A 72,089-nucleotide genomic window follows, 5' to 3' on the forward strand; every position below is an offset into this window, starting at 1 on the left:
ATATTCAAAATATTATGAATATATGTTTTATGATTATTATGAAAATGGGAAAATGAAAAGAAAAAAGAAAAATGGGGACGTGACAGTATGGTATTAGAGATGTCATGTGATGACGTTATTATTATGATTATTATTGTTAATATATCAGAGCCTATTTTGGGGGGCGTTACAGTTGTCGTATCAGAGCCTAGGTTGCTAGGTTCTGCAGACTGTAGTGGATAATACTACCATAGTATAGGAATGAGTGGAATAACCTAAGTAGGTTGAAATTTTAGGTTTTGTCTTGCAACCTGGAGGCAGAAATTTTGTGACGGTCTTCTGTGATTTTCCGGAGGCGATGGTTTTAGGAAAATTATGGCATATCATCAACGATTTTGTTTCTGAGCGGTAAGATTGAACCTAAAATTGCGAAATTAGAGGTTACATTGATTATTTGTGTAGGTAAAGTCCAAAAAGGAAAATTTAAGTGCTTTAGTATGAGGATATAATGTATTTTATAGTGTAACGACCTGCTAAACTGATATTTATTGTACCTTTGACTCGGCCGCCCTCGTCGATGAATGGCGTCCTCATTGACGAGGCCATATAGATAGCTCGTCGACGAGATGAGGACCTCGTCGACGAACCTGATATTACCAGTTTCCCAAAACCCCTCGGCTTCTCCTCGTCGACGAGCCTCTAAATTTCATTGACGAGCAACACATGGATTTCGTCGACGAACTCTGACTTCATCAACAAAGCCTACTCAGTTCCCAATTTGCCCCTATCTTAATTAATTAAACCCACCTATCACGGTTCAGGTTCTTACATTGTCTCTTGACCGTGAAGTTGAATTTGTCATTGATCTACTTCTAGGAGCGGCATCAATCTTTAAGACTCCTTATAGAATGGCTCTAACTGAATTGAAAGAATTAAAGGAACAGTTGCATAAGGTATCAGAGCATAGGGGTGCTACTTGTATGAGCGGGTAATCACCCCAATCCTTAGGAACTCTCGTTTTTTGTAATACATTGCATGTATGTGAGTAGGGACAGAGAATGTTTTCAAAACTGTGATATGTTTATAAATGATGATTATATATATTTGTACACAAACCTCATGATAGCCACACACTAGTGCTAATCTATTCCGACTTACTGAGATGTGTCTCACCCGATATGGAAATTTATCTTTTTCAAGACCTTAGCGTGATCGAGCCTAGTGAGCTCGGGGCTAGTGTAGCATTTTTGAAAGAGAGTGAGGGTATAAACTTTGGTTACACTTTTTGGGGTTGTAATATATTTATGTTTTTAGAGTTGTAAATGTTGTGAATACTAGATGTTGTTATGTTTTTGAGATGTATATAGATGTAAAAACTCTAGTATATTATAAAACAATTGTTAATATTTTCGCTGCATAATTGATATAGAGCCAGGTACAGGTAATAGAACACATGGCACCTGGGCCCCACTTGGTGGTTGGGTTTGGGGTGTTATATGTTCTGTATGAAATCTAAATAAAACATAATTTAACATCACATACTGTATCATACTAAATTTTTGTATACATACAAATCATCTGTTATATATGTATATTACTGAAATCATATCCTGGATGGATAGTTAGTTGACGTCATGTATTACCTCCACATGACTGGGTTGTGCGATCCGTAGGCAGGACCTAGCAATGATTGGCCTACCACGCTAAACCAAAATTGATTAGTCTGTAAGTACGATTGGCCTGCCCAGCTTGGTCTAGACTTCCAGAGGGGCACACTACTCTTCTCTGGAATCAATCGACTACCCATCTTCCACACTCTATCTGAGACGTGTGGTAACACTACCTGATTTGAATAGCTGCGGTACCGTATTCTGAAACTAAACTAAGGCATTAGGGTTCTCCTATCATATAATAGATTTCATAAATACTATATATACTGTTTCATGATCCTATGTAAAATCTGACATAATAATATTTTTGATTAAACACTTATATACATATAAATCTGTTTGTGGTATCTGCGTCGGCTGAAATATTATGACATCTAGGCCAACTGAATAATCATGACATCTGCACGGACTAAATAATCACGGCATCTGCACTGGCTGAATAATCACAACATCTGCGCCGACTGAATATTATAATATATAGAAAATATAATTTTTGTACTGTTTATAGTTTTCTAAAAATAAACTGTTATCAAATCACACTTGTTCTAAGGATTCATAAAATATTCTGACAAGCTATTAATGCTGTAAAATATATAATCATGCCACACGAGTGAGTGCTACTATATATATATATATATGATGCTATTTGTCTGGGAAAAGCATATTTTGCTAAAAAATATCATTAGATCTGTTTCTAGGGTTTTCTCATTCAACATCAGTATTCCCAAAAACTATACTAATCACATATATAAATTTCTAAATTAAATACTATATATTTAATAATAAATTTTCTGAAAATATCTGACTTAGTCTATCCCCTTACCTGTTTCCTAAAAAACCTGTTGAAAAACCCTAAATCACACCTGCGGCGTTCAGAATTCCAAACCCTAAAATTGCATTTACTCCCAGTTCAATAAACTCAACCCCAAAATATTTCTCATTTAACATTTCCTAGGCCCTATATACTCCAAATAAACATTTTAACCCTAAAATACCCTACTTACCCTGATTTTGGAGTGGTACCCAAGGACTCCAAATCAACAATCCGCTTTGATTAAGTACAAAGAATTACCTCAGGATCATCGTGGTAACTTCCGATCTTCGAAACGGGGTAAAACGGAGCTGGATTTGAAGAGAGAAGGAGGGTGAGGCAAAGGTAGAGAGAGAAAATGAGAGAGGAAATGAATTTCTTGCCAAAAATATTATTCTTGGCCATGTATAGGCAGTTATCCACGTGGCTTCGGCGACAAGACATGAAGACTCGTCGACGAACTAAAGATGGAAGTTCTTCAACGAAATCGATGACTTCGTCGACGAACATTTTAGGATCTGAAATTTTTTCTTACTTGGTATCTCCTTGCCGATGAGACACATGTACTTCGTCAACGAGACCTAGAAGGACATTCGTCAATGAAGACCCTGGGTTCTTTGACGAATCCCTGCTGATGCCCCTCTTTTTCCTTCTTTTCTTTCTCTTTCTTGTCTTTTCTTTTATTACTTTCATAAATTAAATTTTTTTGGGTCTTTACAACACCACTTGAACTTGCTGATGGCAATTTTGACTTGTACCATCAATGTAACGCCCCGACCCTTAAATCCGGGTTCGGCGCGTTATACCTGATCATATCTTAATAAATCATGATCCATAACGTACGCAGCGGAAAATATAAATAAAATCTCCATATAACATATACCAGAGCTTACTAATTCTAACTATAATCCATATTAAATCACCCATCACCTGCATTTCCATAAATCTACATAACTTCCAAAACAATTCAGTATTTTCACAATCATTCCTTACTCAATAGCCTTAAAACATAAAGGCATAAAACATAAATATTTGCATCCCAAAATTAACATAGAAGTATACCCTTTTCTTTTTCTATTTCCCAATAATGTTATAAAAACCTCGAGCTTTCAAAACTCAATCTCGAGGAAATCTTGAAAAAAAAAAAAAATTATTTTCGGGTGAGACACATCTCAGTAAGGGAAGAAACCATATATTAAAACAGTGCGTGGCCAATATGAATTTATATATAACATAACATTTAACATTTAAAAATCCTTAACATAATTTCCAAAATCATTCCCTGATCCTAATCAAACACATGCAAATGTTTAACCCACGAGATTACCCGAGGATAAGGGTTATTACCCGCTCATACAAGTAGCACCCCTCTACTCTGATACATTTGACAACCCAAAGGTCACAACTAAAGCATACCAGGATACTCACCTTACTCAGTAAGCCCTCAAGTGATAAATTGATCTCGTATTCACACAGTTCATACAAAAATTTACCGGCAAAGGCCCTAAGAATAGGGAATTCTACCCGCCCATACAAATAGGTTTCCTCTGCCCTAGTGCGCCATGCACCTACTGCCACATCTGAAACTACTAGTGCACTTGCCTTACTTACCAAGCCTTTAGGCGAAGAGTGCGCCCCGCCCAAACGTAACATGTTCTACATACATAAATACTTCTAATATCATAATACATCATTATTTCCATCATTATTCAATCATTCACATTCTTTCATGTTCATAACTTAACATTTCATTGTGTTTCACTTTAAGTAACTCTTTCCCATTTGTATCATTCACATTTCACATTTCATTTCATTGCATTGTCATTACTTGTCATTTCATTTTATAACATTTTCATTTCATTCCTTTATACTACAGCCGCTCTTTAGCCGTCATTTGTTAGTCCACATAGAAATGCGCTAAAATCTAACACAGCTCCTTTTAGCTGTCATCAGTTAGTCTACATAGAAATGAGCTAGATCTGCTAACCCGAATTTCAACTGTTGTACCTTTATATGGTTGCATTTAACATACACATGCAACATTGTCCATATCATATTTTATTCTCATTGCTTTACTTACTTAGTCTGCATCTCATACATTTAACATATATTTGCACAGAATCTCATGCCACACAATTTAATAGTAAAATTCATACATTGACTGTAAAATAAGTCAACCAACATTTAACATTTAATTACTGAAAATATAATTTCTATTTCTTACATAATTATCCAGAAAATTCCTTCCACTTTGTTCAGTTCATTTCCAAAAATACATAACTAAATAAGTGGTCCTAGGCTCAGAATTCATAGTTTTACATGGCTGACATTTTAATAATTCACACCAAAACATACATATAATATAACATAAATTATTACCTTTAATTTCATAAAATCTGATTTAATATATAATTTCTCCTTACCTGGTTTCTTGAACTACGCTAACAGGGACTTCGAAAAATACCTGCGGCGCTCACCCGGACCTTGAATAAAAAATTCCCAACTCCAATAAATTAGTCCTGAATAAAATATTATTTAAATATTTCCTAGGACCATAATTCCTAAATAAATAATAATACCCGTAAATATACTCAAATTGCCAAATTTTTTAAATCTCACTTTCGCTTTAGAGTAGGGCTTAGAAAATCCCAATTGAAAAATTACCTACGCCAAAATAACGACGACGACGGCTAGGAACCTGTGGTGGTATCCGATCGTCGATTTAACCGCATATTAACAGCGAAATTAAGAAAATGGGAAAAAAATACCTTTCCCCAGGAGCAGTGCCTAAGCCGTTCCCATGAAAAATCTGCTCTAGTAGAAATGTCGGCAGCAGAACCAGGATTCCAATGGCACCTTCCATTTCCCGATTCGTCGCAAATCCGCCAAAAAATTAAGAGAGAGAGAGACAGAGATGGAGGTGGCTGCGGCTGGCACACGAAGTTTGCAATCACGGGGGGGGGGGGGGCGGGCGTGCTAGACTCTTCTTCTTTCTTCTTCTTATCTTCTTTTACTTCATATATATATATATATATATATATATATATACATATCTTATTTCAATTAGTTTTTTTTTTAATCAAATGTAAAAATGTTTAATTTAATAACTAATTATTTAATTTATCTTAATTTAATTTAATTTATTTAATTTTATTATTATGTTATTATTATTTTTTTCTCACGTCATTTCTTTTATTTATTTATCTGTTATTTTATTTATTTTTTTTTTAAAATTATTTTAATCATTTTAATTTTTCGGGTCTTTACAATCAACCTCGTTTTAGTTGTAGATGCAACAACCTGAGACTACGCCCTAAGCTTCCAATAAGGCCTTCCCACAACAGTAGACACAAAAGCTGCTACAAGCCTTTTATCACCAAAGCCCCTTGCATATTTTTCAACAAATCTCACAACTGACGGTCCACTATGTTGCCTGCTGAAACACCCCATTACACCATCATGAGGGACCTTTGACATATCTTGGACATCACAGTCCGTCTTTGGGCACCGGGCGATAGGCATTTCACATCGATTCTCCACAGAATCCCCTTAAGGTGGCAAACAAAGTTTCCCTATAGTTCTGTCCATGAAGCCACCCTGAGATAATACCAATTTCCCAGCAACTTTGTCGAATTTTTTAAACCAGGACCCTTCTTAGCCATACCCAACACATTCATATCAAAACCTTTCAACAGAGTTCCCAACTGATTAGCCTTAGTCAAAGTCTTCCCAGCCAATAACATATCATTCACACACAATAGATACATCATTCCCTTGCATCTTATCACCCTCTTCCACACTGGAAGCCTCATAACTCCCACACCTCGTTCTTATTCAATACCTCCATTTCTTCCATCATAATACTCATCCATCTATTTTTCCCTTTGCTGTGCACGACAACTTGAAAAATAGTAGGAACTTTGCTACTGGCAGTAATGATGCATAAAATTTCAAAATACCAAATTTATACCTAAGTGGTGATCTGATAGAGTACCTGGACCCACTGTGATATTACTGGTCTCCCGAGCTAAAACTTACTACAATATGAACAATGTCATCTTTACCCTGAGTTTGTTGCTCCACCTACATCACATGCCCATTTATACTGTGATACTATTGACCCAAGATAAAACTCCTTGTATTTTTGCCTTGAGTATCTAACTCCACCTGAATTACATGTTTGCTGGTGCCGCAATTTTCTGGAAATTCAGTCAAATCATCGACAGTAAGAATAAATCGTCGACGATTTCCCCCAGTACACTTGTTTTATTATGTTTTCTCCTTGTGCATTTCATCCACTCAATGATATGAGCCACAAATCATAACAAACCTCCTTCGGTTTCAAAAATTTTAGAAACCTTCTATAAGATTTTAAAATTTACACATATCTTTTTTGTTATATATATATATATACCTTTCTTTTTTATTTAATAGAAAGATAAATATTTTTAGAGGTGTAAGTGTCCAAAAGACAAAATTTCATAGGTGTAAGAGTTTTTTGAAATTTTAGATAAAGTATTTATTTTTTTGTCAAATTTTAGGAGATGGTTTTTTTATTTGTTGTTTGTTGTTGATGATGATGATGACAATGATGAGGGGAAAAAAAAAAAGAGGTTTCGAGTGTTCTGTAGGTTGGCTTTTGAGTAAACGCAAGAAGATAAGAGAAAGAGAATGGAAAAAGGGTAGATGGGGGTGAGCGTGGGGTTGTGTGGGGAGTATGAAAGCCACGCTTCCTCACATGATATCTTCTCGTCCCTTCTTTCCTCTTCCCCCGATTGTACAGAGAAGAAGAAGAAGATGGCCCTGCAAATGCAAATGCCCATGAGGGAGGTGGTTCAAAGCAACACCAGCAAATCCAAGCAGCTGCCAGCAGCCTCCCATCATCGTTATGCTCTAAAATTAAAATCCCCCTTCTTATTCTCATCCCCATCACTGAACGCCCTCTTACCCTCTCCTCCTCCCCCTCCTCCCACTCCCACTTCATCACCCAAATTATCCATCTCCATGCGTGTGGCGTCCAAGCAGGCCTACATCTGTCGCGACTGCGGGTCTCTCTCTCCTCTCTCCTCTCTCTCTCTCTCTGAGTTTTAATGTGTAAATGTTCTCCTCTTTCGTTGATCAGTCTTGATTGATCCATACATGCATATGCATTTATGTGTATATACAGGTATATTTACAATGACAGAACTCCCTTCGAGAAGCTACCCGATAAGTTCTTCTGCCCAGGTATCGTCCCTCAACGCCCCCCTCCCTTTTCCCCTCAAACTACTACTTTCTAATTCTCATCTCATATTATATTACGATATTCACATAAATGGTTGGTTCAGCTGCACTTGTGCTCTGCCTCTGCAGGTTTCCATGTGTTGTGTGTGTGTGTATATATATTCTTTTTACACGCTTCAATTTCATCATCATTTTAACCAACAATATTTCCGTCTAATTTTTTTCTTAACTTTTATTTTTATTTTATTTTATGTTCTGGCTGCTTTGAATCATTATTATTGTTAACACAATATTTTGCCCTCAGAAGGACAGTTATTAATTTCTACATCACTAACCCATTGGAACTCCATGCCAAGCCAATACCATTACCATTATGCATTTGCACCATTTCCATTTGTGAATTGATTGTTTCTCAACCAGTTATCAAATTAACCAAAAATATTTTCAATTCGAGTCAAATGACATACAATTAACTCCTAGGTACCACGATTACTAGCCTTTGTATTGAATTGACTCGTGTTCCATCTCCAGTACGAGCTTGTTCTCAAGAAATTGGAAGAGACGAGCGTCCCTCTTTAGGTTTCTACTCATTAACACATTATAGGTTTTCTATTCTTCTAGTCCTTCGACATCTTATATGAAATTCCGTTCAAAGATATGTACTTGATTTTTAAAGAATCGGGGAAAACACAATTGTCCATCCTTAGATTTTTGCCAAGGCTCATTCCTTGTTACTTCTTTTATTGCGTCCATTTATGCTTTATCAGAAATTCCGTCCAAAGGCACCAACTTGTTTTTCCAAAAATCTTGAAGAGACACGAGTGTCCCTCTTCAGGTTTTTATTTCAAAGCTCAACCATTTTTTATTTCATTTATCAAACTCAGGTGAGTTCTATCTGGAATTCCGTTCAAATAATCAAGTTTCATCTCACTCTTGAGGGGTCAGAGGAGGCACAAGCATCCCTCTTCAGACTCATATCAAATCTACTCACGTTCTATCCAGAATTCCGTTTAAAATAGTTAGGCATGCAAAAGTTTTTCATTAACAACTCATTAATGATTCGGACTCAAATGAGGGCTGTAATATTATCGCTTCTTTAAGTTGAAGATGAGTGAGATTTGATTTGATGATATATTTGGGGTTTTAGGATTGAAGGAACGAAAATAGCATTGGTGTGTCCGCACTGCACTATCCTGCAGTGTGCCTTCCAATATTGGGAAAAAGGTGTGTAGACGGTATGCATTTTTTAAGGGAAATCGTGAGCTTGAAACAAATTAAGAAAGCAAATTGTGTCGTTTACGCACCTAGTAATGGAGCATTTTAAGGCTTCGAAGAGTTTGAGCTAAGATTTACCAATACTCATAGATTTATGGAAAACATTGCATTTATCTATTTTTGAGGACAATGGCTTGTGTGCATATTAGCCCTTCACCAGCATACACAAACCATTTACTCTGATGTTGCGCATGCGTGAGTACGTGCATGTTGTCTCTGCAATGTCAACATTGGAAGTATGTGCATGTTCATATTGATAAAGAAGGTGAATGGCAATTGGTGAATGGGGAGGATGACTTAACTGTGTGATGTTATCTGCAGTTTGTGGTGCCCCCAAACGAAGATTTAGGCAATACCAGCCTGCTATCGCCAAAAATGCTAATGCTACAGACGCTCGGAAGGCCCGAAAAGCTCAAATCCAGAGAGATGAAGCAGTTGGGTAAGCATTTGTTCTCTTTTTTGGTTGAATAATGGGATACTACGCTCTCTCTCTCTCTCTCTCTCTCACACACAAAATAGATGCAACCATCAATCCTCCAATGTTTTATAACCTATTGCAGGCGAGCATTGCCTATTGCTGTTGTGATTGGAGCTGCAGCACTTGCTGGGTTATACTTTTATCTCAACACCACTTTCAAGGGTTGATCATGTCAACTATGTAGAGTCCTCTAGCTGTTTGGGAGTGACCTGGGCGGGAACATTATATTAATTCTTGTTACTTTCCATTCACTTCCACAACTTACATATGTTCCATGAAATCGACAAGCATGCTCCAAGGAAAATCAACTTCAGCTCATAAGTATCATCCAGCAGAACATTGAAGTGTAAATTAAATGCCGTCTTCTTTCAAAATTAAGCAAAAGAATTCAATTTAAAAAATGCGACTGACACAGCAGTGAGTGCCAAAAAATGAACTTGCCCAACTGAAGAACATAGAATTCAACCCTTTTTGGAACTTTAAAAATATGAGAAAGAAAAAGGCAATGTAAAAGAATTTGTTGATTCATATTTACTTATCGAAAAAATTTAGAAATAAATAAATAAAAACATATAACAAATGAATAAAATTTTAATTTGGCACTCCATTAAAATTTAATTCTTAATTTTTAACCATATCACACCAAAAAAAAAAAACAAACTTTCCATACTATTTAATACAAGAGCAAATACAATTTAATATATATATATATATATATATATTATTTTTCTTTACTCAAACAAAATTCTTGATCCAAATGGTACCTACGAAAAATATAATTTAACATACTATTAAGATGGCAGAATATGAAAATTTACACTGTAATTTGTAAATATATTATCAATCTTGAAGGGCAAATGAACCCTCTATTCGCTTCTCCATGGACCGTGGGGGGGAGAAATTTAAAGGAGAGAACATTTCATTGATGCTTGATGTAGGAGCAGGCTTGAACGCATATGGACCCTTTGTAACACCCCAAACCTGCGATAGATGAAACATTGTTCACTGAATGCTATAAAAAAATTTTCAACCAAAAGCGCCGTGATCAAGAAGTTCTAGTAATTTACAGAAGAAGGTAAAGCCATCAAAGCTTACTTGATTCCCATCATCATCATAGCCCCGATCCCAAGTATGTATCTCATTATTCCTCAATACTGCAAGTTCTGAAGTACAGTATGATGCACCATTCTGCACAAAGAAATGGGATCATAATCAAATATGAATAATTGGACAGGGCACAGCTTCAGGCTGTAAAATATGTTTGAATATCCGAGTCCTAGGTCTAGCTGCTTGCACCACATGATAACTTAGAAACCAAGGAGAATCGGTAAAAACAACACTGGGTATGAGCAACAAGTACCCATGAATTAGGGAATCCGCCAGGTGGGGTTGAACCTTCATATAAGCAATTCTTTCCACGTTCACAGCGTTTGAGGTATATGGTTGTCAAATGTTCTGCAATGTCCTGTCCATAGTATAACAAAGTTTCGAATACAAAAAATTATGTAGGTAAATTTCACCAATAAACTTGCAGGACAACGGGTTAACATCAGCACACAAGAATATGTGTCCTGTTTATGTTAAAAAAGAACACTGTTACCATCAGCAATTATTTGTTATAAATAATTCAAAACAAGATATAGTCCTTGATAGTGCAGAAATGACAGACAAATATCATCTGAGGCCAAGTAGACTCAGCTGAGTTGTATTAATCAAAATGCCCAGCTGACATCACACATACACAGCATATCAATTATCAAACATTTTTCTGTTATCAACTATGTTTTTCTCGGAAAATATCCATGCCCCTTTGCACTTGCAGACCTCAAAGTTTAAACATGTCAAACTTTGTCTGATCATCCATAAGATGGTAAAGATTAAATAATGAACCACATTACCCAAATAAGTACAATACACACATGCACACCCTGTGTCTAGTGTTAAAAATTACTACAGTTACAGAGTAAAAGTGTGAGCTACAAGGCAGGTAAACAAATGTTGTGCCAACAACTCCGCCATATGCCACTAACAAAGACATTGCCCAACTATTTGAGGTTGTTCACAAATTGCATCTCAGGATCCTGCTATACCTAGGGTCATACTTCTCATTATTCAGAAGTCAATATGCCACCTGTCATGCATAATTTTTACGTGCTTTATTTGAAATCACATGATAAAAATCTCCTGGCAATGTATCCTTAAGGGGCCATTTGATATCACTATCAAAAATTATGAAAATAAAAACTAGAAACAAAAACTAAAAATTAAAAACTAAACTAGCAACATGTTTGGTTAATATTCTAGAACTAAACCAAATTAAAATTTTGATTAAACAAATGTTAACTTTTATACAATATGATTAAAATAATAAAAGTACAAAGTAATATAAATTAGAAATCCTATAATAAAAGAAAATAGTATAATTATTTTACTTACTTATTATATTTCAAAATTCACTTTACAAGAGCAACCTTATTATATATGACAAATGACAATTGAAATACAGTACAAATATTTGGAAAATGATTTTTATTTTTATTTTTAAAATTTTATGGGAATTTTTTTTATTTTTCTTCTAGTTTAAACTCATATGATCATTTAATTTTAATTTTAATTAAAAAATATGGATAAAATGAATGATTTTATCCAAACAAGTTAATTCTAAATACTAAAATATTCTAATAATAGGTTGCCAAAACAACTGAAAATCATAAATTTGGTTTTCAATTTTTCACAAACAGCTAAAAACCATTAACAGAAACAAAAAAACCCGCAACGTGAATAGACACATTTTCATAATCTGTATATTCACTGTATAAAAAGAAAAAATAGAAATTAAAATAAAATAAAATAAAATAGAATAAAATAAACAGTAGCAATACAAAACGGCCCTAAATTAAGCACTGCCCATAAGCCAGGATACCACCTTAATTAGGACCCAAATTGCATACAGGTTCTTTACATTCCCATGATGTCGCAAGCAGCTGAACATCTTATGTCAAAGGTGGCTGACTCTGCCTGTAAGAAGCATTCAAGCATTCTTTTATTTTTCTGTGTGGTCAGTGGGGAGGACTTCAGCTGATGAGATCACCAGACTCAAGCAGCTGATGCTGCTGTTCAATGTTCATAAGATTCTGAGCTGACCCTTGAAGGATTGGAAGTTTAAATTAGAGACTGCAGAGTGGTGTTGAGCATGTTGTGCAGCCTATGCATGGTTTTGGGTGATCTGAGGTCAAGGGATTAGATGCTTTGGGTATAATAACGGAGAGATGCTGGTTCTAGGAATATTCTGGGCATGATAAATCAACATGTCTTGGATAGAAGAAAGCTTCAATATGATGCATCTATGAAGACAAGAGATGAATCAGCAGAAATGGCCCAGCCGACTCTACAACCCCCTTCATAGTTACCTATCAATATAACTATTTTTGAAACAATAAGTTGTGGAAATTAAAAAAACTAGAATAAAAAAAAGTTAAAGAACAAAGTTGTCATCCAGGCGGAAGCTTCAGACAATAACAAGGGATGCTATGTTGGTGGAAATAAAAAAGACCTCCAGTTTGACAGGTAGAAAACATCAACTTCTGAAAGATGAGCAACAGTGATCGTTGGAAATATGGATGATAATCTAATAAATGAATAAATTCTGGATTTCAAAAGAAAACTGGAGTAAATAAATCTGAAGAATTTTACACTGCAGGCTTCTCAAGTTTCAGCTTGGTTTCAAGTGCTGCTGCTGACCTATGGTTAATCTTATTGTTGTTCTTCATGCATCAGTGCTCAATGCATGATTCTTACTTCCATTATTATCGACGTGACTGAGCAGTTGTCTGATGATCATTCCATAGTTGGCAGGCTCTTCTAGCAGTAAATGGTTCTCCAATGATTTAAATTGGTTGGATTGTGCTTGCTTGGTGTGCTTGAGTTTTGCTCGCTGTTTCCGGTGAAGTTTGTTGGCTTGTACCTCATTCAGCTTCAGTTGGAGGGGTAACTTTAGTTGAGTTCAGTTTAGTTTTGTTATTTTTTCCCCTTCTTCTGGTTATATGAATTCTCTAGTCTGGGGGTGTTGTCTGCTTTGAATTTATGAGTTGTCTTTCCACTTAGCTTGTTGCAGCTTTGTTTTTTGGGGCATTCAAATGTATTGCAATTTTATCTATTAAAAAATTTGTTCTTTTGACTAATCAAAATAAGGTTGACATGCCTTGTGATGAGTTGCATATAATACTTCAGGCATGCCAGTGTTGCTTAAGTAAACATTCCTAATCAGGAATCATTATATTGCAAGGTAAACCATCTCTACCCAACACTTAAAATTTTTAAAAAATAAAAGTAAAAGAAATGATAAAAGAAGGCACATCATCTTTTAAAAAAATTTTGAAACCTTCAAAGTGAGCAAGTTGTCTGAAAGGCAAGGCTTGAAGAATTGTTTTTCACTTTTGATATTGGCATATCAAATTCAGCACGACCTATGCAAGTACAAGATATTGTGAAATATAGAGATATTATAAAATCTCATCATGAAAGTCAGAGAATCAATTGTACACATTCTGGAATCGAAACATAACGACTGTCATAAATTAATTAAATATTAAATTTTAAATGCGAACAAAAGATTACCCCAATAACCTCTTCAGGGAGTGGGCGCTGGTCCTTTCCACGATCACAGAAGTTCTTGTACTCCTCCACATCTCTAATGGCATAAGAACTTAACTGCCCATTTGTAAAAATATTCCAGTTAGGAGATGCTTGATATCAATTGCTACAAAAAAATATACCAGGCCCACTAGTGAAAAAACGAAGAGTTTCTTAAACCATCCCAAAATAAAAGGTAGGAATGGACAACATACAGTCCCATTTGGTATGAAGAACTGTTTTTCACTTTTGAAAATGGAAAGCATGAAAACTATGCAGAAATGCATTTAGCACAATATTCATGAAAACTGTTACAAGAATTTTCCTGAAGCAGGCAATTTAGTATATGAAAAAAATGTAGTTCCCTACACCAAAAGAATACACCATTTGGAATAAAGTGGGAATGGACAACATACAGTACCATTTGGTATGAACATTTGTTTCACTTTTGAAAATGGAGAGCATAAAAACTATGCAGAAGTGAATTTAGAAGAATATTAATGAAAACTGTTTAAAAAAAATTTTCCTGAAGCGTGCCAATTTATTTTATGAAAAAATGTTGTTCCCTACATTTTTAAAAACACAAGCCTATTGACAGTTAAACCAAAAATGACGACATTCTCAGCAGTTCATTTTTTTTTTAATCTTTTGGAAATGAGAGCAAGCAATTCTTGAAAATGATACCAAAAAGGGCCCTAAGATTCGTTGTCTCTGTGAAGAACAAACATTCACCAAACATCATGTTCCAACCATAATGCAATCACATAAAAACTTCACATTTTATATCAAATCTGCAAACGAACCATTGCTGGCATAAGTCAAAAGATGCTAGTGACTGTTTGGTGTCTACATCCGCAAGCAGTGGCGGACCTACATACACGTGAGTGGGGAAGGTGCCCCCACTGAAAATTTTAAAATAAAGAGTTTTTTGGGTAAATTAAAGAGATGCCCCCACTAAAAACACTCATTTGCCCCCACTTTCAAAAACAACAAACATGAAAGACCTGAACTTTCAAAATTATTACTAGTGTTAAATGTGAATATAATATAAATGTTTTTTAATTTTTTGTGTAGAAAAATATGAAGAAAAAAAATTATCTATTTTTTTATCTATATATTTTTAGCCCCCCACTGAAGAAAATTTCTGGGGTCTGCCACTGTCTGTGAGCCTGAGTGTCTGCATGTGTGTGTGGCCAGCACGAGTAATTATAATAACAACAATAGATGCCTAGAAATTATTGAGGTAAAACCAAGAAAGAAGAGAAGTTCCAATAAAGGCAATTTATGCTCTTAAGAGCAGAAGTATGATAAAAGGCTTGAATCCCACCTCAACATCACATTTCATCTCATTTGGACAAGGCTTCACCATAAAAAATCTCTGCAACCACATAGCTATTAGAATTTATACTGGTCAAAAAATAATAGTAGCATGAAATTGATTGGAACAATAAAAAAATATAACAGCCAAAACCATAATTTTCATTCAATATTAGTTCTAGGAGTCATGCAGAGAAAAATTCACAATGAATCCACTCTGATGAATAAAAATTTTCCATAACACCACCTTGTGCAGGAACTACAACAAAAAAAATGAAAGAAATCAAATCTAATTAAAAAAATTTTTTTTTTTTAAAAAAAGGAAATGAGGATGCAATAACCACAAAAAAGATCTCACCCACAAGCACAATGCATGTATGGAAATGTCAAAAAATAGCAACTTAGAGAGGTGAATAATGTGCAGAGCATACCTGTCGAAAGGGCTTTTGAGGAGTCCTCCAAAATGCCTGCAAAGGAAATAGAACACTCAAAAAGATAAACTTTTGAAACATAGCTGCCAAAATTAAAAGATGAATATGCGCAGTTCGCCAGTCACACTAACTTGCTCAAAATATAAAACCTTTGACCTGTCCACCATCTCCGCTGCTGGGCATGTAAGCATCCTGCACAGAAGGGGAAAAGCTCTAACTGTTTGAATGTTCTTTAGGTTTAAAATAAGTAAGAACTTAGACACCCCAAAACACAAGCAGCTTAGCAGTCAATTCTTGCAAATTACACAGACCAGGTAACCAGAAGATTCAGTTTAAGACTTCTGGAACCTGTAAATAGCTGGTAAACAATATATAGCAGCAGATGCAGAGAACCTAGCCAGATCTAAGATGGGAAACTGGGAATAGCTTAGGACAAGAATTTTAGAGTACTATAGTTAAAAAATATGTCATAGAGGTAAAGGCCATCAGAAATCAACTAGAATATGAAAGGAATAAGAACAACTGATATTAAAAAATTACCAATGTATTAAAAAAAGGTGACATTTGATTCAATTGAACTACTCACAGATAAGCACTTAGTGATATCAGTAATAATCAAGGGTGATGGGGAGAAGAATACCTCAAATTAAAGTAATTATCAGGATCCCTGGATGCTTGATCCCTTGAAAACTGCAGAAACAACCAGAACAAAAACAATTGATAAGAGGATCAAATTGGAATATTTGGACAAGACAATGTGGATGGCTACATGTGCAAACGTAAACAATTGGAGAACAAGATGACATCATGTTTTTTTTAGGGTTGGTTAGAGAGAAGACCTTCTCACCGCTGAGAGATCTAGCAACCACTCTGGTATGATCCCAGCGGGTAGTGGACTTCGTGAGCCGCTTGAGCAGCAGTGCCCCTCCTACCAACACCAGCGTCTTCGCTACCAATCCCCGAGCTCGACTCCATCCATTTGAGCTGGAGTCCGAGCCCACTCCCATCCCTCCCTTCCCCTGTCAGTATCTGTATCCAGCAAGCATCAGCAATCTCCCTGTACTGCTCACTATACGATTATTATGTTAAAATACAAATGAAATAAAAAAAACAGAACAAAGAATATACGTATGTAGGTATGTGCATGTGTATATATCAACGATGATTCAATATAAAATAAAACCATCTTCACCCTCCAGTAATTTACAGCTATCAACATAAAAGCAGAGGCTCTCTCTCTCTCTCTCTCTCTCTCTCTCTCTCTCTCTCTCTCTCTCTCTCTCTCTCTCATCCTGCCCGAAAACAATTGCAATTTCCCGAGGATGATGTTTAAAATGATCCCAAATGTTCAATAGGGTGTAAATTCCACCATTTCGAATTCCATGAACTGAGAATTCATTGTTTGGACTTTAAAAAAATGTTCAGAGGGTGAGAGAATTAATAATTTTAAAAACGGATGACTCAGGCGACCCCAGAACTTCCTATCGTAACAATTCAAGAATTCCTTCCAATTTCTAGAACTTCAAATTTTAGCAAAACCCAGAAACCCAAATGCACCAGACAAACCCTAAAATCATTAATCTTGGAAATCTAGGGAACAAGGGCAGCCCTTTCTCACATCTGCCAAAAGAATCAGAATAGAACAGTGCTACCAGAAAAAGAAGAAGAAGAAGAAGAAGAGTACTTCTGAACGCATGCCCGTTGCAGAGCCACGGTAGGTTCCTCTCCCGTCTGAAGAAGACTCTTGAACGCCTGCTTGCTGCAGCTCTCTCACTAGTTCTATTGCGTTGTGGGGTTCACAGGATGACTTATTATTTATTATTGGGTTAAACCACATATAATTTATGTAATTTTTTCATAAAAGTTTTAAGTGTTGGTAACAAAAGTTATTTTTATTCTTAAAAAACTAACATTAAAATTAGAAGCTAAAACTTGAAAACCAAAAGATATGTGCCAAGAAGAGTTTTGCATTTTCACATAAATTCATTCATATTCACAAATAATGAAATTGTATATTTGCATTGTATTTGAGTAAAAATATCATATGATTTAAAAATTATTAATTAAATGGATCTCTCTTTTTTTCTTTTTGTATATTAAAATGGGACTGTTAAGAGGTGTAGCTTATAAATGTTATAATGACATAAAACTCCTTATAATAGGGCCTATAATTTTATGGGCCATTTAATTCTTTGGAAGCTTATAAAAGGAACGTTTTTAAAATGAATATAAGGAATACACTTCATATTTTGTACTGTCATATCATGTATGATCTCAATATTGACTTGGGTAGTTGAGTGTTGAAGGAGCCCTTGAAGGCCATGAGGAGTCTCCCAAACTCTCTTCTTTTCCTTGATTGCTTATGATCCTTGTGTATAGGGGTGATCACAAAACTAATGAAACCGCTTAGAAAGAAAGGTTTTGGAAATATTTGAGTTGAGTTGTAGATTGTAATCTCATACAACCATGTAATGGAATGATAAATTGACAATGCAAACCAATAAAAGAACAAAAGTATAATAGGAGAGAATATTGGTCATTCCACTCTTTGCATTGTGATAGATTTTGAAACTAATTGGACATTAAAGATAAAGTCTTATTTACACTTATTTTTGAATGAAGCTTTAGAGGCTAATACATCTATAAGGTTTTCAAGGACTTACCAACTTGGGATATTGATGAAATGTTCAAACTATTATTTAACACTATTTGTTTAGTTAGAACTTTAATCTCTAGATTATTCTCTTCTCATCGGATTTTTAGTCATTAACGAAAAGGAATGTCTATTCCTTAACTTAAGCTTAATTATTTTGTCAGTAACCACAAAAAAATAAATAAATAAATAAATAAGAGAAAGAAAGAAGAAATATGCACATATAGGATGAAGAAAACTTTATTAAGATTGAGAACATACCCTTATATAATAGTTTGTTGGGTGTTTGTTGAAAGTTTTTTGAAGAAAACTCATAAATCTATGTGTGTTAGCAATTATATACATATGTGAATATATATATATATATATATATATATATATAAATTTCAAATAATTTATTTGAAATTATTTGAGGTTGGTAGAAGATTAATTACTTAACAATTATGCAAGTGTGTGTAATCTGAATTCACAATTTAAGCATTCGTGCACAAATGAGCCAAACTAATATCATGGAAAATCTTTACTCATTAATAGAAAAGTTTAACTCATATCATGGATGAGCTCTTCTTATATTGCTCATAGATAGATGAATCTTGTTCATATCAATAGATGAGCATGACTCATAAATAGATGGGCTCTGCTCATATTGACATATCAGTATTATTCATAAAAATTTGAATCATGTTCATATCAATAGATGAACCCTACCATAAATAAATGAGTTTTATTTATACTGACAAATGAATCTTGCTTATATTCAACACATAGTCATTCTCATAAAATGTCAAATGAGATATGCTCATAAATGGTAGATGAACTCTTCTCATATAAAAAATAAATGAGTTATACTTATAATTGACAGATGAGTTTTAATTGTAATCAATAGTCGAAAAAAATGTGATTTTTAAGTTACTCTCAAACTAGAAAGTACCTTTCAAATCTAGGGAGCAAGGGACATTTAATATGGATGAAAGTAACCTATGGTTTAAAGGTTATTGATTAAGAGACCTTTGATTTTCCTTGTGTTAAAGTGGATATACCAAGAGTTGTAATTTATACCTCTAATAATGGCATATAACCCCCTATTAATGAGGCATTAACCCTTTGTGTCTTGAGAAAGCTTATAAAAAGAATTTACCAGAGAAGGTAAATTACACATTCAATGATGACTCTAGGACTGTAGTTACTTGGTGTTCTCAAATATTTTATGAAAATTTTTAAAAATATTAATTGATATGCATGAATCTAATTTTATGTTCAATTAGAGCCCCAAATTTTAAAAAATAAAAATAAAAATTGAATTAAGCGCACAAATATTGCTTATTTGGACTTAGACCCATGTTAAATAGATGCAATCCCAGCTTGGTACATTTATGTTGTTAGCCCTCTCTCCCGTAAATGTAAATCCAACCCTAGACACACAATTCATATTTGATTTTATAATTACATGACCTATATGGCCTCGATGCCATCTAGGGTCTCTGAAGATCTTTGTTTCCTCTTAATTGTAGATTATCATGAAATATTGTAAACACGAAAATCAAGTTCGATACTTAGACTCATATTTGTAAATAAACTACAAAGAGCTTATTATTTTCAAAGAAAACCACATCACATGATGACTCGAAAAAAAATCATACAACTAATTTATCTAATTTTAATGTGTCTCGCGCACATATGCATGCTTAACTCAAAACTAATTTTTTAAAATTTTAAAATGATGTTTACTTATATCTAAAAGAGGAAAGCTTACCACTTAATTCAAAAATAATTTTATATAAGAATTCAGAGTTTTAACAATTTTTAAATGACTATTTCAAAAAAATGTTGTGGCATCTCCCATCACTTTAGAAGGAGGAAAAGTGCTAAGATATTAACTTTGCCCAATCTTAATTTCCATAATACTTTCAAAGAATAATTTCAGCTTACCCATTAATACAATTAAAATATAAATCATTTTAATATGCATACCAAAAAGACTTAAATTTTCAAGAACATTCAAAGCCTTTTGATAAAGACATTACAAAACCATTTTCATTTTTCATTTTCAAAATAATTACAAGCATGTTTTGCTTTCCGATTGTTCAACATTTATGCAGGAAGTTGAAAAATAATAAAGAATATTTTTTTGAACTTTGTTACACGAATATTAAAAAAACTAAAGAAATTTAAAAATATACATATTGTCTTTTTTTTACGAGAAAAAAAAGATAAATAAATAAATAACATTTTTATAATTGCTTCAAAAACTAAAAATAAGAAATAAAAATCATTTTCAAGGACTTGCCCTAAATTTCTTATTTAGTTTCTATTAAACTTTTTCAAAAGAAAATTTTCACAAGACAAATGAAGCATTCATTTTAATTTTTTCTTCTATTTCTCTTGCTGAGAAATTATTAGATACACAAATATATAAATTGGATATATATATATATATATATATATATATATATGTCTTAACTAAATTAGAAAGCTTTTTTACACATGGTGAAATCATATCGAATTCAATTATATATACCTAATATATCTACTATTTTTTTCCCTTTTACCTCCTTAACTAGCAAATTATTGCTGTTAATATTAATATAATTTGCTTGGAGCACTTCCAAGATGAGAACATCCAAAAATCCACTGTAAAGCGTGGGAAAAAGAAAAGGATCTACCAAGGCGGTCCAACACTATCAAACTAATAGATAATTCCACAAGAATTGCCACCCGCCAGGAAAATAAATAAGAAGAAAAAAGAAAGGTGTGCACAGACAAAGCCTGATCATTAAATATTAAACCCCAGGGCCAGGGCTACCAGTTTCTAACTAGAAAGAGTACAGTGGCCATTTATTTTACAGGGCCAATTTGCCAGTAATAAAAACAATAATATAGCATGATCTATAAACAAAACAGTAGTCATTTATTTTACATTGCTACTAATAATAACGATATAATATATAGCATGTTCTATAACTTGCTTGTTACAGTTCTAAATATAGGTAGCTGAGTTACTGATTCCCAGAAACAGGGCTGTCTCTGCCTCTCTTGATGTCATCCCACCCTCTTACCCATGGCTGCCCAGCAACTGCCCTTGTCTCAGGAGCCGCATGGCTGTTCAGGTTGGTCATGACCTTGTCATGAATAGCTGAGAACACCTGTATTTATAAATAAATAAATCATAAGAGTATGCAACCCGGGAAACAATGAGAAAGATGAAAAGAATATCAAATGTAATTTCATCTACTTGCTCTTTTTTCACATACAGGATTAATATTCACCGCCTCTGGGGGTTGCTCCTGGCCAGTTAACCACTTCCAAAGATCAGGGTTCTCCTGTGATGCAGTAAACCCACCCCCCCACCAAAAAAAAAACAGGCACGATAAGTGACAAAAGAATTGCGGTTGTACTTAAAAAGGAATTGCTCAAGGGAAATTTAGAAGTACCAATATTGAGAAAGTAAAAGAAATATATAATCCCTGTCCCATCATTTCTGTGGACAGACAAAAGTAATAAATGTAATATAATGACTAGTGACTACAAGGCACAAACACACTATATGATCTTCAGCTAAGCAGAATGCAGCAGAGACGCAAAGTCCATGTTTGAGTTGTGCCTCATATTCAAAGAGTGGTCCTCTTTAAGTTAATAAGAAAGAGGAAAGTTTCATGTGGAGGGCTTTATGGGTGATGAGATCTAGAAACACATCTTTTTCCCCCACTAGCAACGCACCAATAATGGGCATGTGGGAGATTTCCCCCCTCTTCTGCAACTTCCAGAACCATGAGACATTTGCTTCTGGCTACAGTGTTTAGATATTTCCTGCAAAAGTTTGGAACTGTTTCATAGAAAGTTGATTGTTTTGAGTTTGGCGCACATATTGAGGGATCCATCAGCAACACTAGCATTAGAATCAGACCATATTGCTGCTATTGTAAGTTTTTTGGTGGTATATTATTGTTGGCAAAATGTGTTAGGGGTCTTTGGAGATGTGTAGTTGCAGAATATATTAGAAAAAAAAAAATCAACAACATGGCGTCAAATGCTGAACAATATGCAATATTAGGAGGAGTTGCCTGTATCCTGTAGGGTACAAACATGGAGAAAACTATGCTGCTATTGTAAGTTTTTTGGTGGTATATTATTGTTGACAAAATGTGTTAGGGGTCTTTGGAGATGTGTAGTTACAGTATATATTAGAAAAAAAAAATCAGCAACATGGTGTCAAATGCTGAACAATATGTAATATAGGAGGAGTTGCCTGTATCCTGTAGGGTACAAACATGGAGAAAGCTTTGGGGACTTACTAATGCTTTGGTTCTTTGAATTGGTAATGAATGAAGGTGCAGCCTTGTCTAAAAGGCCCATTGTTTTTCATACTAAACAGGTAAGTTGTACAGCTGATGTCCCCCCCCCTCCCCCCCCAACCCAACAGCTTAAGCTTTTAGGTAAAACAGTAATCTAGCATTGATGTCAGACCCAGGTCGCCAGGAAGTCCTGGGTTTTAGTCTGGTTGCCGGCGTTTATTGTTTGTTTGTTAAGAATTATCTTATTCCCCATAACAGGTGTTCTTTATGTTCATTTATCTCTCTGTATGCTGTTGGGCTGCACGTGCGGGGAGTGTTAACGCTTGATATACATTGTAGGCCCACAACCTAAGAGCTTAAGCTTTTATGTGAAGTGGTAATCTAACAGGTATGGCATGTATGAGGCTCAAAAGTTGTATTTTGTTGAATCAATATAGAAGGGAACTACATGAATTTGGAAAATAACAACAGGAGATTTTCAAAAAAAAAGATATGATGAGATTAGAACATGGTTAGGGATTAAACAATCCATGCAGGATTAATTTGTACCTTCAAACTACCAGTAGCATATTCATTTGTAACTTAGGAGGAAGGGAAGAGAGTGGCATATGACACTAGCATGTGCCTACATAGAATGGAAAGAGGATGTGACGATAGCTTTGTACAGTACAGGGGTGAAGCTAGCTATTGCCTCCAACCCTAATGCACATGATCTCATTACAAATAGGGATCTCGTGTAGGCTGCCACTCAAATAGAGGAGGATATGCAGCTCAATCCTCCTAAAGCTACATTGACCCTTTCAGTTTGAGAAGACCACTAGTGGAGTAGTATGTGAGAAGTCGGCAAGGCATTCAGACCACTAGCCCTTGCAAGACTTCAGAGCACTCTAGAACAACTTATAAAATCCAATGAGCAATCAAGTGCTTTAAATATTAAAAGTCTTGGAAATTAAGCTGCACAATGCCCTAACCATACATGGTGATCGCAAAAACAGAAGATCATAATGACAACCAAATAGTTGAGGCTGAGACAAAAGTCCCAAGTGACTTGGATGAAGTTGACAACGTGAAAGACTGTTTAGTCATAAACAGGTTTGTACTTTAGTTGTTAATCATGATGGTTGTACAAATGGAGTTTCTAAGGAAATTAGATTAGGAAGTTGAACCACATCCTGATCAATACAAGATTGCTTGGGAGAACAATATCAACTTGAAGGTCAATGAACGTTGCTTGGTTACCCTCAAGATTGGTTCAATTTTGGAGACAGTGGAGTGTGATATGCTTCCTCTCAAGATTTGCTATACCCTCATGGGGCCCATGGTTTTTTGATAGGAGGGTTAAACATGATGCCTATGAAAACCCTCTCCATCAACAAGAAGTTTAAGTTGATGCCATCTCAAGCTCTTCCACTTAACAAATTGAAGCACAGCACTGGTTCGTTTCTTATGAAATAAGATGATTCATTCCATCATGATGGACTCCTCGGTGCTTTCACCATCTTTTCCAGATGAAAGGAATTGGAGGGATGAGAAGTGGGCAATTGGAGAAATCACTTTGTCCCAATTTGGAGACCAATTTCAAAGAATAGGATCAAGGGATTGTTGGGTCCTAAGCCCAAATGATCAATTATTAGTTATATGCTTGTTTAGTAGAAGGCTTATGTGTATTTGAGGTTGTTTGTAATAGATGTGTCCTTTAGGGGTTTGATTTGTAATTTCTTGCATCTTAGTGGTTTATTTGTAATTTTATGATACCTTAAGCTTTCATATAAATAGAATATGAAAGCCATGTAAGAAGCAGTTTTGTGAATTTGAAAGTCGAAATCAAACATGAGTTTTTCCCCCCCTCCTCTCTTTTTTGCTCTTCCAATTCCTCTCTTGGCAGTAATTGCAAATTATTGTTCTGCATCACCACGTCATCAATCTGGTTCAGCTTTAAGACCTGACACTGACTGCATGTCTTAAGCACCGACGCATCAGCAAGGTGGAAGTTTGGTGTTTGACGCATATCGGACACCAACACAGACCAATACACGTCAGACACTTCTCAAGTAAGTCAGGCTTATTTTTGTTTCTGGATACGCACCAAACATAAAAAATCTGAAGTGTCTGACAGTTGCATGACATGGCAGCAGCTATTGTTGTAATATTATTAATTTTTGAGAGATTTCTAATATCTTTTAAAAAATGATATATTGTCTAAATTAAGTGATCTCACAATTTGCATCAATCACATTATCAAAAAACAATTGCATCAATCAATGAAGAATCTAAAAAAAATCAAAAGGGTGTCCCCGAGCCAAACTCCCTACTTAGTGAGGGTAGGGAGAGGTCATCACAATGTACGTAACTTTACCACTGCTTTTATGCAGAGAGTTGATTCCTTGGACTCAAACCCATGACCTAGTGGTCACAAAGGAGCAACCTTACCATTGATCCAAGGCCTGCCCTCAAGAATTTGAAAATCAAATAGGCCATTTTTCTAAACATCTCAACATCATATGCAAATTCAATGATGCTTGACTACTACTTTTTTAAAAGGCAATATTTGGATTAAAAAAATGCATTACTAACATAATCATATATAAAATGATATATGTTTTTATCTGTGTGTCCTTGTGGTGTCATGACTTGAATTTCTAGGATTCAGCAGGTCAAAGTGTTAGACACATATTATGTAAAACACCTGTGTCCATGTTATTCAAATCCAACAAACACACTAGGTGGGATCATCTACATGATCTTTTTCTGCCAATTTACACGATCGTGACCAATCCCCCAACACCCCCCCCCCCTCCCAAAAAAAAAAAAATAAGGGCTCTATGCTATTCAAATCCAACACCCTCAAAAGAAAATTGGCCCATTACACCATATTTCACTTGGCCTAGTTCCCAAAAAATAAGAAAAAAAATCCAGCCCTGCTCATCTAAAGCTGCTCATTTAACCAAGCTCATTCCCTTCAACACTCAACACCTATCTAAAAGCCATTAGCAACTCTATCTTAAAAAAATTTAAAAAAAAAAAAAAAAAAATTCTTGATGAGCAATTGCCCATCAGAGCCTTTCGGCTCTACAGCCTATCTACCTTTGTTCTTTTCCTCTTTTTTTTCTGCTTTGTAAAATAATTAAAAACATATGAAGGGAAAACCCGAAAGCTGATGTCTGATGAGTGATGTTCACTGCCAGTCTGCATCTACTCTCCCTTTCTTTTCATTTTGTGATAAGTTGATAACGTTGGAAATTTTTTTTTTTATAGAAAATGAATTCATTAACAAGAAAGAGAGGAATTTTACATCAAGATGGAGGACAAGGGATCCTCCTCAAGAAATAAAAAAAAAATCAAAAGGATTACAATAATGCTCCCCTCTAGTTCCTCAGAAGATCTAACAAAAGTAAACCTAAAAAAAAAACTCAAAAGAATGAGCCCAAAAAGACGCACAGAAAACCACTATTCCAAAGGAAGCAAGGAGGATTTGCTTTGCCACTAAAAATCCTTGCATTCCATTCCGTCCAAAGAGTCCAAAGGAGAACATAGATAGCACATCTCCAAAGGATCCTCCCTTCCTTACTTCTCCAAAAACCTCTGTAACGCACTTTTAGGAAAGCTTCAACTGTCCTTGGGAAAACCACAGCCTCACCAAAGACTGAAATCAACATAAACCAAAGCCGCTTAACTATCCTGCAATATAGGAACAAACTGTCAATATTTTCGCTTGACTAATCACACATGATACATATATCAGGACTTATAGCTTTGTGAGGCCTCCTTTTCTGCATCATTGGTATTAAGCCGATAAGGTACCAAAGTCCACGTGGAAGAAAGGAACCTTTGCCTTCCAGATAAAATTATTCAAAGCTGTACACAGACTCGATGATTTCATAAGATGTGAGAGAAGAAAGATACAGCGGGGAAAGAACCGGAGGAATCCCCTACCCAAATCCTTGAGTCATCTCTTGCCACAGGCAAAAAAACATTGCAGCCCTCTCAATAAAATAGTTAAATCAACAACCTCTCTCTCATTAAGATTCCTAAAAAATAACAATCCCAAAAGAGAGAAACCCCTTCCAAATTGTAGAAATCAATAATCGGGGAATTGTGTAACCTAGACAATCTAAATAGACAGGGGACTAAAGACTCCAATGACACCTCACCCAGCCAAATATCTTCCCAAAAACAAATGTCATTTCCATTACCAACAAAGAAACGAGTTAGACTAAATGGGCTATCTGAGAAATGAATTTCCAAGGACTTGCAAGAAAAGCTCAACCACTTCCTCTGGTGTGCCACCCATTCTAATGCAAATTATATTTACTTCTAATTACCATGTGCCAAGGGGAGTCAACCTCTAAGGGAAATCTCCAAAACCGTATTCCTACTAGCAAAATGTTTTTAGACTCCATGTTCCCAAGCCCCAAACCCCCTTTCAAACTTAGGTCTTCTAATCCTATCCTAGCTAACTAGAAGCTCTCTTCCTATCCCCATAACCTAACCATAAAAAGTCACTTATAATCCTCTCCAAGGTCTCTAACACCCCACCTGGAATTTTGAAGAGGGAAAGAAAATATATAGGAATGTTAGAAAGAGCAGCATTAATGAGGTGTAATGCGACCTCCTAAAGACAAGTAAGCTCTCTTCCACCCTACATCCAAATCTATTCCCACTCTCTCCATCATGGGGTCCCAAAATAAAATATAGCTAGAATTACCACCGAGGGAAAGACCCAAGTAAGTCAGAGGCCACTCCAAAATCGTGCAACTCGCCAGTTCAGCCAAACCCTCTAACTTTGTCAAACCTAAGTTGATACCTGCTACCCCACTCTTAGACATGTTAACTTAGATCAAAAATATTTTTTCAAAGATTTTCAATAGGGTAAGAGTCTTGCGAAATCCAAAATACCATCCTCAAGAAAAAAGGGTGACATTAGCAAATTGGAGATGAGACACTATGATCTTCTCCCTACCTTCTTTAAGTCCTTGGATGACATTGAGACCCTAGGCATGATTAATCATTATATTCAATACATCCACAACTAAGGTAAAGAGAAATGGGGAAAGAGGATCTCCCCTTGCCTCAAACCTAGTGAGGCTAGAAACCCCTCCCATAGTCCCATGATTGACCATTTATTATAACTGACATTGCCACTATGGACAGGCACCCTTTTATCCATTTCCTCCAATCCCACCAAAACCCTTCAAGGCCAAAACATTATCCAAGAAATTCCAACTAACCAAATCTTAATCTTTTTCAAAGTCTAATATGAGTAAAACACCCATACCTCCCTTTTTTCTCACATCCTCCACCAACTCATTTGCGACAAGTATAACTTCTAGAATCTGTCTATCCTTTATTAAGGCAAACTGTTCTAATTTAACTATTCTCCCTAACACCTCCTGAAGCCTCTTAGCCAAAGCCTTAGTGAGAATTTTATAAAGACTAGTAACCAAGCTTAACAGTTGGAGGTCTCTCACTTTCTTTGAACACTCCTTAGGAACAAGAGCAATAAATGTAGCATTCACATGCTTGCCCACCCGTTTCTATGAAACTCAAAGAAGAAATCCATTAAATCTTTCCCAAATCATCTCCCAACTATCCTAGAAAGAAGCCATGGAAAACCCATCCGGCCTAGAGCCTTACATATGTCCATCTTGCTGCCCCCTAATCTCCTCAATGTCAAAAGGCCCTTCCAGCCAAGTAGCAAGGTTTTCCTCAATGAGACTCCAATTTAAACTTTCAATCATCAATCTATTTGTGCGATCCTCAGCACACAACCTCTCATAGAACTTCATTCTCTCTTCACCAATTTTGTACTAAATCCCTCACCATGTTTCCATCATTTGTTTCCAACTCCTAAATCAAGTTCTTCCCCCCTCCTCCCATTGGACACATTATGAAATAGTTGGAATTATAGTCCCCTTCTTCACCCACTTCATTCTAGATTTCTATTTCCAACTTATACACTCCATAAAAAGGATAATCTCTAAAACATTACTAAGTTGGCTCCGTCTAACCCTATCTTCGCTAGCCAAGCCACAATCTTCACACCTATCCAAATATTCAATCTCATTTTTCCTCTCAAATCACCGAAAACTTCCTTACTCCAAAGTTTCAATCTATTTTTCACATCCTTCAACTTTCTCATAAATATAAAGCCTGCCTACCCCTAAGCCTTGCTCTTTTTCCACAAAGATTAATGCACTCCCTAAAATAAGGATGAGTCAACCACATGTTTTCAAATCAACAAAGGGTAGGGCCCCAGTGGGGAGGATTTTTATCTAAAAGAATTGGGCAATGATCTGAAACAGGCCTAACGAGAACCTCCTAAGCAACGTTTGGAAGGAATCCTCCCACTCATTGGTGGGGGAAAAAAACGGTCAATATAGGAGGAGGCAATTTTGTCTACTGATGCTGCTCATATAAAGTGGCCATTTTTCAACCTAAATACTTGAGTCCACATTCCCAAATAATGGAGTCTTAAATTCTCATACTACTATTCACCCTCAAACCCCCCCAACCTCTTTATAGTAAACCAAATGATAATAAAATCCCCTCCCACTATCCAATGGGGATTGCTAAGGCCAAAAAAGACTTGCAAGCTCCTCAAAAAAGGAAGTCCACAAATGAGAAATGTGGGACCATGAACTAAATAAAATCACCAATTCCCAAAACCCTTAACCTCAGATTACACAGAAAGACAAAATACAAGCCACACAATCCTTTAACGATGCCACCCTAATATCCCAAACTTGCCCTCCCGAGGACCCTAAAGAGGGAAAAAACACCCATTCTCTAAGGCTACAATCCCAAATACTTCTCACCAAGATGCATCTACAAACTCAACTTTAGACTCTTCTATGAGTAAAACATCTGGAAAAACCCTACTAATTAACTCTTTCACAACCCTCCGCTTCCTACTACTAATTAATCCTCATACATTCTAGGAAAGAATCTTCATTGAGAACTTCTATCACCCCCCACACTTGGATGATTAAAACATCTGAAAAGGCAAATTCTTCTCACTAGGAAGACATCTACAGAATCAGCTTTAGACTCTAGGATGAGTAAAACATCTAGAGAAACCCTACTAATTAATTCTTTTTCACAAACCTCTGCTTCTTACTACTTCTTAATCCTTGTAGATTCTAAGAAAGAATCTTCATTGATAACTTCTATCACCCCCCACAAACCAACACTCCTTTATCCTCTATCATAGTTAATTGAAGAGGCAAGCCTACCCAGCTCTCTACTCAATTTGAAGACCTTTTCTCTCCCTCCTCACCCCACCACCAATCCTACCCACTTCCCCTTCACGGTTTACAAGAATAAGGCCTAGCTCATCCAACAAGTTTTGGGCATCACAGGTGTCCCTCCCATCTCCTAGAAGGCCCATTGTTTGAAAGTCTCCCTTTTTAGATAACCCCTTTTGGCACAATAGTGTATTGGATGTAGAAAAGGAATGCTTAGGGATGGGGCGCATACATGTTGGGTTAGTTGCACTGGTCATTGAAGTCCCTAGAGGTTCAGTCCCAATGTTGCAAATTGGGCTTTCAAGTACAGGAATAAGAAAAGAGCTTGGAATTTCTATAGAGGAAGTATTGGGGAAGAAATTTTCTAACTAGGTTCTCCCAGATACAAAGTTCATCACCCTTCTAAATTTGTTTACCTTGATGTCTCAGCTAGGATCCTCAATGAGAAGCGATGAGACTATTTCACATATATTTCTGATTCTGCATTTACAAAGAGAATGACCAAATGGATGCTGGACAAGTTAAAAGATTCTGGGGTTTATACTTATGTCTTTCTAAACAGCAGCAGCCTGTTATCTGGATGGGGAAGATTGCAGAATATTAAGCACTGATTCAATCCAAGCAGTAGTGTATGCATGTGAATATAAGATGTCAGAATTAGATTGGGGGGTACTCATTACTCTGTTTGCTATTAAGGGTTGGCTGACTATGGCCTCACTAGCATTTTAGTCGCCTTTGTGTTGGTTCTTTCTTGTTTTAGTCTTTTGGTCAGCAAGTTGTTCATTGACCCAGCATGCCGACGTTTTAAAAGGCTCAATTGAGGCTTGCCTCAAGATGAGGCATGCCTAAAATGCCTCGAGGCTCAGTCTAAAATATCAAACCCCAAAAAGGCCGATGCATTAAACATTACGACTTACGATTTGTAAAAAAAGCACACCTTTTGCGCCTTCTTAGTTGAGGCTTACATATTTTAAGTGTGCGAGTCTCAAGTTAGAGTTGGCCAATTTTAACTACATGTATAGATGAAAGTAATGTTGTTATATGAGTTCATCTCTAAAACTCTTGAACCTCAACCTTTCCAAAATAATTGAGGGTTGCATCTTAGATCTTGAAAATAATTTGATCTTTGTAATGTTATATGTATCTCTCAACATGATTTACTTAATGAACTCGAATTAGTATATTTTTTTGAATGGCCAACAAGTGGTTTACAAATTATATGTGATTTTTTTTCATTCTATTGTAATTATCTTGATATTTTCTTTATATTTACTTATGTTTATCCGGAAATAAATTCTCAGAAGGCTTAAGCATCAATAGCTCAAGGCTTACACCTCACCTTTTAAGGGATTGCTACGTACATATTGATTTTATATGAATTGATTATTTTTTATATATAAACATATTTGTATGTTTTTCACTTTAAAGCTCATCAAAGTAAGTTTGTGAATCAAGATGTAACAGCAATATGGTAGGTTTAATAAGAGCAGCAATAAAGAGAAGAGTTGAAGCAAGTTATACTTGACAGAGTGACACAAGTTAAATGTCAATAGATGAAATATTAAACTGCAAATTAAAAAAAAAAAGGAGGCATATGTGTGGGCATAGGAGCTAAAGATGGAAAGATATAAAAGAGCATAAGAAGGATACCAGGTCAAGAACATCAACAAGTGCCTTGATTCCATTTTCATCCATGGAGAAGATATGCTCTTCCACCCATTTCCCCAGAACCAAATCCAATTCAAGGAACCCACGTTGTTTGCTCCTATATAGCAGCCTATATTATATACCGTTGTTTTTTTTTTTTTTTTGGGGGGGGGGGGGGGGAGGAGAGAGAGAGAGAGAATGGGTCAGTTGTTTGATCTCCATGAACATTGGACACAGCAATCAGCATATTAAAACCACAGATTAAGAGGAGAACCTACATGTTCAACATGCGCCTCTTGCTCTCTTCGTTGGAGAAATCGAGACCGAGTGGGCGGGTAATATTGTCATTTGAAGAAGAAAAACCAGAAACGAAACTAAATTGATGATGCCTGAAAGAGAAAAAGCAATAATAAATTGAAGGAAAAATGAGAAGGCGGGCATTGTTGATGGGAAACGCAGAGAGATGGGATACCTGCAAAGAGAGAGTGGAAGAATGAGAGAGGCGGGGGTGGAACTCCGGTTTGTTACGATGGCCATGCTTCGGTGGAAGGCAGCCAAGGCCCTTCTCCAATTAGCCGCCATCAACTGCCCACCCTGTGTCTGTCTCTGTGTCTGCGTTTGCAAATCGCAAAGGGCACAAAGTTTGTTACCTTCTCCAGACTCCAACCCAACACACCTTACCAACACAACACAACACTTCTGATACTTATAATAATTATATATTATATACGGTGGGGATAAAAAATACAGAAATGAATTTTGAAAAGTCAGTTTGGTATTTTAAAAAAATTAAAAATGCTTAATTTATTGAATTAAATATGATATTATTACCTAATATTAAATGTAAGATTTATTCTGAAACAAAATATTTTAGTTCTTCTAACATCTTTTAAAATTATTTTGAAATGCCTAAATAAATAATAATAATAATATAATTGTTAAAAAAATAAATTTTAATTAGAGGATTCTTATGATATAATATTCTTATCTCTTTTGTCCTTATATAGACTTGGTATCAGTAATGACTCCTTTCTATGTTTATTTATATTTTATAGTTTTAAATAAAATATAATTTTTATAAATTGCATAATAATCATTTGTAATTTAAATTGTGGCAATACAATAGTAGTTTATCTTAAAAATATATAAATTTTATAGTTTTAAATAAAATATAATTTTTATAAATTGCATAATAATCATTTGTAAGTTAAATTGTGGCAATACAATAGTAGTTTATCTTAAAAATATATAAATTTTATTAAGAATTATAAATATATTTTATTATATAATATTCATGTGCTTCATTTTTTTTAAAGAGCCTATTTAGTGTTTACTTGTGGAATTATTTTTTGTTTTTAATAAAAAAAATGTCACCTTATCAGGGTTTACTTAGTTTCATTTCTACTTTATGTTTTCATGTTCGCACTATAGAGCCCCAACAAATTTAAATAATAAGAAAAATAAAAAAAACTTAGTAAAGAATGAGTAACTTAGATCTTTTGGACATTTGAAACGCAAACTTAGTAGAGCACTTATGAGGAAGAGAGTAAATTATGATTTATGACATGAAAAGGGGTAGGAATAGATTTAAAATAATTTAAAATGAGGTAATGAGAAAGGATTTAATAATCATTAATCTAATAGAGGAAAATGCTCTAAATCAGGTGAACTGACGAAAAAAGATTCATGCAATAATTTTCTTTCTCTTTAAATCTCTCCAAAAGTGGAGAGCGTTAAAAAAATAAATACTTCCCCAACTTTTTTCATCCTCTCTCCATATATTTTATAAAATAAAACGTAAATGAGTGATTGGGGTAGAAGAGTTGTCATTTCTTTTCTTTCCTCTCTACATCATTCAATTAAAAACAAGGTGTTAGAGAAATAACTTTATCATATTTATTTTTCTAGTCATATTGATTTTCTTTTAATAGCACTAGCCATATGATATATTTTAACTTAACTAATATTACATCTAATTTGGGATCATTTTAAACATGAAGGGTGACATAAATAATTGATAAAAATGAAGATAGATTTAATGATTCAAATGAGAAGAAAGCTCTTTTTTTGAGTTAGATAGATCACATAAATTATCCAGTGCTCGATAATTTTTATTTTAAATAAATTATTGAGTCACGACCAGTATCATATTTAATTATTATTTAAGTGACTTTACCAATTCTTCAATATAATTTTATATTACATCTTATTCAAATTCAATAAACTCAAATAAAGAGTTAGTGAGAATCAAACCTCAGACCTACAACTACAGCTGTCTGTTCACAAAATACAGGTTGTCGTCAGCTTCAAATTATGCAAACACCCACAGACAAGCAGACATCGATATTCAGGACAAGGAGGTAAGGAGTTTTACCCCCAAATAGTTTTCTTTCCCAAAAATACAAAAGGAAAAGAAATAAGAGAAGTAAAGCCAAATTCTGCAGTCTAACATCATGCTGATCCCTGCATAGCACGAAGGCAACTGATCTCATTACTGGAATTTCGGATTCCAAAATCAACGAGGCCTTTGCTGAAAATCATGTGTTCGCTTGGAAGATGCTCTAAAAACTCGATAGGCAATCCCTTCATAGCAAAATGTTCAGCACAAGTTTCTCTGCAGCAGTTTCATTCAGCAATTTCAATCTCAGTGCCACACAAATCCTGCTGCATTCTTCAGCCTGATTCTAAAAGCTTATTTTGCGCCTCTCGGCAAAAAATTGCCCTGTGACTGCCTGGTCTGGAAGCAGTGCAAGCCAAACTCCCGTGTCAGCTCCTTCCTCAGCTGAAGTATTCCCTGCCCATCCGGTCATGGCTGTCTTCACCCAGCCTGGGCAGTAGCAGTTGATATAAATCTTTGAACCATCTGGTCTGTTGGAAAATAACTTTGCCATTAGCCTGGTGTAAGCATTGACTGCAAGTTTTGATACCGAGTAATCAGTAAATATTTGAGGCCATACACCTGATGTCCAATTGCCTTCTTTTACTTGTTCAAGAAAAGCAGACACAGTCTGATCAATCAGTTCCTCTGAGAGTGATTCCACATCATCTAGTTGTCTTCTTAAAGTCGCATCTCCAATTTTCTGTCAGTAAAGTGGACTTCGATTACCTTTGACACACACACAGATGAAAGATAGACAAAGCAAATAGAAAACCTATTAACATTTTGGCTTCCAACTTTCAGTGTGTCATGACAAGGACTCTCCTAACCAAGTGTGTTATGGGTACTTGTTAAAATGCGACTTCAAGGAAATTTATTTTTTGAGCAAAAGACACTTACCTCCCCTAAAATTTGATAAAAAGATAAAAGCATCCCTGGGATTTCAAAAATGCCACAGACCTCCCCTCAAAAAACTAGTCTTTTTTTATAAAATATAAGGGGAGGTTTGTATCTTTTGGACAAACCTTAGGGGAGGTCCCTGGAAATCTTGAAATCTCAGGGGAGGTCCTCAGAATTTTTTAAACCGGACACCATTGTCTTTTTGCCAAACCTCCCGGGAGGTCAATATCTTCTGCCCTTATTTTTTTCAGGCACAATTACTTCAGGAAATATTATTACACATTATGCATGACACAGACCAGTGCTCCATAGAGCACTTGTTAGGGCGACCCTGAAAAGAAAATGGTATCTCAAGAATAATGGAGACTCATCACCTGACCTCAGATGCAGGTTCTTCAACAACCCCACCCCTGTTGGCCCCCTGAGGGGCCAAATACCTGATCACACACTTGCACAGCCTTTGTCTGACCAGACTATTAGGATCAACAAAACAATTATTTCCTATCATTTTCCTTCTATTTCCCATTTAAAAGGTTGAACGTGCCTCTTCTTGAATGTCCTAAAGCGCGCACAGAGGTACAAGACAAAGCTAATGCACTGAAGTTTCCCATTGGATGAATAGTGAATGCGTGGAGAATGATGAGGGGCAAAGCTAATAAGCCGTTGCCCCAACTTGCTTTGGCATTCAAAATTTTAAAGGAAAACATATATATTCCACACATACAAGGTCGGATCATAAACCGATTGCAGCCATCAAGAACCCCTCAACAGCCCCATCCTCCCCAACCAAAAACAACAGAATGTGAAAAAGGGGGAAAATATAAAAATAAAATAAAATAAAAGAGAAGAACAGAAAATTTTATTCTTACATTTCTTCTGCCATTTAGTCTGCCTAATCGTGAGCTGACATTAACAATACGAGCGCCAGAAGCAGAAGGTTTCATTAAAGGGATCACTGCTTGAATCATGCTTTTGGTGCCATAATAGTTTGTGGCAACAACATTCTGGGCAGAGTCAACAGAATTCTCTGACCCAATATTGAAATTAACCCCAGCATTATTTACCTGCAGAATGTTCATTTTGCTTAAAATCAGCTACAGTCGATAAGGACAACTGTGAAATAATTTATTCCTTCAGATTATAGATAGGTTCATATAATTGGAGCATCTACAAATTTATTAGTTGATTTATTAATAATTTCCATAATAACAAATTCCTTACACTTGATTACAACAAAGATTTGCACCTTTTCCATTTCTATCCAACTTTTGAGCTGATAAAATTTCATTCTTTGACTTAAGAAGAAAGGCTATAATGTCAAAGCAATCATCCAAGTTAAGCTTAATTATACTAGCATCAACAAAACACTGAAAACGGTAAGAAGTCAAATCAATCAATGAGGAGAAAAACAACCAATGCAAGAAATAAAAGTTTTGGTATTGTAATCATACCAAAATATCTATACCACCGTAGCTTTGACATATCCAGTCAGAGAACTGTTTTATTGACGAAGAATCTAAAACATCCAATTGATGGAAGGCCACACTTAGACCCCCTTCTTGTAAGACCCTCGATGCTTCTTCACCAACACAACTGTCCCTTGATGTTAGAACGACAGTCAACCCATGCATGGCAAGCTGTCTCGCAATCTCAAATCCAATTCCTCTGTTAGCACCAGTCACGACAGCGATAGTTTCAGAGCTCCACCACCTAGAAACCTCAGGGAAGTACAACATATTATGCTTTAATCTTAATAATGCATGGGAATACGCAGTAGTGCCACATTACTGACTGTAATTGTGCTAGTGAATATGGATGGGTGAGGGTGTCCATGGAAATGAATTTAAATAATTTTCTTTTACACAACATTTTGAGGCTTATATGAGGAACCTATATTGAAGAAAAGAAAGACGTTATGATGCAGTACATGCTATTGTTTCCAAACTACACTAATCTTGGGTGCGAGAGCATAGATTTCAAATGTTGGACTTGCATTTGCCTACGTTTAGACAACATCAATATAATTTAATACTTGGTTTGGTCCAAATCCACACAAATCAAAATTCAATCATGGGGCTCAATATTTTTTCACATCCCAGAGAAAGTAGGAAACGGGGGCAAAACGCAATGAGCGCTGAGATTTTCAAAAACATCCGCCATACAGATAGATAATAATGTAAAGGGGTTGGCTTGGCCTGCTCTCCATTCTCGAGGAAGACTGCTGAGTTGCTGAGATTGAGCTTACTTCAAAATGCATAGCCTCGTCACATGTCCAACTTACAACTAGGGGAAATCCAAAGAAAAAATAAATAATTCCTAAATTTTATGAATCTAGGGCAAGTTCTAAATTCTACGGTACAAATTTCTAAATTTCCATTGAAATGCCAAAACACTTTTTTTTTTCCTTCAAAAAAAAAAAAAACAATTGATTTGATTCAATGGGTCAAGACCTAATCCAGGAATGATCCTAACAAATTAATAATGTTAAAGCAAATTGGAAAAGGAGAACATCGAATTGATGAGTCAAGCCCATCAGGGGATGGAGGAGTCAAAAAAGTTTTCACGCGATCTTGCTTTTTAGATCCGTCGTCCTGACTAGGAATGAATGAGAAAAGTAGGAAAAAAAATTATTTATTTATTTATTGAATGTTTAAATTTTATTTTGGTTGGCAACGCGGACAGAGAGGCGAGTGCTACCTCTGATGGTCGGAATAAGGAATGGTCCGGACGAGGGATATCTCCTGGCGTCTCTGTTCTCTGCGTTCGTTGGCCCTCTCTTTTCTTCCCATCTCTATCAACCTTTTTTCACTTTAGAGCTACGGATCCTGCTCGTGATTATTTACTTCGGCGATGAATGTTCGCAGGCCAACAGCTGCTGCTTCGATGAGGAAGGACAGCCCTAGCCGCCGACGACGACCCCACCCCACGAGACGAGCAATGTTTAGTTTAGTTCCTTTTAGTTTAGTTCCCCGCTTTCTACGGACCGACGGTCGCAACTCTACGGGTCTTCAACTGCAATTTCCGCCATAGCTTCATCTTCTAAAAATATATCCCACTTTTTAGGCAATCCGTTTCTGCTCTGTGTTGTTTTCCCCTCTTACAAGTTAGACCCACCGAGGTTTTCTAAAAATATTTTTTATTTTGTCACCTTTTTTTTTAATTAATTTATTTGCTTAATACGTAATTTAATATACCTTTCAGAAATTTTTAAGCCCAAAAATTTAAAACATAAATTCCAAAAAAAAAATATACGTAAAAAATATATTTTGAGAAGAATTAGAAGAAAATACAAGTTAGAATTTGTCTTCTTTTTTTTAATTTACATAAGAGGTGAGTATTGTAAATATTAAAATTACAAAGATTCGCACTTTTTTTTTTTGTAATTTTACATTTCGTCGTTGTATTTGGGAAATTTGTTTTATGCCAAATTTTAGATAAAAGACACTCACATCTCCTAAAATTTGATATAAAGACAATGACTTATCCTAAGACTTTACAATTTTCCTCCGACCTCTTTTCGAGTTTAAAAAATGACATAAACATTTCTTAAGATTCGACAAAAAAACACACGCCTCTCCCTCCGTGGATTTTTTTTTTTTTTTTACAAAATATAAGGGGTGATTTGTATCTTTTTAACAAATCTCATGGGAGATTTTTAAAGTTCTTGAAATTTCTTAATAGATTAGTGTCTTTTATCAAACCTTAAGAGACATTCATATTTTCTATTCAAAATTTTGATAATAGAAATAAACATTACAAATATAAACTCTTCATTTTCAATGATTTTGTAGTTTTATGTTAGTTATCACGGAGAAATCTCTAACTCCTAATAAACAAACACTCCAAAGAATTGTAAATGACTTTTAAAATAGAATTTTATTAATTACTTATATTTTCTTGTTCTTATGCTATTTTACATTTATATGAAACAATGGAAAAAATATGAGTTAAAAATTATATCATTTTTAAAATCTAATATAATAGGGATAAACATAAAAATATTGATATTTTATCCACTTGCACTTTTTGTCATTTTGTGTGCTTATGAATCTATAGATTATATTGCATTTCAAGGAATTTTTCTTGAACAATTATTAAACCTAACTCGACCATTGACTTAAAAGAGAGACTGAGTAATTTGTCCAATCCATAGGTAAATGTTCAGATGATTCGGATAATTAGGTGAATAATAGTCTATGAGTAGAAATAAAATTTTCTAATATTATAAAAGTATTTTATAAGTTATAAAGTTAATATATTATAATATTATATTTTTATAAATATTTTATTATACTTCAAAAAAATTGTATTTATAATAAATGTTTTAAAAAAGTAAGCTAATAGAAAAAATTTATATTTATATAACATATATAAAAATAGATTTATTACACTACTTTGTAAATATCATACTTTTATTTATCTAGTATTTTATAATATTATATTTTTTAAATTATTTGTACAGTATAACGATATAAAACAGTTTGTAAGTAAAAATATCATGTTTGATATGTAAATGTAACCACTTAAATAAAAATGTTAATTAATAAATTTAAGATAATTAAATTTAAAACCATAACTTTTAATTAAAAATAATATTTGTACTGAGGTAAGACAATTAAAGAGAAAATACAAAAATCATAAAAATAGAAACTAAGTCAAAGTCAACCCACTCAGCCAAAATTGCCCATCCAGTCCATGACGTTCAATTATAGAAATAGAATTTTCCAATTAATAAATTAATAAATAGAAATGTGGTTGGTTTTCTTCGAGAAGAACCGGAGAGAAAGAGGGAGAGAGAGACTCGTGAAGAGCTTTGCTTTGAATTTTTAGGCATCAACGACAGACTTCCTTCCCCTAGCTTGTAGGGTCTACAAAATTAAAGGATAAATAAGTGTGGCGCTGCCTTGACTGATTACCATTCCCACCGACGGCGGACGACTTCCTTCTGTCTGCTCTTACAAGGTAAGTTCTTCATTTTCCTTCTTCTTCTTCCTTTAATTTTCTCACTTCACTTGGTAAATTTCTCATACAGTAATACAGTTGTAAATTTATATGTTTTATACGGTTGATCTTCGATGATCGAAGAAGCTGGAAAGATCATCCAGAAGAACAGCCAATTCATTTCGTTGCTTTTGATCCCTGCGTCGACTTTTCAGTGAGTGGTGCTTTAAGAACGTTCTTTGCTTAATTTGCCTGCTCTGAAACAAATCCCATTTGGGTTTTCTTTTCTTTTGCTTAATTTACCATATGTGTGCGTGTGTGTTGTGGCTCTACCTGGATTCCTTTGTTTAATTATTAATCCTCGTCAATCCTCTTCTGTCGTTGATTAACGAACATATGGACTTCCTATTCCTCTTTGTTTGTATTTTTATCAGTGACGTTCGTATTGTTTTCAGTGGCCTAATCTCTATGTTATTATTTATCCAGATCGAGCAAAACATTTTTTTCTTTTTCAAAGCCAAGGGTTCATTTGCATACAAACACTTAGTGTTATTTGTTTTTTTTTTTAACTAAAAGAAGGCGGCACCTCCATTTATTTATTAATAAACCTTCACTTTTGGCAGAAGAATATCGTAGTTACAAGATAAGCAAAAGGGAGATTACAGAAAAATAAAATAAAACCCTTCCAGAAACAATTCAAACAACTAATCAAATCAGGACAAGAAAACTAAACAAAACTAACAAAGAATATAAAGATACAAAAACAACCATAAAAAAATCAAAATTCACTAAACAAAACTCGAGGGTTGAACTAACGACGAACGGAAGTGAGACCCGAGCTATCCATCCGAATAATACCTTTCAGATAACGTGGTAGAATTTGTTGTTTTTCGTAAATTACATTGTTTCTCATTTGTCATTCTTTAACAAGAAAATCAGCCGCATTATTGTCTTCCCTATATTGATGTGTCACCATGACATTCACTCTTTCTAGCTCCATCGTGAGCTCCTTCCAAAAACCCAAAGATACCACAAAGTACATCTACCTTTCCAAAACCAATCAACTACAATTCACGAGTCACTTTTAATAATCACATTAAAATAATACAATTGTTTGCGCAAACGAATTCCTTCCTTGATTGCTTTTAATTCCACACTATTATTCGTACAATTGCCAAAATATCTTGAAAAAACCGTTTTTGCCATGCCATGGCAATCCCAAATAATTCCTCCACCTCCTGAAGTAACTGGATTGCCCCTACAGCTCCCATCATAATTAAATTTTATCCATCATACTGAAGGTTTAACCCACGAAATAATTTTTTTAGTTGCAAACTCTTTGATGTTTAATTTGAAATTCGTTCAAAATCATAATGTCCGACTTCTTAAATTTTTGAAAAGAACTGGTGCTCTCAGCTATAAAATTAACCCAAAATCGAACACTTCTCAATTTAATTTTTCTGAAAAATTTCCATTTATTATGCTTCCTGCTCTGTCTAGACAAATGGTTACTGATCTAATTAAAGGATTTCAATATATTGCTATTGAATTACACCTTCACATTAGCTACTCCGTTGAAGAAATCTATCTGTATTTTTATTTTATTTTATTTTTGAGGGGAAGTTGAGCGCTGGGGTTGTAAAAGCAAAATCCCACAAAATCAACAGTTCCTCTGAGAGCCCCAGCCAGTGATATCGGACAGCAACCAAAACAATATCTGCTGTTTCTTTTGTCCACTCTTTGATTATTGCCCCCATAATCCAGTCGTGCACCAGAGTTCTCTCTTCATTACTTTGTTTTGTTAATTGCAATGCTCCTTTCTTTAAAGAGTATTTTTTTAAGCTGTGTCTACTTGTTTAACCCAGGCTCTTGCAGTATACAGATCAGAAAAATGTTGCCATGTTTTGGAAATTCATTGCTTTTCTTAGCAATACTTTCACTGGCATTGAGTACACAAGATTCGCAAGCTCTTATGAGCAATGAAAATGGGATAAATTCTGCTGTCTTTCTGTCACCTATGTTTGTCATGGGACCAGGGTCGGTGGTGAATAAATACTATCACAATATTGATTTTCCAAAAGGTCATATTGCTCTCAAGAGTTTCGATGCAGAAGTAGTTGATGAGGCAGGAGAGCCTGTCCCCCTTCATGAAACCTATCTCCACCATTGGGTTGTTGCAAGATATTATCAACGTAAAGATGCAGGAGTTCCAGCATTTGATCCACAGGAGATAGACCAATCAGATTCTATTTTTGCGAGGAACAGTGGAATATGCCAAAGAAATGTTCTTGGGCAGTATTTTGGGCTTGGATCAGAAACACGAAAAACAGCTACGTTTGTACCGGATCCCTATGGTATTGAAATTGGTAATCCGATGGAAATTCCCATTGGCTATGAAGAAAAGTGGATGCTCAATGTTCATGCAATAGATACACGTGGTGTGGAAGACAGGTTGGGATGTACTGAATGCAGGTGTGATCTTTATAATATTACAAAGGATGAATATGGTCGGCCTTTGAAGCCAGATTATAAAGGAGGCTTGCATTGTTGCTATGATCAGACACAATGCCGCGTTAAGAAAGAGTTTGACAGTGCTAGCAGAAACCTCTACATGAAATATATCGTGAAATGGGTTGATTGGGATAATTTAGTTGTGCCAGTTAAAATTTACATTTTTGATGTCACTGATACTTGGAAGAAGTTCAATGATCCGACGGGTCTCGACGAAAGACATAATTGCCTGGTAAGTGCACTTTCCATATGGGTTATTTGAACATTGCAGGAGAATTGAATCAGTTTATCATGTTTTGTGTCGTTTGAATTCACCCTAATGCTGGGCCATCATCATTTTTTCTATCAATAACATTGTAACCAGCATCATAACCAGCATCATAACTTTATAAGGTAATGCCCAAGTTTAAACAATTAAACAAAAGAGAAAAAGTTGAATAAGGGTGTTGGCTGTTTTCAAAAAGCACTATGAAAATTTATACAAACACAATGATACGATAAAATGATCATTTCCAAAAGGCCTCAAAATGCTTCAACAATGTATTATTATGTACCATCAGAGTGGAGTTGTTCCTACTTGAATTTAATTTACTAAGTTGGTGTTGAGGAATTGCGCTCTTTAAGTTTATGCACGCACACATGGAGCAAATGCAAAACAGAGAAAATCAACAGAGAGAAGAAGAGAAGAACACAATGAATTTACATGGTTCCACACTCTGCTACGTCCAAGGAGCCCTTTAGCAATTTTCACTATATCATCATCAAGTAAAAACCCTTGGCTACAATATGTATATATAGCCCCTATGTGAAAACCTCAAAATACCCTCATATGACAATACAATTATACAACACCCTGGCTGAAACGTACTGTATAGTACTGCAGGGGGTGAAGTCTCCCCACATCTCCGTTATGCTTGGTTTAGTAAATAAGGAGGTTTCGTGCATGGTTCGGGCCCTCTCGTCATCCGCACGAAACCTCCCACTTGTAATAGCCTTCAAGTGGATAAATCCTTCTGAATGTGAGCCATAGCTCAACACTTGGTTACATCATACTCTTGATGTGAATTATTTAATGTATGCATCTACACTGAATAGAACTGCAACAGTGTAGGCCAACTTTTTAATCATTCTGTGTAGATACAAATTTGCAAAGACAAATTAAATTGTTGGAATTAGCATGAGTGCGTCTCTGAGAGATTTTCTCTCTACAGAAAAAAAAAAATAGAGTTTATTAGTCTGATATCATGATGTACCCAAAATTAGCCTTAAAAGCCAAAAAATTGAATATTTTTATTCAACAAATCCATGTACCTTCTCTTATCACTTTTCATTTTTATTGTTTCTATCCTTTTACTAAATATTGAGTCATATATTTTCTTTGATGCAGATAGAATATGAAGTTGAGCTTTGCAGCGCCGCTAGTATGGCTGATTATGGGTGCATTGACACCAAAAGGAGTAGTCTGACTATGCAAACTGGTGGTTATGTCATCTATGGTGTTGCTCACCAGCATTCAGGGGGAATTGGTTCAGCGCTTTATGGAGAGGTGATGTTCTGCATTAATTCCCATTTATGGCCAAATTATAATTTACCAGACTTATTGCCTTCCTTGATTGATAATGATGTTCTCAAGATTATTAGTTTCTAGAGAGACATATTAGGAAACAACAACTTTGACTAGCAACTACAGTCATACTTTCGTACATATGATCCAATTTAAATGTATTTGAAGTTTCTCTGTATTTCAAAAAACTAATTATTATAGTTGTATGTGTAATACCATTCTTTAATAGTGTTAGCATGCTAATAAATCTGAAACTTTTGGAGGCATGAAGCATGGTGTATTTGACATTCTTTTGTAAGGCTGTTATATCAGTACCAAATTGTTTAAGTAGGAGAGGAAAATTCCGTCTTCTGTCAGCTTGTTTCTTCTTCTTCGTCTTCTTCTTTTTGGCTAGGCATCAGCTTGTGTCTTTTTACGTGGTGAAAGTTGCTTATTTTGATCCTTTGATAATAAGATATAGAGCCCATTGTACCTGACCAATTTTTATTTGTTCATTCTAGGCAGGTAGAACGCTTACCCACATGGAACACTGTTTTGTTGTATATACTGTAGTAGCTATCCTCTTGTTAAGACAATGGCAGTATTGTAAATATAGTGGTGGCTATCCTCTTGTAAAATGCATGCCAACTTAATAAGCAGTTGCTATGTGCAATAAATGTTTACTGATGGATGCTCTTTTTGTACTATTGGAGCAATCAGCTTGTGGGGCTTATTTGCAACCTTGATTTGCATTTGTACAACATTGTTTCATTTAGTAAATGGTTTGCTATTTTAGAATCAATTTGGAGAAGCCTTGGATTTGGATTTGTATTGGATTTGAATAAGGTGTAATGTAAAAATTATATTGAAATTTATCTAAATCCAAATCCAAGGTCTGAAATCCATGCTCCCAAACGATACGTTAAGGTAGAATATTTATCATGATCTCTACTGAACCTCATTCTGCAGCTTGGGCAGGATATTTTCTGTTTCAAAGCACCATTTGTTGCTGCACTTATACTATACATGTTCTAAAAATTGCACCTTCTTTTATTGATTCTTTTGTCTGTGGAATTGAGCTAGGATGGACGTGTAATTTGCTCTTCGATACCAACTTATGGAAAAGGGAAGGAAGCAGGAAATGAGGATGGTTATATAGTAGGAATGTCCACATGCTATCCTAGACCAGACTCAATCAAGATATCTGATGGCGAGACTTTGGTTTTGGAATCTAATTATAGCCGCATACAAAATCACACTGGAGTTATGGGCCTCTTCTACATTTTGGTTGCAGACCATTCGCCAGAGCACATTCCCTTTTTAGAGGCTGTAGCTCAGGTAATTTTTACTTGCTATATTTTCGTTTCATCTTTATGGTGATCTTCAACTACCATCACTCACCACCAAAAAGAAAAAAACAAAAAACAAAAACGAAACAAAAATTGCACGTTATGCTCTTGTTGGAATGGATGCTTAATGTCTTTGGGAATCTTGGTAATAAAGAATTCTATAATTTGAACAATGATACTAATTAACACCTAACGGCGATCTTAAGAATGTATTGCTGCTCATTTTATGTGTGAGAAGTCTTGGGATATGTTAACGGTATCGATGTATTGACAAAGAACCTTTTTTTTTTTTTTTACGAAAACCATAATTTTATTAATAGCTCTCACTTATGGCGAAGAAATACCGTGATTACAAACATGACACATGGGATTTACAAATAAACTATCAAAAAAACCAATACAAGTCTCTATCAAAACCCGAACCATTATCCAAGTAAAGCAATCTGAATATGCCTATATGTAATCAAAAGAAACAAACTAAACATAAAAAAATTACGTGTAAAATGATGTCAATTACCTGTAAACAAAAATCAAAGGAAAACCAAATGATGACAATTAAAGACGAAAGTTTGGAATGTTCATCTTATCCATACGAATGAGACCTCTCATTTTACTCGGCAGCACATCACTTACAAAATATCTCCTTGTATTGCCTCTTTTGCCTTGACGAGCCAAGTAATCCGCCACCTGATTACCTTCTCTAAATTGGTGCATTATAGAGAACTGAAAACCTTGTAGCACCTCTTTTAACAATTATCAAAAGTCTCATGAGTATCAGGAGGAGCAAATTCCAGATGTGAGTCGTCCCACCACCAATTCCAAATCGCTTTCAATACAAATATTCTAATATTCCCACTCTTTACAGAGTCGAACACCACTAGTAAGAGCCTACAACTCCGCTCCATTGTTAGTACCTGACTCAAATTTTTCAGAGAAAGCGGCCTTAATATTACCTGATGAGTTGCGGATGATACCACGTAATGACAAAGCTCTTCAATGTTCTTGAGCAACTGAAACTAATTCTTTAGAATTTGGTTTTTGCAGGGGCGTGGAGGGATGAAATTCCCCATTTCTGTTTGGGTAGTAGCTTTTCTGGGAGTTGCAGTAGCAGTTGCTGTTGGTGTTGGTTACCTGCGTCGGCACGAAACAGAAGATGGTTACCAATCTATTGTCCTGTGAGTTTGTTAGTCCTACTTGCCTTGGTGTGTGATGCACCTGGGGATGCATAGACCTTTTTATCTCCTAATGATATGTAGTATGTAGTTATCTTCAGCAGCAACATAAAACTTTGCCCGGATCTATCTGACTGTGTATTACAAATAATCCGTTTGTCATAATATCAAAGACTATATATCCCGAGCATCCTATTTATAATTTATATTTCTTGATAAAAGGATAAAGTGATTGAATCTAAATATGGAACCACCTTGCTCCCTCGAACCACATTTTCAAACGAAGATTTATACTTACGAACCATGGCAATAGACTAAAATTGGATATTTGTGCAGGAGCAGAATCAAGCAGGCTGCAGATATATCATAGAAATTTGTATGTTATTCTGTTTGTGATGGTGGGGGATGTTTAAATGGGAATTGCCTGTGTATCACCCTCCCTTAACCGCACACTTGTTGTATGCATAGGAAGCATCAAATTTTTATTTCACCTACAACACCTTCATTTAATTCTTCACTTGATTTATTTTAAATTTATGTTTGGAAGCATGGATGTCAGACCCTAAAATTGGATTTGTACAAATTTCAATATAATTTTATATTATATTTTATTTAAATTCAATATAAATTTAAATTCAAAACTTCTCTGAAGTTAAAGTTAATCCCTGACAAAGCAAACAAATATCCTTTTTAACTTTTTTGGGGGGAGGGGGGGGCAACTGGGAGAGAGTTTGCTATGGTGACTCTGTTGCTGTAGGATCCTACATTGAAATTCAATAATCTAATGATGGCTCTCACACTTTCATCCTCCATGAACCATTTGCTTTGGGGAGGGGGGAAGGGGCAAAGACATTCTACTCACAATTTCCTATCTAGGAATTACAAGATGTAAGATTAGGAAGACTTGATTTTACACTTGACATAGGCAAGGAAATTTGTCTATTGTAGTAAACCGTAAGATTTCTAGGTCTTTTAACTTTGTCAGTCACGGTTCAATGATGGATTCCATGAGTCACAGAGATTAATATTTAAAATGATCAATTTGAACTTAAGCAAGCATGTACAGAAAACATGAACTGTAACCTCTAGGGTATAGTTCAGGTGGTAATGCAGGCTGCAGGAGTGTTTCTTACGAGGTCAGGTGTTCAAACCCTCCTGAGTTCGTTTCTGTCCCTGGATTCTTGAAATTTACCACCCTTTGGAGTTGTGAGGTCGGCTTCAATGGGCATGAGATTAGTCACATGGACCGTAAAACGGACACGTGAAAATCCGGTGCGTAATCCAAAAAAAAGAAAACATAAACTGTAACAAAAATGAACATGAGCATGAGCATATAAGGAAAACTTGAAGTGGAGCCAGACCCAACAGTTACAAAAATGAGCACGGGCATATCTTTCTTTTCCTCTGTCTTTGTATGCTTATAGTCATGTTTTTAAATTTATGGTAGGCATTTTGTCTAAAGACCTAAAGACCAAACAAAATATACGCATTTTATTATGACAATCAGACAAGTTTCTTGAAAAATGATTGTTAATTTGTCTTATATTTATCTATACTTTTATATTATTATTATTAATATACATAAAATAAAATAAAAAAAGACAAATAGTGTAAATTATGTTGTAAATAAAAATATCTCTTTTTGAAATGAAGACAAAAAATCCTAAATAAACAAATCGCGTGCTATGCATCAATGTATGAGTGGTGAAAAATCAAGTTGTAGATAAATGTATGATGTTTTAAAGCTAAGGCTAAATATTTTTAAAATAAATATTTTTTTATACTACATATTGAAGTATAAATTGTGTAATTCATTGTGTGCATACAAATATTCTTTATTTTTTAAAAGTGAGATAAAATATTATTAAAAGAATTAAGTTGCCATAATATAAGTAATTAATCCAAATTAAATAAAATTGTTTTTCAGTTTCTATTAAGTTATTTTTTGAACATAAAGGAAAAAAAATTAATTTGGTTTAATTAAGATATTGTTTGGGAATATGAGTTTTGGATCTTAGAATTTGAGTGGGTTTTGATGAAACTAAATAAAATTTTATGCTACGTTTTGTCCAAATTTAAGGCCTACATTCGATGCTCTCAAATGAAGGTAACAATATATTTATACTTTAAATTGAGGAAATGACAAATAAGATAAATCATTATATAAAAATATACATTTTTATATTTAAAATTAAGACAAAATATTCCTAAAATAAAGTAAATTTTTTAACCAAAATTAGATAAAACTACATTTACAAAATCTAATTTCAATAAATTAAAATGTTTAACTTAAAAAAAAAAAAAAAAAATTGATTTGGCTAGAAAAAAAAATAAACTAGCAATATTATACATATAATATCTAAAATTAAAAATATTGTAAATTATTTTCTAATAAAAATTTTATATCTCTTGTAAGTAAAATATTGTAAAAAAATATATTTTTCAATAAAATGATGCACACATCCGTACTTCTATATTTAGTACGAAATTTTTTATTTTATAGAAATGTTGGTATTATAAAAATTTACTTTAAAAAAAAAAAAGGATGTTTTTGTACACAAATTATTTTTTTTTTAGAAATTCTTAATTTTTTTTTAAAGATAAGAATATTTTGTACATAAAATGATTATACTACGCTCCTTCATATACAATGTATATAAATATATCTTAAAAAATAAGAATATTTCTTATAATAAAATGATCTACACACCTATACTTCTATTTATAGTATTTAAACTCATTTATTTTTTAAAAATTGATCTTACAAAATTCACAAATTATTTTATAATTATCCTATGTTTGAGAAAGGTTTTTAATTTAGTCAAAATCTAATATAAAGTTATATTAAATTTTACCAAAATCTACTTAAATCTAAACCTAAGATTATAAAATTTTTAAATAAATTTTGTTTATAAAATGACGACATGTGTAGTTTACTAGGAGGTAATTCTAGCTACTCAATCCAAAAGGTAACTGGAAGCTCCTCGTCTTTACCCACCATCGAATGTGGTCGGCTTGTATTATTTTTAACAATGTGGCAATTAATAAACAATGGAGGAACAGATCACATAGTGGACGTGCCGGAGTGGTTATCGGGCATGACTAGAAATCATGTGGGCTCTGCCCGCGCAGGTTCGAATCCTGCCGTCCACGCCGATTCATTTTTGTTTCAAAATATATATATATATATATATATATATATATATATATACATTTATTTCTTTTTTTTATTTTGCAAAATCCTAAGTATAGGATTTCTTCCAATTAAATATCAATAAATTTTTCATCATTTTTGATTTTTTAAATCGTAACTTGCTACCTAAATTTTTTAAAGTTCTTATTTTCTGTTTGGTTAGTGATCAATTAATGAGTCTTTTTTTTTTAACTTAAAATTTATTTTTTTAGTGGTACTTGAAGGTCTACTCTATATTTTGAAATTTTATCTTTAATAATTTGAACAATTTTTTGAGTAAAATACAAAAGTAACAAATAAATTCTTTTGATATATTATAAATTCTGTATTTACAATAAAAAACCTTAACATATAATTTTTTTTCAGTGAAAATATTAATAAATTTATTACAAATTTTCATTATAATTTCTACTTAAAAATCTTTATAATCAATTTACAAGTATTTATACTTTATTTTTTTTGCGGTACTTTTTGGTCCATTATATTTTTAAAATTAATAAAAATAGTTTTTTAAATTTTGTATGTAATGATGTTAGATACTTTACAATAATTTAATAATACGTCAAAAGAATTTAATCGTTTTTATTTTTAGATTTTCCATATTTACAAAAGAAATCTTAAGATGTGACTTCTTTCAATGAAAATATTAATAATTTATTGTAATTCTCAATTATAATTTTCACTTAAAATCTTTATAATCATTACTTTTTGTTTATTAAATTATCAATTATTGAGCTTTTTAAATTTAAAGAAGGCTTTACTTGTTTTATAATGAAATGTACCTTTTGTTTTATAAATTGTAATTACTAGTTGTAGGCAGACACATTACTATTTTTTAAGGAAATAATAGAGAATTAAGAAGATAACAAAATTGTTTAAATTTTCTAACACTTTTTAGAAAAAAATTACTATTTTTAAGGTGTAGTGGGGAGTTAAGAAAATATTAAATTTATTAATTTTTATATTTACATGACATTATAGGTTAAAAAAATAGAAATTATACACACACACACACACACACACATACACACACACACACACATTTATTTTGTAAAAAAAACTTAAATATAGGACTTCTTTTGATGAAATGTTAATACATTTTTTAAAGGGGTACGATCAAAAGATAATGATCAATTGTAATTTTTTAAAAAATAATTTAAAAATAAATTTAGTTTATTAAATTAACTATTTATTCACATTTTGTAAATATTGTTGCTATAAGTTAAATTAAATTGAAGGCATTTTTTAAAAGATGATTAAAAAAATAGTAAGGATAAGAGAATTGTGTTTATTTCATTTTTGAGTCAAATTTATTTTTAAATTTAAATATGATCCAATTTAAAATAAAAAATTAAAATGTAAATTTATCCAAATTTTCTCGAGTTCAATTTTTTTAATCTATTTTATCTTACTTTTAAGATATAGTAATATTTTTTATTTACAAAATGATTACCTTTATTCATACTTTCATATATTATATGTGAGTAAACTGTATTTTATTTAATTTTTTTAGTCTTTGGGTCCAAATATTTAATTATCTAAATTTGATTTTATAAATGTAATTTTATCCAATTTTAATTTGTTTATTTAATTTATGAATTTCTTGTTTTAGTTTTAAAATATAAGGATATCTTCGATCCCAAAATTCATTTATCTCATATATAATTTTATTAGTTTATATATTAGATAGAGTTATTGATATACCACAAATATATTAGTATGAAAACTGACCTACCCTAAATTAAAAGAAGACCTTACACTACATTGATGAGGGCGGTTATGAAACCACTTAAGTCAATTGCTCAGTCAAAGCAATTTACGCATGTGCTCTAATGCTCATAATGGTTAGAGCGATTCACGCTACAATAATTCGCTCATAAATGGCATACCACCCTTAGGTCAAACTCTACCATTATAAAAGGGGATTCAGAGAAAAGGTAAGATCATCTCATTCTAACCTATTCTACTGTTGCATAAAACCTCTCTAACAAATTTCTTACTTAGGCATCAGAGTGATCCCTCGGAGTACAACCTGGGTCCTCCAAGCCGGTCATATTTTCCTCTTTTTTCAAGTGATCGTGATTGAGAAACATCTCAAAGGTCGTTCAACTTTTTCATTCAGCAACAGTTGGTGCCGTCTGTGGGAAACACTTCTGAGAGGTTTTCTTCTTGTTCCCAATCTTCGATCTTTGAATCATGACCACATCCAACAACTCAAAGTCAGGGCCTATTGTGGGTGATCAATCACCCCAGTCCATTCACTCTGCACCCGATGACCATTCCAGTGTGATGAGGGGAGAATTCCTTACCTTCCAGAGGAGAATGGAAGACATGACAGCTTCCCAAAAGAAGATGGAGGACATGTTCAATATGATCCTGCAGCAAAAGGGTCATAGAGAGCTTGTTCCCCGCCATCAATAAGTTCCCGAATCACATGAAAAGGTTGCAAACCCAAAGGAAAGTATGAAAAAATCAACCCCGTAAAGAAGGTGGAAGACGCAAATAGCGTAGGGATTAACGAACAACGATCAAACGAGCTAAAGGAGAGGATCAAGAAAATTGACCAACTAGAAAAGATGATGAAGGAGTATCACACTAACCCATCCTGTGGGGAGACCTCGTTGAAGTCTTTAGATCCGCCCTTCACCATAGAAGTAATGGATGTCCCATTACCAAGTAAGTTCAAAATGCCCAGCTTTGAAAGGTATGAAGGCTCGTCTGATCTAGTTGACCACTTGGATACCTTTAAGGTGCTAATGCAATTGCAAGGCGCACCGAATGTCATCATGTGTCATGTATTTGTCGCCACTTTTAAGGGGAATGTTAAGGCATGGTGTCGGACCCTAAAGCCTGGATCCATTGATTCCTTTTCTGAGATGGAGCTGCAATTTACCTAGCACTTCATCAGCAGCCTTGGGATAGCTAAAATCTTGGCTTATTTGATGAGTCTCGTCCAAGGAGAAAGGGAGACGTTGGAAAAGTTCATACATCGTTTCGTTGTTGCAACCCTGGAGATTCGCAACTTGGATCATGGGGAGGCGCTGGCGGCCCTAACAACGGCCCTCCAACCTGGGAACTTCTTGTACTCGCTGAGAAAGAAGCCCCTAGCCAATATGGGAGAACTAATGGCACGGGCACAGAAGTATATCAACTTGAAGGAGGTGATGGACACAAGGAGAGACCGAGTTGATTTGAAAAAAAAAAAGCTTAAGGGATATGGGTGAGGCCTCCAAAACAGTTAAAAGGCAAGAGAGTAGCAAGCTGCAGAGCAGCCCTAAGGGTTAAGACATACGAGTAAGTTGTTGTCCTACACTCCCCTAAATGTCTCGCGTACCAATATCCTAATGCATATCAAAGAAATAGGGTATGTTTCATGACCCGAGCCTATGTGTGCACCATCACATAAGCGAAACATGTCAAAATTCTTTCAGTTCCACAGGAATTATGGGCATGACACAAAGGAGTGCATTCACCTCAAGAACGAAATTGAGGCTTAGATAAAAAGGGGGTATTTATCAGGGTTTGTGAAAAGAGGAGATCGCCGAACGGAAGCTCGCAAGCATAAAAAACCTAAAGTAGAACAGAAGGGGGAACAGATTGTTGAGGAGATTGTTGTAATCTTTGGCAGACCAGCCAGTGGATGAGATAATGGAGGTGTCCACAAAAGGTATGCAAAACAAGTGCTCTAGACACAAAGAAAGGATTCGAATTACAAAAAACAAAGGATCACCTTCACAAGAGAAGACGAAGAAGGTGTGTAGCAGCCTCATGATGATGCCTTGGTGGTGTCACTATTGGTGGCCAACTACAGAATAAGGAGGGTGTTGATATCAGAGTTCAACCGATATAATCTTCTAGTCGGTGTTGCAGGAGATGAAGATTAGGAAAGAACGACTAAAACCGATAGTAGGCTCACCAAGGTTTGGGTCCTTAACTACCAAAAATAATATTTATAAACCTAACTATCCCAAGTTCAATAGAAAGTGAGTAAGTCGGGTATCAATCCATAGAAACTTAAAGCGCAGTTATCAAACCACTTCTAAATTAGTTTATTATAACCTTATTATGAAAAAGAAGTAAAAGATGATATTTTTTATTTTTGTTTTCTATCCAACTACTAAAAGCACTTAAACAAAAGCAAGTAAATCTACACTACTAGAAAATGAGAAAATGTCTATGTTGCCCTACTCCTACAAAGTGATACTAGAGTTGACTCAGACGTTGGACGTCATGCTTCTAACTACACTAATCTAGACTTCCATAGAAGTACTAACCCAAGCGGGCCAAAGCAGGAAAGGGGCGATCAAGGGCACAGGGTAGCAAGGGTGCAGCAACTGTCCGGAGTATGGTCGGGAACCAGAGTATACCCTATCTCAATGATAACTGTACGAACTCGAACTGTGATATATGGGTTTAAATAGATAAGAGAGGGGCAAATTGAAAATTTAGCAGGATTCGTCGACGAAGCCAGAGTTCGTCGACGAAGCCTATGTTAGCCTCGTCGACAAAGTTTAGAGGCTCGTCGATGAGGAGAAGCTAAGGAGTTTCGAGAAACCGATGATATCAAGATTTGTCGACGAATCCACCGTCTCATCGACGACAAGACTATAGAGCCTCGTCGACGAGGACACCATATCGTCAATGAGTTTGGCCGAGTCAAAGGGCTATAAATATCATTTCTCATTGCTAAACCATTAAGAAAACTAAATCTTATCTCTCTCTCTCTCTAGAACTCTTACTACTCACTATCTCTCTAGATTTCTTCGTCGTTCGTCACGAGAATCATGAATCTGAAGTTACCTTGAGGATCGTGGAAGGATTCTCTACGAGTTCTACGGATCGGAATCCCGTTTCGGAGAATTTTGGGTTCTAACGAAAAATCGAGGTAAGGCTCGATTTTCAATTATGATCCGGTAGTTTTGTAGGGAACAGTCTTATGAGTATATTCTGTACTGTAATTTGTAGGTTTTGGAACTCGGTTCGCTGCTTATGGATCTTAGAGTTCTAAATTTTTTATTCGGGGAAAATGTAAGGGGAATTGTGTTTATATCGGTTATTTTTCGGTGGAACTGTGGTTCAGGGTCCTGTGTGTGTTTTGGCTACTCATTTTGGGGGATCTAACGGGGAAAACTATGGGTTTTTCATGATTACAGTTTTGGGAAAAAGGGAGCGACGGGCTGCATCCCTGGTTTTGTTGAAAACCGAACGTATATGTTGATTTATACTGTGTTATAAGGATGACCGTGCCTTGACTTGTTTAAATTGTATTTTTTTGGAAAATCATGATTTTAGATTACCAAATGGGTGTGGTTTGTTTGGTTATATGAGCATGCATGAGTGTGTGTTTGGTTAAATGGCTAATAGGAACGGGGTTTGAATTTGTTTTAGGTATTGAGAGTGTTCAACTCTATATTTGAGGGCGTGTGTTTATCGCCTGCCACGTAGGTAAAAGTGTCCGGCTCTATATCCGAGGGTGTGAGCCTATACCAGCTGAACACCAAAGGGTGTGGATCCACCAATTAGTGCCGATACGACGCCATGGGAGTCTGGGACTAGCTATGTGCCAATGGCGCCGTGCTTCGTGGGTTGGCTACGAGCCAAAACCGAATTGTAGCGGACCAGCTTCGGGCCAAGGGGTGTGACAACACCGGGTAGATCGTGGGCGTGTGTATGCGTGTGTGTATGCGTGTATACATTGTGTAAAATTAGTACTGGACTGCATTTAACTGCGTGTATGTTGCATCATGATAACACTCAAATGCCACACATCGATATAACATATGTTCTTCCTTACTGAGAGGTGTCTCACCCTTATTGTACGTACATTTTTACAGGTCTTTCGAGTAATCGGAACTAGCGTTCTGGTGTTGGGAGCGTAGTGGCCGGTGTACTGTGGTTAGCGCTTGGGTAAGTGCTAGGACTGTGTTTTGATGGGTTGCCATTTTGGGATGTGTTGGGCACCCAGTTGTACGTTGTATGATAAAGTCTGTTCTGCTCTTGTATAAACTCTGGTATGGTACTACATATATATATATAGAATGACCTTTTCCGCTTGCGTATATTTTGTTGTATTTGGATGTGTTTAGGGTGCCTGAAAACCCCACGAGGTCGGACCCTTATCCTTTGTACTGTATCTGTGGATGGTTTGTATGATACAGGGACAGGTTAGACTACATTTTCACCCCTGGGTCCCATTTTAGGGTTTGGGATGTGACAATAATGAACACCTTTGCGGTTCCGCAGCCAACTACTTCCCTCTAACTGATATGCAGAAGTGCTTATCCTTGTCTGCAATCTTTCATCAAACACACAGCAAGTAAATGGAAAGCAGTAAATGAAAGCGTGAGTAAAAAGATCATCCCTTTATCATTCAAAACGTTTATCACTAACGCCATAAGTACAAAAGGAGATCATATAATATACACAACTGGTAGATGAACGTTGTTGGTTGTCACAAGTCGTTGGACACTCCACACACGAACCAAAACTACTCTACTTCTATTCTAACTTGGCTCTCAATGACTTCCTAGGTCAGTCACTAACCTAAGAGAGGCCAAAGAGGAATCCAAAGCTTGTATTCATAGCAAATACTTATAAGATCTAGGGTTTACAAGGTTTGTTTTACTAATTATGAAAGTTTGCAGCAAATCTCACGCAGAAGATCGTCGTTGTTGACCAAGTCGCCCCTCTGTCATTCTTGTGCGTGCCCTAGTCGGAACTCGTGGGAAGTCAGGGATTTGAATCTTCAATGTCTTCGAATTCATCATGTCTCAGGGTCTTGATGGTCGATCTGATGGTCGAGACTTACAGGATCTCAATCTTCAGGAAGTCTTAGTATCTCGTCATGGTCGCCCCTGAAGGCCTCTTGGTCAGACACTTCGTCGAGACTCTTGGTATTTATTCTCTCAGTTCTGTCTCAGTATCTTGATGTAGTCACCCTAGTGGGTCACTTGGTCGAACACTTGGTCGAACCTTGCAGCATTCTGATCTCAGTCTGAACCTTGAAGTCCACAGTGGAAGACTAGGTTGCCTTTATATGTTGCTAGTTGCACCACATTGTCGAGCATCACATTCTTGTTCATTCATGATCTGAAGCTTTCGGAGTTTGGCTAGACATCTGAATTCAAGCTTTGAGTATCCCAAATCCTTCTTGGCTTCTCGTAATGCCTAACTTCATGGTTTTAACCTGTTTTTCCTAAAAAGACAAATAAACCTTGCATAACTCTGAACAATGATAACTCTGGGCAAATACATAATAAAATGAGGATAAACAAAGGTAAATGAGGGTCTAAAATCATGTATTTTAGGGAATCACCACAATCTCCATACCTTTGGTTGGGTTCGGAGGAGATGTAGTTCATCCAATAAGCATGATAACACTCCCTTTGGCAATGGGGGCATCTCCACAGCAAATCACTTTGATGATAGACTTCATGGTGGTCGATCGCCCCTCGGTTTACAACATCATATTGAGCCACCTAACACTTAATGCAGCTAGAGCCATAACTTCCACCTACCACTTGAAGGAGAAATTCCTTACCCCACATAGGGTCAGGGTGGTCAAAAGGGACCAGACAATGGCTCACAACTGCTATGTAATGGCGTTGAAGGGTAAGACTGAGGCACGGAAAACCCTGGCCATCGAGGATTTGGAGGTAAGGGGAGAATACCCGCAGATCAACATGTTAAATGAAGATCTTATGAGCATCCCAATAAAGGGTGACCAGGAGAGGTGAGTCCAGATTGGAAGCCATTTATCAAAGGTCTTAAAGGAAGAGTTGAGCTGTGATGACCCAAAAATATATACATGATTAAAGCACAATAATAATAAAATAATAAAAATGGTCATTGAGTTAATATCAATACAGAAGTATTTTTCTGTAGGATCCTTGATTCCATGTTTGATGCCTAAGAAAGACCTTGTCTTAGCGAGTGCTCAGAGACCATTGCGGCTCAATCGCTCCCTGGAGGTTGGCCTGGTCAAAATGGAATTTCATAGGATAAATAGGATAGACACTGTTTGTACACGTAAATAAGTATATAAAATAATGTTTTGACTAACATAATTTGTAAAAATATATGATAAAATAATAATAATATAGGTATCCTATGCGGGGCCCACAAGACTGTGTAGGGCCCACATGAGTCTTGAAGTCGTGTGGAGGTTTACACGAGTCTCGAAGCTGTGTAATGCTCATAAAATCGTATGAGGATTGTTTGAGTTACATAAGATCCATTCGGGTCTCGAAGTTGTGTGGGGCCCACAAGACCATGTGGGGCCCACATGAGTTTTTAAAATTTAAATTTAATTCTTGTTCAAAAATAAATAAATACTAAAAATAGTTTAAAATTAATAACAATGATAATAATAATAATAATAATAATAATAATAATGATTAAGAAAAATAATAAAATAATTAATTAACTAATTGATTAATTAATTAGGTAAGTAGTTAATTAAAAATTTATTTAATGGGAATGGTGGCAAGCACTCCCACATGGCCTCCATCCCCATCCCATATTCAACTCATACCTTGCCCATCCCTTGCCTATTCTTTAATTTTAAAAAAATTATAATTTCACCCATCTCCCCACACTTTTATAAATTTCATTTCTTCCCCAAAATTTTCCTATACATAGGGAGCTCTCAACCTTCATTTTTCACCACAATTTTCTAAGGAAGAGAAGGATTAGTGAGTGAAAGAAATTGTGGTGGAGAGAGAATTTTTGAGTAAGTTCTCAATTACCCACTCTTTCCGATCTCATTTCTTAGAGATAGTTACAGTGTTCGTAAGGAGAAGGTAAGTAAATTTTGATTATGTTAGTTTTTTTTTATTTAAAATTCATATCCGAGTTTATTTTATAAGTAAATTTCAATTATGTTAATTAGTTCCACAAAATTTCCATGAGTTTATTTTTACGCGTGTTTAATTATACCAGTTCTATCTTTAATATACTTGCATCTATTTTTGGGTTAAGAAATGTTCTAATCTCCTCGGGTAAATTTTCAGCATTTATTTCTATTCAAAAATAAAATTATATATATTTTTAACACAAAAATTGTGTGGTATGAGTTTATTTCTACGTTACATTTTTTATGAAAATATGAGTAAAATGAGATTTTCACGATATTATTTTAAATTGCATAAATTATAATAAGATAATTTTAAAACCCCTTATGGCAACGAAAGTTCAAAGTTACAGATGCTCGGTACCGCAACTTAAAGTTTATACGGATCAGAGTGCACCCACACTGTTTACAGAGTGGTTATTTATGTTAGTGGATTTCTCCTGAGTGCACACCTGGTTCCGGAACAAGACTTAATAAGGAAAATCTCACTTAAAGTTTATGTACGTTGATTTAGTTTGGTCGGCCAGCCAGCTAAGTCCAGTCTTCGGACCGCACAACGCAGTCATGGGGGTAAACATGATTTATGAAAAATAGGCCTAAAGGTGGTTTTTATAATATATGTTTATACATATTTAATTACGTGTACAAAGTTACTGATGATTTGAAGGAAAAGTGTAAGTTTACGTGAAAAGGATCATTTTGGTGCTTAAATGACGATCTAAGGAAAACGTATAAGGAAAAGTATATGTATGTTCATCATTAAATGTTTATACAGTTTTAAAGTTAAAAGTTTAATTTAACAGTTATAGTATATAATTATAAAATTTTACTGTTGTAATTAATGACAAAAGTTTTATGCAGAAATTTTTAAATTTATATTTATTCTAAAAGAAATTTTGAAGTTATAGTATTAAGTATTGTTTTACGAAATTTTTAAAAAGCTCATTTTGGCCACACACTAATAATAATCTTATTTAGTTACTGAGCGTCGTCTCACTCCAATCATATTTTTATTTCAGATAACTCTGAAGAGCATGTTGGAAATCAGGCTTAGCAAGCATGCGGGTGGGGATTAGAAAAATAAAGATTGATTAGAAATATTAGTATGATTTCAGATATTTATGTTTGTGTAATTTTCTTCTTTTGAAATAAGTGATTGTAATATAGATAATTAGTGCTCTGGTTTAATAATAATTGAGTTTATTTTGCTTCCGCTATAAATTAGTAGTAAAAAGTTAATATCCCTGGCCCCTCGGGGTCAGGGTGTTACATGAGTTGACTATTAAGCGAGTATGTAGCCATCTTTGCTTGGTCAGCTGATGATATGCCGAGGATCGACCCCACTTTCATGGAGCACAGATTATAGGTGGACCCGAATCATCAGCCCGTGAAATAGAAAAAGAGAAGTTTTGCTTTAGAACGGGTCAAGGTAATTAATGAAGAGGTAACAAAACTTTTGAAAGCTAACTTTGTCAGAGAAGTCAATTATTTAGAGTGGCTCAGCAACGTGGTTTTAGTGAAAAGGCCAAACGAAAAATGGCACCGACTTCACAGACTTGAACAAAGCATGCCCCAAGGATAGTTTCCCCCTTCCATAGATCGACCAGCTAGTGGAATCCATGTCCGGACACGAGCTCCTATGTTTCATGGATGCATACTCAAGATACAACCAAATCTATATGCACCCTAAAGACGAGGAGGAGACGTCATTAACCACTGAAGAGGGCTCTACTGCTATAGGGTGACGGCCTTCGGATTAAAGAATGCAAGAGCAACATATCAGAGGCTGGTGAACAGATTATTTAAGGATTTTCCAAGGAAAACCATGGATACATATGTTGATGATGTAAAAACCCCAAAAAAAGACATAAAATATTAGTGGATTGATTTCAAAAATTTAAAAATTTAAAAATATATATATAAATTAATTAATTAATTAATTAATCGGATTTAAAAGAAAAATAAAAAGAAAAAAAATAATAATTAAAATTTATTTCTATTTTTATTAATAAAATATATTATTAATATTAATTAAATATTATTAAATTGAATTGATTAAATAAATAATATTAAAGATGTATGTGTGTGTGTGTGTGTGTGTGTGTGTGTGTGTATATATATAAGGATTAAAGTAAAAAGGAAAAAAAAAATAATATAATATAATTATATAGGTAAAGTTTTGAAGAGAAACCTTCAGGACGTTTCTGAAGGTTGATTTAAATATGCAATGAATTTTTTTATATTATTTTATTTTACTTTCTTCTTCTTCTTCTTCTTCTTCTTCTTCTTCTTTACTTTTCCTTTCTTTATTCTTTTCTCTGCACTGAACTCTCTCTCCCTCTCTCTCCTCACGTTCTCTCTCCTCGATTTCGTGACGGATTTTCGCCCAATTGAAAATCCGAAGATACCACTGGACTCCATTCGCCGCTACCGTCATTTTTACCAAAACGGATCGGTGGTAGGAGCGGCGTAAGCGTATTCCCTGGGGTAAGTCATTTTCCCCTTTTTCTTTAATTTTTTGCAAAATATAAGTCCAATTGACGAACGGACACCACCACGAGAATCTAGGGATGATTCTCCACAAGTCTAGAGGGACGGAATTCTCATGGGGGTGTCAGGCCAAAACCCCAAATTTGGGGTGCGGCGATTATTAAGGGACTTATTTTTAATTAATTAGCATTAATTTAAAAATGCTAAAATATTAAGCATCTGTGACTGAAGTAGGATTTCTGAAATTTAGGGCCCAGGTGAGCGCCGCAGGTGTAATTTTGGGACCCGCAGGCAAAATTTGAAAAATTAAGTAGGGATGTTAAATAATAGTTTAAATATTAATTTGAGGTATATGGAGCCTAAGGAAGTCTAGATGAGTATTATTTTGGAGAAATAGATTAATTAATCTAGGGAAAATGTAAATTTCAGGAGTTGAATTTCGGGCGCTAAGGGCGTAGGATTTGGGTCCTAAGGAATTTCTCAATAGCCAGGTAAGGGAATAAACTAAAGCAGTAATTTTTCATGCAAATTATTATTGATTATGAGTAAATTTATTTTCAGAAAAACTTATGTTATATTGCATATTATGAATGAAATTTACGATTGGGAAAATACTGCTATGATATGTATGAGGTGCCAGAAAATCACGATTTTAGAATATGAAGTATGACTTTTAACAACATATGTGTGGCATGAATATTATTTTATGTGAAATGTATTATGATGTGAAAGATTTTACGAACAAAGCATGATTTCAGGTATTATGAAAATATGAGTTATGTTGTGATGGTTTTGACGATTATGTGATAAATGATGTATTTTCAGAATATATATACCTGAAACAATTTTGGCGCGAGGCCATATATTTATGTTATCGGCACGAGACCGTATTTATGTTATTGGCGTATGGCCATGTATTTATGTTATTGGCACGAGGCCGTATTTATGTTATTGGCGCGAGGCCATGTATTTATGTTTTCGGTATGAGGCTGTAATTACTATATTTTCGGCACAAGGCCGTAATGATGTTATATATATGATCATGTATTATATGTTATCACCACCAGGATGTTAGTTTAGTTCAGTTCAGGGGCTCGGTACCGTAGCTATATGTGTAGATCAGATATCTACGTCAGATTAGTGCTAACCATCCCACGAGGGGATGAGAGATGGATAGTCGATGTGGCTTTCAGTAGAGTGTGGACGTCCATCTGGCAGTCCGTACCAGGGTGTGGCGGGCTCATTGTACTTACAGACATATTTGATTTGGCAGTGGTTGGCCAGCCATTGTCAGGTCCCACCTTCGAGTTACACAACCCGTCATGAGGGGTAATACATGACACCAGTTAGCTATTCATCCTGGGTTTGTTTTCAGTACTACAGTTATAACAGATGATTTTATGTATGTTATAATTTATTAACAGATGTGAAAATATATGTTTACCCAGTACGATATGATGATGTTTATAGAATTATGAAATGTACTATATATGTATAAATGCATTAAATATTCATGTTGCCACACAGCTGTATTTAGTTTATTTTCCTTTACTGAGAAGTGTCTCACCCCCAAACATTAAATGATTTTCAGGAAACCCAGTGAGACCGGCGAGCTAGAGCCGCCATTGAGTGATTGAAGCTTCCCTACTAGAAGGGTAAGCATTGAACTAGGATCGGGAGTTTTTATTATTTAATCTTAGTGTTATTTTGACTTTTGGAGGTTGTATATCATAACAGTATTTTGATGTTATAGAAAGCTCTGGTATTATGTTTTATGATTGGATGTTTGAGATTTTATGTTTACTACTGCTAGGTTTTCCGCTGTGTTTGACAGGTGTCCCCGCTACCCACGGGTTCGAGTTGACCATTTTATTTATTATGTGATATTTTATATTAAGAAATTGAGGGATGTTACAGATGACATTCTTGTAAAAATATTAAAGGCATAAGAGCATCGCAGGGATTTAAATCCTGCTAAAAATGTATTTGGTGTCTCTGCAGGAAAGTTTCTAGGGTCCATGGTGACTTACAGGGGGATAGAGGCCAACCTCGACAAGATACAAGCATTGATGGAAATGAAAACTCCTTGAACGAAAAAGGAGGTTCAGGTCCTAGCCGAGAGGATTGCTTCGTTTAGCAAGTTTGTATCCTGCTTGGGAGATAAAAGCCTACCATTCCTTAAAGCATTGCAGAAGATAGGAGGATTCGAATGGAGAGAGGAAAAAAGTAAAGCTTTTGAACAACTTAAGCAATACCTTGGTTCCCCACCCCTATTGACAAAGGCAAAAATTGGAGAGGACCTTTACTTGTACTTGGCCTCTACTCCACACGCGGTCAGTGCAGTCCTAGTCAGAGAAAAGGGAAAGCAATACCAGCTCATTTATTACACAAGCAAAGTGCTAAGTTGGGCGAAGATCAACTACACAACAACGAAGAAGGCAACCTTTGTCGTCATCTGTGCAACTTGGAAGTTAAGACCTTACTTTTAGGCGCACAAGGTAATTGTGTTGACTAACTTGTTGCTAAGATAGATCCTTCAGCGACTAGAAACTTCTGGGAGAATGGTGAGGTGGTCAGTTGAATTGGGGGAATTATACATCCATTACAAGCTAAGACCTGCAATCAAAGCTCAGGTGTTGGCTGATTTCATGGTAGAACAGTTTTGGGAAAAATTAAAGGGGCTAGATGTTTGGGTGTTGCATGTGGATGGGTCATCCAACAGAGCTGGAGGAGAAGCTAGATTAATCCTTATGGTGCCACTGTTGGAGTTCGCGATGACCAATAAAGAAGTTGAATACGAAGCCTTGCTGGTAGGGTTGCGCTTATTAGAATCACTCAGGGTGGGCCGACTTCAAGTCTCGAGCGATTCTCAACTTGTGGTTGAGCAGGTGAAGGGAGAATTTGAAGCTAGGGACTAGAAGATGAAAATATATCTAGAAAGGGCGCAGGAATATATCCAAACATTCATCCAATTCGACATTGCACATATACTATAAGCGAAAAATACAAAGGTTGATGCATTGGCAAGATTGACCTTAGCTTCAAAACCAGATTGGGAGAGTGCTATTTACTTGGAAAGAATTTGGAAGCCATCTTACGAGGATGTTAGCATCTAGGTGGCGGTGATAGGAGAAAATGGAGAGGACTCAAGGACCATTTTGATACAGTGTCTTCAGGATAGGTCCTTACCAAATAACAAAAAGCAATTCATGAAGGTAAGAAGGAAGGCAGCCAGGTACACACTCATAAACCAAGAGTTGTACAGACAATCCTTGGCGCTATCTTATTTGTGATGCTTAAATACCAAGGAAGGAGAATATGTGCTGAGGGAGATTTACAAAAGGGTGTGTGGTAACCATTTGGTCAGTAGAGCCTTGGCTCGCAAGGCTCTACGACAAGGGTTTTATTGGCCCATTTAGAGGAAGGATGCAATCAAACAGGTGAAGAGGTGCAATAGATGCCTAAGGTGCGCTAGCATACCACACATGCCAATCAGTATGCTAACTCCCTTAACAAGTCCTTGTCCTTTCGCTCAATGGGGACTTGCCATTGTAGGATCGTTGTTTCAAGTAGCTGGACAACAAAAGTTCCTATTGGTGGCTATTGATTACTTCACTAAGTGGGTCGAAGTAGAGGCTTTATCTCATATAATATAGCACAACATCACCAAGTTCGTATGGACTTTGGTGGTCTGTAGGTTTAAGCATACCCTAGGCCATAGTGATAGATCATGGGAAGCAGTTGACAACGACCGTTTCAAAAAAATTTGCGCTAACTTGAGTATAAAGCTGATATTCTCATCTGTTGCACACCTGCAAAGTAACAGACAAGTAGAAAATATTAACAGGACAATCTTGCATAGTCTAAAAGCACGCCTCGAGTCTTCATATGGCAAATGGGTAGAAGAGCTCCCGTCAATTATATGGGCCTACCATACAACCCGGTGAACAGCTATGGGGGAAACCCCTTTTATGCTCGCCTATGGAGCAGAAGCGGTCATCCCTGTAGAAATAGGAATCTCTTCTTGGAGAAGGCAATATTTTAACAAAGAAAACAACAATGAAGAATTAAGAGTAGAGTTAGATCTTTTAGAGGAGAGGCAAGATCAAGCATAGGTCAGAGTTGCAACATACTAACATAAGGTGGCTAGGTATTATAACGCTCGGGTAAAGGCATCAATGTTCAACTTAGGAGATTTAGTCCTAAGAAAAGTGCAAAACAATCCTGCAAAACCCGAGCCAAGCAAGTTGAAGCCCAACTAGGATGGACCGTACCAAATAGCATCAGAAATCAAGCCAGGAGCATACACATTGAAAGACTAATAGTGGAAGGAGATAAAAAACACATGGAACTCTGAAATGTTAAAGAAGTACAATTCATAAATTGCTATTCATAAATTGTATGTTTTGAAAGCAAGTTACAAACGCTTTGAAAGCAAAGTTACAAAAAGTTAGAAAGCAATTAAACTTCAGGCTTAATTCTTTGGTCACTAGCTTTGCTGCCTTCTCCACCCTCCTCTTCAATCTCTTCCCCCGACTGAGGACTCTCATTATCGTAACCAAATGAACAAACGTCGGGCAGGGGAAGATCAGCATCCAGTGTCCTAACCTACTCCAGACATCTCTGAAAGTGTAACGTCCCGAACCCACTAGTGGGGCCCAGGGTGTTATGTGTTCCTTTCACCTATCTATGATACCACATGCATTATCCACACAACAGAATTAATAATACATCCTCAATTAAAATACCAGAATATTGTACTTTACAACCAAAAAGGGCATATCTATTCCACTATATTACATAACTAGAACTATTAAACATAACCAAAATACATATGAGTTTCTATAGTCACTCATGCTATGTTATACTATCAACCCTGCTCTAGAGCTTTCTAAGATTGACCACTAAAAGGTCTTGAAAAAGATGATTTGTATATTGGGGTGAGACACTTCTCAGTAAGGATGGAATAAATTAACGTCAGTGTGTGGCTAATGAGTTTAGTGTTTACAAAATATAACCATTTGTTAATCAATAACAATTGTAAATCATCTATAGACCATACTCACACATACATCATTATTTATAAGCGAGAGTTCCCTAGGATTGGGGAGATTACACGCCTATACATGTAACGCCCCTTTGCACTGATACATTATGTAACCTTGCCCATTTAACTTGAGCGTAGCTACAACTGATACCTATCAGGGCACTCGCCTTACTTAACAAGCACTCAGGCGGAGAGTTAAACTCGCCTCGATCACATGTAATACCACAATATAAAATACATTTAATACTTTACTATAAATAACTTTCACATACAAACTATAACTCACACCTATATAAATACTATAAACTGTAAGGTGTTAATACTTTTGCAACCATAAGTTGTGTACTGTAAATACTTTGCAACTATACTCTATTTTCATATACTCTATTCTATTATACTCTGGTTAAATTTACAAATATGAATATAAGAACTCACTCCCAAATAGATAAACAACATGCTTCCCCCCATAACGGGTTGTGCAGATCGTAGGCTGGACTTAGCCCTAGACGGCCTGCCACTAGGTTAAGTCAACTATACTGTATGTCTGCTAGTGCGAATGACCATCCTATAGTTGGTCTAGACTCCTGGTGGAAACTCTACACTTCACTAGCCCACTCGACTATTCAATACCAACACTCTTCCCAAGACGTGTGGTTGCACTAAGTTCTTCATTACTGTAGCTGCAGTATCGAGAGTGCTATGGTCCATCGGAGTTCTTAAACCATACATTATAATATAACAATAATAATACTCTATACTGTACTTTCTTTTCCATAGTTCAAAAAATAGTATAATACCCACACATTTCAATATGTCAATATATCATACTAAAAACTCATAATTTTAATTAAGCAATAATATTCTTTCTCATGCCACACGATTTGAATGCTTGTCATAAATATATAAACTACTGGAAAACTAGTCGTTTTATACCCAATATCTGTTTTACTGAAAATACAGGTTTAATTATCTCCACTATTTATTTAACTCAAAATATGTATTTAAAGGAAAAACGAAGATAACCAACCCTACCCACTTTAATTCTTTACAAAATACGTATAATAAATCAAACCAATAATTTTAATCGATCAAATCATTCAAAAAATTTACTACAATAATCAAGAAATCAAATACTTTAATTCAATCGGTTCAATTTTAAAATAACAATTATTATAAAATCCCTAAACTCACAAACTCCATTTTACTTACTTCCTAATAATAATAATAATCCAAAATCCAATTTCCATATGCTAGAATATTCAGAAAAACGTGTATATAATTCCTGTAATTTTATATTATAATTTAATCGGTTAAATTATAAAAATTCCTGACATAATTTATTCCCTTTACCTCACCCTAGGAGTGGTGCCTACAATGCTTCTACGACAAATCCACTCTGATTAAAATATTGGTGGCCGAGAATGGAACTCAGGGGTATTTTCTGTTCTTCAATCAGCTCACGTTTGGCTGAGAAAATCGAGGAGAGAGGGAGAGAAGTTAAGGAGAGAGACGGAGCAGAGTTGGAGAGAGAGAGAGCGTAGAGGAGCTCTCTTTGAGTTTTCAAATGCTAAGTTTCTTGATTGTTTAGGAAACTTTAACTTAACATATATAACTTTACTTATATTATAGTATAATATATTATATTATATAATTTAATTAATAATAATTAATTTAATTTTAAAATTTTTTATTTTTTTTTTGAATTTTTTATTTTTTTTGGATCACTACATTCTCCCCTCCTTATAAAAATTTTGTCCTCAAAATTTACTAACTGATCATTTTACATAACCTCTGAAATCAGCTAATCCACCCCATACCACACATTTCAGTTACTCCACAGATATAACTAAATGCGATACTCTAGAATCACATATAACTATTGCTTGCCTCAAAACAAAAATATATTACATGCTCCTGCGCCACGAGCAATATCCACGTCAGTCAGGATCAGTGTATACACACGGGCCTAGCCGCCTCAGGGTGCTTGATTGTTCCTCTGATTCTGATCAGAAGTAGGTGTACTAATCAACAGCTCACGACAATATCGTGTGATGTGACCTGACCTACCGCACTAATAATAGTTCGCACTCCCAACCCGACAGTCACCCCGATGCCTTCTTGTAGTAACCCAAAATTTTTTTTTAATTAATTAATTAGTTAATTTTTAATTAAATTGAATTAATTAAATTAGTAGAATGATAAATATATATACGTGTGTATATATATATATATATATGTATGTATGTATAATACTAATATAATATTATTATTATTATTATTAAGTTATAAAGGTATATAGGAAACTTTCTCAAGAAGCTTTTCTTCCTGAGAATTGAATCAAATTCAATTCAACCTCCAGCGCCTCTCTATACTCTCTCTCACATTACTTTCTCTCTCCTCTCTCCACTTGCTCTCTCCTCGATTTCATCGGTCAAACGAACGCCGATCGAAAAATAGAAGATACCACTGGGTTCCATTCTTCGCCACCGACATTTTAATCAGAGTGGATTTATCGTAAGAGCGACGTAGGCACCACTCCTGGAACAAGATAACCTCCCTCTATCTCCTCAATTTCTCCTTAAATCTTTAGTCAAACTGACGATCAGAAACCACCACGATATTCTAGGAGCGTTTCTCTACAAGTCCAGTTGAGTAAATTTTTGAACTAGGTTTTCCAAGCACCACTCCAAGGTTAAGGTGAGGAGTATAAATTATGTGAGTTATTTAGAAATTCAACCGGTTAAATTATAATGTGTAATTATTAAATTGGAGTACTTAATTATATTAGATTTTTAGAGACATTCTTGGGATTAAATTAAACTGTAGAATTGGATTATATTAGATTTTTGGAAACATTCTTGGGATTAAGTTAAATTGCAGGAATTGATAAAATATAATTTTTGGGGAGTATTTTGGAATTAAGTTAAATTCTAGGGATTTGATTAAATTAGATTTCTGGGAATAGTTTCGAATTAGATTAAACTATAGGAATTTGATCATATTGGTATTTTTAAGTATGTTAGAAATTAAATTTAAATATGAGAAGTTGATCAAACCCACGTTTTTAGAATTTAATGGATTAATGGGAGCGTGTGAGCCTAGAAATATTAAAATAATTATTATTCTGGAAATTGAATTGATTGATTTGGAGAAAATGTGAATTTCAGGGTTTTAAATTTCGAACACCGCGGGCGTGAGTTTGGGTATTTTAGCAGGTCTCTCAGTAAGTCAAGTAAGGGGAATAAATTATAGCAGTATTTTTAAAACTACTGTTTGAATTGATATGTGAAAATAAGCATACGGTATTTTGCTTGAAATTTTTATGATATGAATATTAGATAAATTGTGTGGCATCTGAGTAATATTGAATTGTAATATTCTGGAATATGAAATATGATTATATAACTATTTTCTATAATAAATGGGGAAATATGAGAATATGCTTTGTATTATTGAAAAATGTGGAAATTCACGAAATGAGATATATATATATATATATGTATATATATATATATATATATATTATTATGAAAATGGAATGTGTATTGAAAGGATGGAAAAGAAACGAAAAATGATGAAAATATTGAAAAGTGATATATACCATTACGAGATGAGATATGAATATGAAAATGGGAATATTGCAATGAAAATGTTGAAATGTGAATAATGGAATAAGAGTACGAGAATGTGATTATTGCATTGTAAATACTGCAATGTGAATATTGAAATGAGAATCTTGGAAATGTAAAAATTGTAATGTGAATATTGCAATGTGAATTTTGTAATGAGAATACTGGAAATGTGAAAATGGCAATGTGCATACTGGAATGTGAATGAGAAATGTGAATATGAAAATGTGGAAATTGCTATGTAAATATTACAATTGTGAATATTGGAATGTGAATGAGAAATATGAAATGATGAAATGTGGAGAGAAATAATCTTGACCATGGGGTGAAGCATGGAGTAGAGAATATTTTTAAGGGGAGCATAACCTTAACCATGAGGTGAAGCATGGCGTAGAGATGATTTTTAGGAGATTATAACCCCGACCATGGAGAGAAGCATGACGTAGAAAATATATTCAGGGCAGTATAACCCCGACCATGGAGTAAAGCATGGCGTGGGAAAATATTTTCAAGACAGTATAATCTTGACCATGGGGAGAAGCATGGCGTAGAGAATATTTTTCAGGGGACCATAACCTTGACCATGGGGAGAAACATGATGTATAGAATATTTTCGGGGTAGTATAACCTCAATCATGGGGTGAAACATGGCGTGATAAATATCTTCAGAGCAGCATAACCTCGACCATGAGGTGAAGCATGGCGTAGAAAGAATATCATAAGGGCAGTGTGCTAGATGATGAAATGAAATGAAAAGTGAAAAGAAAGAGCGTGAGTTTAATATTATAGATAAACAAGGCGAAGTAAAACTCTCTGTCTGAGGGCTTACTGATACAGTGCGTGCCCCTGATCGTATCATTGTAGTCCCGTACCCAAGTTTAATCATGTGGGTTTTACACACGATATTGGTAGTAGAGGGGTCGCTTGCCATGTATGGGGCCAAATTATGTTTCTCCCCTATCCTCAATGGGACCTTCGCTTATCAATATGGTTTACATGTGATTGCGATGAAAGATGTAATACACTTATAAAAGCTTGTGTTTTCTATCTATCTGATTCTTGAATTATTGATTATTTTCTCATAATGTATTATCACTGAAATGTAATAGGAGTTATTCATTAACCCTTACTCAAGGGCCACATCGTCCTTCCTCAAGAATACAGTTTAGTTAAAATTTGGTTTAATTCAAAAAAAAAAAATAAGAAAAGAAATTTTTACTGAACACAGTTCATATTCACTTCCTGGGTTTTTTTAGATTTTGTGATGAAATTAAAAAAAAAAAAAAACAAGACATAAACTATGGACATCTCACAAACAAACTTAACGACAATAACTAATACGATAAATAGACAACGGGACAATTAATAACAATTCTATCCCTACTCACATCCTTCATGAATAAAATAAATGATAACAAAAGTAAATGCGGAACACATCCTATATTAAGCATTCAGCAAAAATATGAAATTTCGGACAAAAACCTAAAATGAAAAACTTTTATTATCAGACTTAAAGCAACATTCAACACAATTCATCAATTACTACTACCTTAAATTAAACTTTAACACATCAAGAAACAAATTAATTCCAACAATGATTTGAAGCTAACTTTCAAAATAACCCAAACAGAATTTAAGCTTCAATAATGAAAGAGAATAATAAGAAAAATTCTATAGAAAACTATTAAACAAAATTGAAATTATTAATAATCCTCAACGTTAATTGAAGAAAAATAAAATCTTGACAATGAAATAATCTGAACATTAAACTAAGAAAATAGAGAAGAAGAGATGAGAAGAAGAAGAGAGAGAGAGAGAGAGCGAGATAGCGATAGAGAGAGATGAGTAGATATAGAGAGAGAGAGCGAGATGATTAACAAGCCTTGTAGAAGCCTCCCTTCTAACTGTGTGTGGGCGCTCCTCCCCCCTCAACTAGAAGCGAAGACTCCCCAAAACAAAAGAAAGATAACCCTAAAAAACCTAGCCTAACAACCCTTTTGACTCTCACACTTTTCTTGCTTCTTTTTTTTTTTCCATACCACCTACCCCCTATAGAGACCCCACCCAAAAAAAATTAAATTAATGAAGTAATAAAGTAGATACAGAAAAGAGAAGAACAGACAGCAAACAGAAGGAAATTTTATAAAGGGAGATCTAACAGAAATTCGTCAACGAACCCAGCGTCCTTCGTCGATGAATGTCTCGTAGATTTTCGTTGCATGAAGTACACCTGTCTGTCGACAAAAGAGATAAGATAACCGAGAGTATGCTTTCAGGACTTCAGGATTCGTTGACGAATCTAGGGTCTCTTCGTTCGCGAACTCCCTTTTTGTTTCGTCGATGAGGTCCACTGTGTCTCGTCTTGAACTACGTGGCTAGCTGTTTTATAAAGGTGGGAAACGGGTTTTTTACGAGAGGAAACATTTTTTTCTCT

General features: G+C 35.0%; 5 protein-coding genes and 1 non-coding gene across 12 annotated transcripts; 3 read left to right on the forward strand and 3 right to left on the reverse strand.

The window, feature by feature from the left end:
* Positions 1-7,072: 7,072 nt before the first annotated feature.
* Positions 7,073-9,754, forward strand: LOC131159433 (uncharacterized). Its single transcript, XM_058114335.1, has 4 exons — positions 7,073-7,508; positions 7,628-7,686; positions 9,280-9,397; positions 9,519-9,754. The coding sequence occupies exons 1-4, from the start codon at positions 7,147-7,149 to the stop codon at positions 9,601-9,603; spliced, it is 624 nt and encodes a 207-aa protein (XP_057970318.1). The 5' UTR covers positions 7,073-7,146; the 3' UTR covers positions 9,604-9,754.
* Positions 9,755-10,085: 331 nt separating this feature from the next.
* LOC131159432 (chromophore lyase CRL, chloroplastic) lies at positions 10,086-17,631 on the reverse strand. 4 transcript variants are annotated; one of them, XM_058114330.1, is made up of 10 exons: positions 17,501-17,631; positions 16,656-16,845; positions 16,457-16,506; positions 15,948-16,008; positions 15,817-15,852; positions 15,396-15,446; positions 14,054-14,146; positions 10,797-10,901; positions 10,532-10,624; positions 10,086-10,417 (listed from the first exon to the last, which is right to left on the reverse strand). In XM_058114330.1, exons 2-10 carry the CDS (start codon positions 16,821-16,823, stop codon positions 10,277-10,279), a joined length of 798 nt encoding a protein of 265 aa, XP_057970313.1. In that variant the 5' UTR covers positions 16,824-16,845; positions 17,501-17,631; the 3' UTR covers positions 10,086-10,276. The 4 variants fall into 4 exon arrangements, with proteins under 4 accessions (XP_057970313.1, XP_057970314.1, XP_057970317.1 ...); XM_058114331.1 differs by having other exon boundaries at positions 16,656-16,885; positions 17,501-17,625; XM_058114334.1 differs by having other exon boundaries at positions 16,656-16,878; positions 17,501-17,614.
* Positions 17,632-21,221: 3,590 nt separating this feature from the next.
* LOC131159434 (succinate dehydrogenase assembly factor 2, mitochondrial) lies at positions 21,222-32,346 on the reverse strand. The gene is made up of 5 exons (XM_058114336.1): positions 32,125-32,346; positions 31,931-32,041; positions 31,656-31,782; positions 21,721-21,789; positions 21,222-21,612 (listed from the first exon to the last, which is right to left on the reverse strand). Exons 1-5 carry the CDS (start codon positions 32,232-32,234, stop codon positions 21,466-21,468), a joined length of 564 nt encoding a protein of 187 aa, XP_057970319.1. The 5' UTR covers positions 32,235-32,346; the 3' UTR covers positions 21,222-21,465.
* Positions 32,347-33,834: 1,488 nt separating this feature from the next.
* LOC131159435 (uncharacterized) lies at positions 33,835-38,044 on the reverse strand. Its single transcript, XM_058114337.1, has 4 exons — positions 37,627-38,044; positions 36,381-36,639; positions 35,799-35,993; positions 33,835-34,732 (listed from the first exon to the last, which is right to left on the reverse strand). The coding sequence occupies exons 1-4, from the start codon at positions 37,716-37,718 to the stop codon at positions 34,337-34,339; spliced, it is 942 nt and encodes a 313-aa protein (XP_057970320.1). The 5' UTR covers positions 37,719-38,044; the 3' UTR covers positions 33,835-34,336.
* Positions 38,045-39,655: 1,611 nt separating this feature from the next.
* Positions 39,656-46,635, forward strand: LOC131159436 (uncharacterized). 4 transcript variants are annotated; one of them, XM_058114340.1, is made up of 6 exons: positions 39,656-39,891; positions 40,015-40,084; positions 41,736-42,613; positions 43,769-43,927; positions 45,008-45,262; positions 46,318-46,635. In XM_058114340.1, exons 3-6 carry the CDS (start codon positions 41,762-41,764, stop codon positions 46,450-46,452), a joined length of 1,401 nt encoding a protein of 466 aa, XP_057970323.1. In that variant the 5' UTR covers positions 39,656-39,891; positions 40,015-40,084; positions 41,736-41,761; the 3' UTR covers positions 46,453-46,635. The 4 variants fall into 4 exon arrangements, with proteins under 4 accessions (XP_057970323.1, XP_057970321.1, XP_057970322.1 ...); XM_058114339.1 differs by having other exon boundaries at positions 39,668-39,891; positions 39,962-40,084; XM_058114341.1 differs by having other exon boundaries at positions 39,687-39,891; positions 39,970-40,084.
* Positions 46,636-49,516: 2,881 nt separating this feature from the next.
* TRNAS-AGA (transfer RNA serine (anticodon AGA)) lies at positions 49,517-49,598 on the forward strand. The gene has a single exon. It is a non-coding gene; the product is annotated as a tRNA-Ser (tRNA).
* Positions 49,599-72,089: the final 22,491 nt, after the last annotated feature.

The sequence above is a fragment of the Malania oleifera genome, chromosome 7, assembly GCF_029873635.1.
Source record: "Malania oleifera isolate guangnan ecotype guangnan chromosome 7, ASM2987363v1, whole genome shotgun sequence".
Lineage (NCBI taxonomy): Eukaryota > Viridiplantae > Streptophyta > Magnoliopsida > Santalales > Ximeniaceae > Malania > Malania oleifera.

Excerpts from the sequence above, each read along its gene's own strand:
- LOC131159433 (XM_058114335.1), top strand. The coding sequence starts at position 7,147 with ATGGGGGTGAGCGTGGGGTTGTGTGGGGAGTATGAAAGCCACGCTTCC. Across the intron at positions 7,687-9,279 it reads CGATAAGTTCTTCTGCCCAG|TTTGTGGTGCCCCCAAACGA; the intron begins GTATCGTCCCTC and ends TGTTATCTGCAG. Across the intron at positions 9,398-9,518 it reads CAGAGAGATGAAGCAGTTGG|GCGAGCATTGCCTATTGCTG; the intron begins GTAAGCATTTGT and ends AACCTATTGCAG.
- LOC131159434 (XM_058114336.1), bottom strand. The coding sequence starts at position 32,234 with ATGGCGGCTAATTGGAGAAGGGCCTTGGCTGCCTTCCACCGAAGCATG. Across the intron at positions 31,783-31,930 it reads AAGAGGCGCATGTTGAACAT|GCTGCTATATAGGAGCAAAC; the intron begins GTAGGTTCTCCT and ends TATATAATATAG. Across the intron at positions 21,613-21,720 it reads AGGCGGTGAATATTAATCCT|GTGTTCTCAGCTATTCATGA; the intron begins GTATGTGAAAAA and ends TTATAAATACAG.
- LOC131159432 (XM_058114330.1), bottom strand. The coding sequence starts at position 16,823 with ATGGGAGTGGGCTCGGACTCCAGCTCAAATGGATGGAGTCGAGCTCGG. Across the intron at positions 15,853-15,947 it reads AGGTTTTATATTTTGAGCAA|GCATTTTGGAGGACTCCTCA; the intron begins GTTAGTGTGACT and ends TTTCCTTTGCAG. Across the intron at positions 10,902-14,053 it reads TCCCTGAAGAGGTTATTGGG|GACATTGCAGAACATTTGAC; the intron begins GTAATCTTTTGT and ends TACTATGGACAG.
- LOC131159435 (XM_058114337.1), bottom strand. The coding sequence starts at position 37,718 with ATGGGAAGAAAAGAGAGGGCCAACGAACGCAGAGAACAGAGACGCCAG. Across the intron at positions 36,640-37,626 it reads CCTTATTCCGACCATCAGAG|GTGGTGGAGCTCTGAAACTA; the intron begins GTAGCACTCGCC and ends TGAGGTTTCTAG. Across the intron at positions 35,994-36,380 it reads ACGGTGGTATAGATATTTTG|GTAAATAATGCTGGGGTTAA; the intron begins GTATGATTACAA and ends AACATTCTGCAG.
- LOC131159436 (XM_058114340.1), top strand. The coding sequence starts at position 41,762 with ATGTTGCCATGTTTTGGAAATTCATTGCTTTTCTTAGCAATACTTTCA. Across the intron at positions 43,928-45,007 it reads GTTCAGCGCTTTATGGAGAG|GATGGACGTGTAATTTGCTC; the intron begins GTGATGTTCTGC and ends GAATTGAGCTAG. Across the intron at positions 45,263-46,317 it reads TTTTAGAGGCTGTAGCTCAG|GGGCGTGGAGGGATGAAATT; the intron begins GTAATTTTTACT and ends TGGTTTTTGCAG.